This window comes from Somniosus microcephalus, chromosome 11 (genome assembly GCF_052327205.1).
Source record: "Somniosus microcephalus isolate GS21.2 chromosome 11, FLI_Smic_1.0, whole genome shotgun sequence".
Lineage (NCBI taxonomy): Eukaryota > Metazoa > Chordata > Chondrichthyes > Squaliformes > Somniosidae > Somniosus > Somniosus microcephalus.
The window spans coordinates 231,701,758-231,773,846 of record NC_140997.1 but is presented as its reverse complement, the minus strand read 5'-3'; positions in this window follow the sequence as shown (position 1 = coordinate 231,773,846).

The following is a 72,089-nucleotide window of genomic DNA, read 5'->3' as shown; positions in this document are numbered from 1 at the left end:
CTGTTCAATGAACAATGGTGATCTGTTCACTGAACAATGGTGATCTGTTCAATGAGCAACGGTGATCTGTTCAATGAACAATGTGACCTGTTCAGTGAATAATGGTGATCTGTTCAATGAGCAATGGTGATCTGTTCAATGAACAATGGTGATCTGTTCACTGAACAAAGGTGATCTGTTCAATGAGCAATGGTGATCTGTTCACTGAAAAATGGTGATCTGTTCAATGAGCAATGGTGATCTGTTCAATGAACAATGGTGATCGGCTCACTGAACAATGGTGATCTGTTCAATGAACAATGTGATCTGTTCAATGAGCAATGGTGATCTGTTCAATGAACACTGGTGATCTGTTCAATGAGCAATGGTGATCGGTTCACTGAACAATGGTGATCTGTTCAATGAACAATGTGATCTGTTCAATGAACAATGGTGATCTGTTCAATGAGCAATGGTGATCTGTTCAATGAACAATGGTGATCTGTTCACTGAACAATGGTGATCTGTTCAATGAGCAATGGTGATCTGTTCAATGAACAATGTGACCTGTTCAGTGAACAATGGTGATCTGTTCAATGAGCAATGGTGATCTGTTCAATGAACAATGGTGATCTGTTCACTGAACAAAGGTGATCTGTTCAATGAGCAATGGTGATCTGTTCACTGAAAAATGGTGATCTGTTCAATGAGCAATGGTGATCTGTTCAATGAACAATGGTGATCGGCTCACTGAACAATGGTGATCTGTTCAATGAACAATGTGACCTGTTCAATGAACAATGGCGATCTGTTCACTGAACACTGGTGATCTGTTCAATGAACAATGGTGATCCGTTCACTTTGCAATGATGATCTGTTCAATGAACAATGGTGATCTGTTCACTGAACATTGGTGATCTGTTCAATGAGCAATGATGACCTGTTCAATTAACAATGGTGATCTGTTCACTGAACAATGGTGATCTGTTCAATTAGCAATGGTGATCTGTTCACTGAACAACGGTGATCTGTTCACTGAACAATGGTGATCTGTTCAATGAGCAATGGTGACCTGTTCACTGAACAATGGTGATCTGTTCACTGAACAATGGTGATCTGTTTAATGAACTATTGTGATCTGTTCAATGAACAATGTGATCTGTTCAATGAACAATGGTGATCTGTTCAATGAACAATGATGATCTGTTCAATGAACAATGTGATCTGTTCAATGAGCAATGGTGAACGGTTCACTGAACAATGGTGATCTGTTCAATGAACAATGGTGATCTGTTCACTGAACAACAGTGATCTGTTCAATGAGCAACGGTGATCTGTTCAATGAACAATGGTGATCTGTTCAATGAAAAATTGTGATCTGTTCAATGAGCAATGATGACCTGTTCACTGAACAATGGTGATCAGTTCAATGAACAATGGTGATCTGTTCACTGAACAATGTGATCTGTTCACTGAACACTGGTGATCTGTTCAATGAACAATGGTGATCTGTTCAATGAACAATGTGATCTGTTCAATGAAAAATGGTGATCTGTTCACTGGACAATGGTGATCAGTTCAATGAACAATGGTGATCTGTTCACTGAACAATGCGATCTGTTCACTGAACAATGGTGATCTGTTCACTGTACAATGTGATCTGTTCAATGAACAATGGTGATCTGTTCACTGTACAATGTGATCTGTTCAATGAACAATGGTGATCTGTTCACTGAGCAATGGTGATCTGTTCAATCAGCAATGGTGATCTGTTCAATGAACAATGGTGATCAGTACAATGAGCAATAGTGATCTGTTCACTAAACAATGGTGATCTGTTCACTGAACAATAGTGATCTCTTCATTGAACAATGGGGATCTGTTCACTGAACAACGGTGATCTGTTCACTGAACAATGGTGATCTGTTCAATGAACAATGGTGATCTGTTCACTGAACAATAGTGGTCTGTTCAATGAACAATGTGATCTGTTCAATGAACAATGTGATCTGTTCAATAAACAATGGGGATCTGTTCAATGAACAATGGTGATCAGTTCAATGATCAATAGTGATCTGTTCACTGAACAATGGTGATCTGTTCACTGAACAATGGCGATCTGTTCAATGAACAATGGTGATCTGTTCACTGAACAATGGTGATCTGTTCAATGAACAATGTGATCTGTTCAATGAACAATGATGATCTGTTCAATGAACAATGTGATCTGTTCACTGAACAATGGTGATCTGTTCAATGAACAATGTGACCTGTTCAATGAACAATGTGATCTGTTCGATGAGCAATGGTGATCTGTTCAATAAACATTGGTGATCTGTTCAATGAACAATGTGATCTGTTCAATGAACAATGATGATCTGTTCAATGAACAATGTGATCTGTTCACTGAACAATGGTGATCTGTTCAATGAACAATGTGACCTGTTCAATGAACAATGTGATCTGTTCACTGAACAATGGTGATCTGTTCAGTAAACAATGGTGGTCTGTTCAGTGAACAATGGTGATCTGTTCAATGAACAATGTGACCTGTTCAATGAACAATGTGATCTGTTCACTGAACAATGGTGATCTGTTCAATGAGCAATGGTGATCTGTTCAATGAACAATGGTGATCTGTTCAATGAGCAATGGTGATCTGTTCAATGAACAATGTGATCTGTTCAATGAACAATGGTGATCTGTTCACTGAACAATTGTGATCTGTTCAATGAACAATGGTGATCTGTTCACTGAACAATTGTGATCTGTTCAATGAACAATGTGATCTGTTCAATGAACAATTGTGATCTGTTCAATGAACAATGGTGATCTGTTCAATGAACAATGGTGATCTGTTCAATGAACAATGTGGCCCGTTCAATGAACAATGTGATCTGTTCACTGAACAATGGTGATCTGTTCAATGAGCAATGGTGATCTGTTCAATGAACAATGGTGATCTGTTCACTGAACAATTGTGATCTGTTCAATGAACAATGGTGATCTGTTCACTGAACAATTGTGATCTGTTCAATGAACAATGTGATCTGTTCAATGAACAATGGTGATCTGTTCAATGAACAATGTGGCCTGTTCAATGAACAATGGTGATCTGTTCGATGAACAATGGTGATCTGTTCGATGAACAATGGTGATCTGTTCACTGAACAATGGCGATCTGTTCAATGAACAATGGTGATCTGTTCAATGAACAATGGCGATCTGTTCAATGAACAATGGTGATCTGTTCACTGAACAATGTGATCTGTTCAATGAACAATGGTGATCTGTTCAATGAACAATGTGATCTGTTCAATGAACAATGTGATCTGTTCAATTAACAATGGTGATCTGTTCACTGAACAATGGTGATCTGTTCAATGAGCAATGGTGATCTGTTCAATGAACAATGGTGATCTGTTCAATGAACAATGGTGATCTGTTCAATGAACAACTTGATTGAGTTCTTTGATGAAGTTTTTATGGGACGTGGGCATCGCTGGCAAGACCAGCATTTATTGCCCACCCGTAATCGCCCTTGAGAAGGTGGTGGTGAGCCGCCTTCTTGAACCACTGCAGTCCGTGTGGTGAAGGTGCTCCCACAGTGCTGTTTGGGAGAGAGTTCCAGGATTTTGGCCCAGTGATGATGAAGGATTGGCGATATACTTCCAAGTCAGAAATGAGGAGGATTTCTTAAGGCTAAAGGGATCAAGGAGTATGGGGAGAAAGCAGGGACAGGGTACTGAATTTGGATGATCAGCCATGATCACATTGAATGGCGGAGCAGGCTCGAGGGGCCGAATGGCCTACTCCTGCTCCTATCTTCTATGTTTCTATGTTTCTATGTGTGTGATTGGAGGGGAACTTGGAGGTGGTGGTGTTCCCATGCGCCTGCTGCCTTTGTCCTTCTAGGTGGAAGAGGTCGCGGGTTTGGGAGGTGCTGCCGAAGAAGCCTTGACGAGTTGCTGCAGTGCATCTTGTAGATGGTACCGGTCCTTTGTCCTGGATGGTGTCGAGCTTCTTGAGTGTTGTTGGAGCTGCACTCATCCAGGCAAGTGGAGAGTATTCCATCACACTCCTTACTTGTGCCTTTTAGATGGTGGAAAGGCTTTGTGGAGTCAGAAGGTGAGACACTCGCCGCAGAATACCCAGCCTCTGACCTGCTCTTGTTGCCACAGTATTATGATGTTGTGTATATGGACATTCAAAAGGTGTTTGATAAAGTACCACAAAATAGAATTGTTAGTAAAATTGAAGCCCATGGGATTACTGGGGCATTGGCTGTGTGGATACGGAATTGGCTAAGGGACAGCAAGCAGAGAGTAGTGGTGAACAGTTTTTTTCAGACTGGAGGCAAGGGTGCAGTGGTGTTTCCCAGGGGTCGGTATTAGGACTACTGCTCTTTTTAATATATATTGGGCCAGAAATTCCAGGCCAGAAGCGTGAGTGCGCTCGGGGTACTCACGCTTCTGGCCGTTGGAAATGCCGGCGTTCAGCAGGAACAGCGCATGCGGGGAACGCCGGCATTTCCAGACCTCGAGCGCGTGCGACTGCACAGGCAGCGCTTGCGCAGTGAACTTCGTGGATTTCATTCATGAAATCCGTGAGGGTAAGTCCTCAGAACTTACACTGAAAAAAAGCAAGTGTAAAGTGGTTCATTGGCTGCGGAGGAAGATATATTTTATCGTGGAGCTTTTGAAATGCAATATTTTTGTTTGGGAAAGGGAGGGAAGTTATTTTAAGAAATTTTAAGTAAGTTTTAAAGTTTAAATTTTTTTTTTTTTAAAGGGTTTTCAGAACGGTAGGTAGAAGGAGCAATTGTGGCTGTGTGAATGGAATGTGAGAATGAGTTATGTATGTATGTCCACATATATTCCTTTACGTATATGTATGTATGTTTTATATTCCTTTACTATGAAGGTATGTTTTTAATTATGATTTTCCAATAAGTTACTTTCTCTGAAAGTCATAATTAAATAATACATTCATACACATAAGTAAAGGAATATATACATAACACGCAAAGGAATATATACAGACATACATACTTTCAGAAGCTCCACGATAAGAAATATCTTCCTCCGCAGCCTCTGTAGCAACTGTACCCATGCTTTTTTCATGTGTAAGTTGTAATGACTGGACCTCACTGAAAGCATTAATGAAAGCGGCGAATTATACTGCGCACGCGCTGCATGTGCAGTCGCACGCGTTCTGCCTCTGAACCCCTTTGTTCAGAGGACAGGAAATGCCGGTTTTCCCCACATGCACTGTGCATGCTGAAAACCGGCATTTCATCCGGCCAGATGCGTAAGTACCCCGACCGTACTAGCGCATTTGGAAGGGAATTATTGGGCCAACATTTTACATGTCAATAAAATAAAAAATTTAACACTTGCACCACTTGCCCCCTCGCACCTGCGACTGAGGGTCCAAGGAGGTGCATTGCGCAAGAGGTCATCATCGGACATATCCTCACACTGTTCCCTTTGGGGAACTGTATGAAATGGTGGTAGGATTTATGGTCGTGATTAACGCTCATTCCGTGACCATAACCATCTTTGAACCAGCCATTAGGGTGGTTAGTCCTATGGCGGGAGGGTTTTACGGGCTCCCACAACCCATCTGAGGGGGGGGGGGGGGCGGCCACCAACACCCACGGACGCAAGTATCCCGCTGGATGTCCACCCAGAATTTAAAGTTGGAGCTCCGACTCCACTTGCCGGGACTGTCTGGAGTGGGGTTCAAAACCCTACTCCTTCTGGCCCAGCGGCGGGGATGCTTACTGCTACGCAAAAGGCCCACTCCGCACAAAAGGTGACACCCATACGTTTCCTGCGCCTTTTCCCTCCCCGTGACTGGAGCCCTATGCTGCCATTTCACGTTGCTAATCGGATTGGGCGTTTGTCATAGCGGTAGGATCCCTGCCGCTGGGCCAGATCAGGGTAGGGTTTCGAACCCCGCTCCAGACAGTCCCGGCAAGTGGAGTCGGAGCTCCGGCTCTAAATTCTGGGTTGACATCCAGTGGGATATTTGCGTCCGTGGGTGTGGGTGGCCCCCCCTCCTTGTATAGCTTGTGGGAGCCCGTAAAACCCTCCCGCCATAGGACTAACCGCCCTAATGGCTGGTTCAAAGATGGTTACGGTCACGGAATGAGCGTTAATCACGGCCATAAATCCTTCCACCACTTCATACAGTTCCCCAAAGGGAACAGTGTGACGATACGTATGACGACGACATTGCTAAATAAATAAATGGAATTAAAAAAATTCTTTTAGGGCTTTTAAAAGCCTTTAAATTGCTTTAATTCTCTTTAAAACTACTTCAGATTACTCAAAATAATGTAAACATTTTAAGAAGTTTATAAAAGTTACCAAAATCTTCAAAAAACTTCCAAAAACCTATTTAAACTGCTGCTTTGCATGTAAAAAAGCAAAGCAGCTTGACAGAAACATTGGGGGCGTGTCCAGTGAAACTGAGGCCTCAAGGGGCGTGTCTCACTTACACTGCACGCTCCTGGGTCCGCGCTGGCTGCGCTCCTGGGCGGCGTGACGTCATACGCTGCCCGGGATTCTTGCTTCAGTTTCTGGAAGTGCAGGCGTCCCTGGAGCTGATCGGCAGGAGCGCGGGGTAAGTGCAAATACGGGGCTTGCACGCGCTGCAAGCCCCGTTCTGGAATTTCTGGCCCAATAATGACCTGGACTTGGGTGTACAGGGCACACTTTCAAAGTTTGCAGATGACATGAAACTTGAAAATGTAGTAAACAGTGAGGAGGACAGTAAGAGACTTCAAGAGGACCTCGACAAACTGGTGAAGTGGGCAGACACATGGCAAATGTAATTTAACACAGAGAAGTGTGATGTGATGTATTCTAGTAGGATGAATGAGGAGAGGAATTATAAACTAAATGGTGCAATTTTAAAGGGGATGCTGGAACAAAGAGACCTGGGGTTGTACGTACACATATTTTTGAAGATGGCAGGACAAGTTGAGAAGGTTATTATAAAAGCAGATAGGATCATTGGCTTCATAAACAGAGGCAGAGTACAAAAACTAGGAAGTTATGCTGAAGCTTTATAAATCACTGGTTAGGCCCCAGCTGGAGCATTGTGTCCAATTCTGGGCCCCACACTTTAGGAAGGATGTCAAGACCTTAGAGAGGGTGCAGAGGAGATTAACTGGAATGGTGCCAGTGATGAGGGACTTCAATTAGGTGGAGAGACTGAAGAAGCTGGTGTTGTTCTCCTTAGAGTGGAGAAGATTAAGGGGAGATTTGATAGAGGTGTTCAAAATCATGTAGGGTTTTGATAGAATAAATAAGGAGAAACTGTTTCCACTGGCAGGAAGGGCAGTAACCAGAGGACACAGATTGAAGGTAATTGGGTAAAGAACCAGAGGGGAGATGAGGAGAATGTTTTTTACGCAGCGAGTTGTTGTGATCTGGAATGCGCTGCCTGAAAGGGCGGTGGAAGCAGATTCAATAGTAACTTTCAAAAGGGAATTGGATAAATACTTGAAAAGGAGAAATTTGCAGGGCTACAGGGAACGAGCGGGGGTGTGGGACTAATTGGAGAGCTCTTTCAAAGAGCCGGCACAGGCATGATGGGCCAAATGGCCTCCTTCTGTGCTGTATCGTTCTATGAGTAATGGTAAATGTGCCACTGGTTTATATTGTGACAGTGCAGTTGCATTGCCCATGGTTTTCGATATGTGCTGCTGGATAACCAGACTACTTGCTGGCATAGTCGGAAAATTGCTCCCCCCAGATATCAGTTTGGCTCAGTTGGCAGCACTCCTGACGGTAAGTCAGAAGGTAATGCGTTCAAGCCCCATTCAAGGACTTGATCCATTATCTAGGTGAGCAGTGGGCGCTGCTTTGTTGGACGTGCCATTTCATGAATTTAATATTAAACCTGTCCTGTCTATCTGATTCAGGTCAAAGAAGAGCAGAGAGTTTTTCAAGTGTCCTGGCCAATATTCCTAGGGCAATCTCCTGGTCCTCTGGCCAACATTCCTAGGGCAATCTCCTTGTACTCTGGCCAACAATCCGAGGGCAATCTCCTTGTCCCCTGGCCAACATTCCTAGGGCAATCTCCTGGTCCACTGGCCAACATTCCACCCTCAGCTAATGCCAACAACACAGATAAACTTGTCGTTCATCTCATTGCTGTTTGTGGGATGCTCCGGTTAGAAAATGGCTGCTGTGTTTGCTACAGACCAACAGTCAGTACACCTGAAACATAACTCAACACCTGCACAGGAGTCACTGGATCACAATCAGGAATGGGAACCCTGGCTGCTTCACTCCCTAGTCCAGGGGAGTTTAGGCCAGTTCTAATTCCCTTGCCACCATGGATGAGATCAACCAAGGTCTGCTCAGACCGATGATACTACCTGCCACCTTCCCCATCTGTATAGCTCAGCTCCACAACAGACAGTGCACAACTGAACCATCATCTCTTGTCGTTGATGTTCTCCCATTGCAGCAAAAAAAGACAAAAGACTTGCATTTCTATAGCGCCTTTCACAACCTTAGGAAATCCCAAAGCACTTTACAGCCAATGAAACACGGCAGCCAATTTGGGCACAGCAAGATCCCACAAACAGCAATGTGATGAATGACCAAATAATCCTTTTTTTGTGATTTTGGTTGAGGGATAGATATTGGCCAGAGCACCAGGAAGAACTCCCCTGCTCTTCTTCAAAATAGTGCCCGTGGGATCTTCTACATCCACCTGAGAGGGCAGACGGGGCCTCGGTTTAACATCTCATCCAAAAGACGGCACCTCCGACAGTGCAGCACTCCCTCAGCACTGCACCGGAGCTTCAACCTAGATTATGTGCTGAAGTCCCTGGAGTGGGACTTGAACCTACAAACATCCTAACGCAGAGGCGATAGTGAGTGCTACCCACTGAGCCACGGCTCAGAGCTCCCTTTGTGACTATACTGGAAGAATGATGACAGAAGTCTCTAACCTCTCCTCACCTTCACTGCGGAAAACATAATGGGCCAGAATTTATGGTGGGTATCTCGGCGTACTCTGAGAGTGAAATGGACAGCAAGTTCCGGATTTCCATGTGCTAAATCCCGAATTTGCGATCTGGTCAAGTTCCTGTTATAAATCTCATCATTCATCAAGAAACTACTTATGAAATAACGCTGGATGGCCAGCTGGTGGCGCCGTCCAAGGAGTATAAATACTCGGGCGTGGGCCCCAGCTTGCGAGGGACATTTTGTAAGACAAGGAGCTAGTGAAGTACAACTAGACCTCCATGTTCTGAAACAAGTTGATTAAAGCCTTGCTTTATACTCAAACCAAGTGTGCAGTGAGTTTTATTACGTCAGTTCCTACTTGACAGATCATTCGCACCGACCCCGCACCGACATTGAAAGCCTACTTGCGGGAGCCGAGTTGGGCTAATTGCCCACCAACTGCCCAGCAATTAAGTATGAAAATTTTACAGCTGGTAAAAACAGGCATTGGGCCTGTTCCACAGCTCTAGTGGATGCCTGTCAATAAAAAATATCTTTATCTGATGCTTTATTACTGTATTGGAATTTTTAAAAATGCTTTTTTTTCCAATTAGATGACCTCCAGGATCGTATTAAGTTGTAGAATCTGAATGTCCCATTTGGGACGGCACCTGGAGAAAATGTGAAATATTAGCACAAATTGACAGGCGTACACACGGAGTCCTCGAATAACTTAGAGCGGATGTGGTTAAATTTGTGTTTCGTTACAAGAAATGGTAATGCAGCAGATGTTAATGTAACTGAATTTCACCCTGGTTCTCCTGAGTGCCATCCTGGAATCTGCCTCCTCTTTTCCTTGGCTCAGTGGGCAGCACTCTCACTTCTGAGTCGGAAGGTCGTGGGTTCAAGTCCCACTCCAGAGACTTAAGCACAAACATCCAGGCTGACACTCCACTGTAGTGCTGAGGGAGTGCTGCACTGTCAGAGGGGCCGTCTTTCGGATGCGACATTAAACCGAGGCCACGTCTGCCCTCTCAGGTGGACGTAAAAGATTCCATGGCCACTATTTCGAAGAAGAGCACAGGGGAGTTCTCCCCGGTGTCCCGGCCAATATTTATCCCTCAATCAACATCACTAAAACGGATTATCTGGTCATTTATCACATTGCTGTTTGTGGGAGCTTGCTGTGCGCAAATTGGCTGCCACGTTTGCTACATTACAACAGTGACTACACTTCAAAAAGTACTTCATTGGCTGTAAAGCGCTTTGGGACGTCCGGTGGTCGTGAAAGGCGCTACATCAATGCAAGTCTTTCTTTTATTTATTCTTTTCCTGTTTTTATCTCCCTTTATTCTTTCTCTGAAAAAAGCTTCAACGATCAGTTCTCCAAATACAGTACATGCTGTTTCTGTTTCCTGATTGGAGCACTGAGCCCACGTGATCCCGGGTCTGCTTTCCGCACACGCTGCGGCCCCGGGATCCGTGGGCCATGACCCTGCCCTCTACTACGCTGCGTCTGGCAGCAAGCTGGCGAAGGAGGGGTTCCCATCTACAGGAAACTTTGTGTTATCCGGAGGCGAACCGTCCGGCAAGCTCGAGCCACCAGCAAAAATCAGGAGCCATTTTTTATTCTTTTCATTTCCTTTCTTTGCTTTTTTTGAACAGCCAAGCTCTGCAAGGTCTGTAGCTAAGCAACAGCTTCAGCTAGAGACGCTACAGAGATGCTTGCCGACTGTTTAGAGGCTGTTGCTAAGCAACAGGGTTTGTTGATTCATACGGAGATGAAAATCTCCGTATGTTTCAACATTAGCTCTGGAGTGTACGGCAGTTTTGAGGGAACGGCAGCAGCTCGGTCCCGTCGGTGCCGGATAGCACAAAGTCCCCTGTATTCGCGTACTCCGCAGGTAGGCTGTTGCCCGCAAAATCCAGGCCAATCATCGGCAGTGTGGTCCAGACCTGCAAGTGACTTCAGGAGGACATGGACAGCTGAGTAAGTTGGGCGGATGGACGGCAGGTGAAATTTAGTACGGAGCGATGGTGAGGCGATACATTTTGGGAGGAAGAAGGAGAGGACATACGCACGATAGGGGAAAGCTTTGGAAGGAGAGGAGCAAAGAGTTCAAGGAGTGAAAATAAAAAAGGGACTGAAATCGGTCTTCGGCAAAAGTGCAAAGTGGGCGCTAGCGAATCAGCGGCCTGCTTTACGCCACTGGGGTCCACTGTGGAAAAAAGATTTGGCCGCGGCGTAAAATCGATTTGTGCTTTTGACAATTTCACCCCCAAAATCTTTAAAAGTGGGAGGGCGTTCGCTAAAAACTGTTAAAACAAAGGATCCCAGGCCGGGAAATTCCGCCGAGCTTATCCCGCTCCGCCGGCGTTACTTCACCGGAAGTGCGGCGGAAACACCGCTAAACCCGTACAGCTCGTGGTTACACCGGCGGTTAGAATATTGGCTGAGATTCTCTGCTGTTATGTTACATCGACCAGCATGGAATTTACAGCACAGTAACAGGCCATTCGGCCCCACTGGTCCGTGCCAGTGTCTCTGCTCCACACGAGCCTCCTCCCACCCCTACCAACATATCATAGAGTCAGAGAATAGTGCAGCACAAGGAGGCCATTCGGCCCATCCAGTCTGCGCCGGCTCCTTCGAAGAACGATCCAGTCAGTCCCACTCCCTCCGCTCGTTCCCCGTATCCCTGCTATTTTCTCTCCTTCAAGTGTTTATTCAATTCCCTTTTGAAAGCGACTATTGAATCTGTTTCCACCAGCCTATCCTAATCATTCGTTGCGTCAAAAAGTTTTTCCTCAAGTCGCCTCTGGTTCTTTTGCCAATCACCTTAAATCTGTGCCCTCTGGTTATCGACTCCTCAGCCGTCTATTCTTTTCTCCCTCATGTAGTTATCCAGCTTAAATGTATCTATACTGTTCGCCTCACCCGCTCCCTGTGGAAGCGAGTTCCACATTCTAACCACTCCCTGGGTAAAGAAATTTTGCCTGAATTCCCTATTTGGATTTAAATTATATTTAGAGTCACGAACAATGTGCTTGTCCCAGGAGGCAAATGAGAAAGGCCTTTGAAGAAGCATGTAAGATCCTGCTGGAATAGAAAAGGTTAATTCCGGACACGGACTGGTCGGGCCGAATGGCCTGTTTCAATTTATTAACTTCTATATATTTCAATATTAAGTTAAGCCATGTCTGATGAATGGGGACGCAGGTACAAACTGATAATGGTCAAGTTCAGGACTGACTTCAGGATGCACTTCTGCACACACTGGGGTCATTGTAACTCCGGGCGGTAGTGTAAAGCAGGTGATATGGGATCAGTTGCTCCCGTTACATCTCTCCCGATTTACTTTCCCGTTGACTTCAATAGGCGAGACGCCTAACGGGTGGCCGATCCGACATGACCCACTGTACACTAAGGCACAAAGTCACAGTGACCCACAAAGAGTGTTCTGTACCTAAGATGGGCTCCAGTTGGGGCACTGGAGGCAATATTATAGAAGCATACAATGATACAGCACAGAAGGAGGCCGTTCGGCCCATCGTGCCCGTGCCGGCTCTGAAAGAGCTCTCCAGTTAGTCCCAATCCCCCCCGCTCTTTCCCCAATAGCCCTGTAACTTTTTTTTCCATTCAAGTATTTATCCAATTCCCTTTTGAAAGTTACTATTGAATCTGCTTCCACCGCCCTTTCAGGCAGCGCGTTCCAGATCACAACAACTCACTGCGTAAAAATTCCTCAAAGAATAGTTTAAATAAGAACATAAGAAATAGGAGCAGGAGTCGGCCATTCGGCCCCTCGAGCCTGCTCCACCATTCAGTAAGATCATGGCTGATCATTTACTTCATCTCCACTTTCCTGCACTATTCCCATATCCTTTGATCCCCTTAATATTCAAAATATCTATTGATCTCTGCCTTGAATATACTCAACGACTGAGCCTCCACAGCCCTCTGGGGTAGAGAATTCCAAAGATTCACCGCCCTCTGAGTGAAGAAATTTCTCCTCATCTCAGTTCTAAATGGCCGACCCCTTATTCTGAGACTGTGACCCCTGGTTCTAGACTCCCCAGCCAGGGGAAACATCCTCCCTGCATCTACCCTGTCAAGCCCTGTAAGAATTTTGTATGTTTCAATGAGATCACCTCTCATTCTTCTAAACTCTAGAGAATATAGGCCCAGTCTACTCAATCTCTCCTCATAGGACAATCCCCCCATCCCAGGAACCAGTCTGGTGAACCTTTGTTGCACTCCCTCTATGGCAAGTATATCCTTTCTTAGGTAAGGAGACCAAAATTGTACACAATACTCCAGGTGTGGTCTCACCAGGGCCCTATATAATTGCAGTAAGACATCTTGGCCTAGAAATTCATTATAGCCACTTTTGGGGTGGTAAAGTCGGGCGGCCGCTAAAGTTTGCGCCCGGCGCAAATTCGAGGCCACTTCGCCGGTATTCATTAGCTTCACCTTAAGAGTTTGCTCGAGCGCTAAAACTGGCGATGCACGGCTCTCTTTAGGCGCTAAGCCGGAGGTGCTGAGCGATACCGCCGAGGCCGGGCGCAGCGCAGGTGCGGCCATTTCTTGATTGACAGCAGACACCCTGGCGCCGGCCAGCTCTTAAGGGGGAAGGGTCGACTTGGTCTGCTGCCACGCCCTGCACACTGGAGCCCTCCAGCTAGGCCTGAACACTGCTGCTGGACCCATATAGCGCCTCAAAGTATGGAGAAGGCCCGTGAACGAGCGCAGCGCTTCTCAGAGCTTGATCTGAGGGTGCTGGTTAGCGCTGTTGAGAAGAGATGCCATATTTTGTTCCCAGACAATGGGAGGAAGCCGCCGACCCGCGTCTACCGGAGAGCCTGGAGGCATGTCGCCACCAGGGTGACATCGAACAGTGAGGTCCCCAGGAGCGCGGTACAATGCCGCAAGAAACTAAATGACCTCGCCAGGATTGTCAGGGTGAGTACCCTTTCCAGTGTCCTCCTCATCCTTGCATGTGCACCTCACATTATGGGCAAAGGGACCTGAAAGCCCTAATGGCCAGCCCTCATGCAGCAGCTATGGGTCAGTCATGAACATCAATTGCACATTGTACACTTAACACACTGGCCAGGCTATTCGACCATGGGAGGCAGTGCACACAAGATCAGGGCTACACACTGGCCAGGCTATTCGACCATGGGAGGCAGTGCACACAAGATCAGGGCTACACACTGGCCAGGCTATTCGATCATGGGAGGCAGTGCACACAAGATCAGGGCTACACACTGTACTTAGAGGCCATCCTTTCTCTTGCAGGCCAAGCTTGCCAATAATAAGAGGAGCCGGACTGTGACCGGGGGAGGCGGACCCCAGATTCAGCCGCTCACCGAGCTGCAACAGCGCGTGGAGCGCATCATGGGTGCCCGGGTGATTGGCCCCGTTGCGTCTGGAGATGCCGACCCTGTTCTGGGCACCAATGGTAAGGACATCATTTTTTGGACCTCTCTCGTCCCACTTGCGCATCAGATCTACATCCTTTGCCACTGTCCGACCAATGCGCTGAATGCCACCACTCATGCATCCCTCGCTGACGCCCTCTCCTCACTCTAAAGCTACTCTTGTGCCTTCCTACTTTCAGATGGTGAGGAGGAGGTCCCTGAAGTTGCCAGTGACAGCCCCTCAGAAGAGGAGGAGGAGGAGGAGCAAGAGGAAGGCGGCCCATCAGGGGAACCCTCAGCCGCGGCAAGCCATGCCACTGTAGGGGAGACGTCTTCCCTGGAGGGGAGCGTGGGGGAAGGGTTGGAGGGGAGTGTAGCTCCTGGGACCAGCGGCCTGCAGAAATGCGGGAGGGGGGTGGAAGCTCAGCGGCCTTCTCCCCAGAGGGGGGAAGGGTCGGAGGGGAGTCCAATTGCTGGGCCCAGCGGCGTCCAGCAACGCAGGAAGGGTCGGCCAGCTCGGCGGCCTTCTTCCCAGAGGGAGAGTCCGGCCTCCAGTCCGGAGACGGTCAACGCCGAGGAGATGCGCCGCCTCGAGGACATGTCCGCGGACTCGGAGCGCCGGCACACGGAGCTCATGGGGGTAGTGGCACGGATGCCTGAGGCCATCGAGTGCCTGTCTCGGAGTGTGACTGAATTCGGGGCCACACAGGCTACCAGTTTGGCGGAATTCGGGACAGGTCAGGCAGCGACTGGCCAGGTGATCAGTGGTGCCGTGCAGTCACTGGCTGCTCTGATGCGGTCTCAGAACAGGGCAACATGGGCACTCACTGCTGCCACACTCGCTGTGTCAGCCCGGCATCGCCAGGGCACCCGGCGCGCTGCAGCAGCACAGCGGAATGTCCCTCGGCAGATTGCTGCGCATGCTGCAGTGCTGGCCCGGGCGAGTGCCAGTGTCTCAGGCGACCAGCGAGCGCCTGCCATCCGCCAGCTTGCCCCCATTCCTCCAGCCGCCACTGCCACTCCCCCAGTGGAGCTGCGACGAGCTGCTGCAGCGACTGATGCTGGCCAGCGACAGCTGCAGCATTCACCAGCCGGCCTCTCGAGGGCCAGACCTCGTCTAGGCCGACCCCCAAGGGCATCTGCCGTCACGACATGTGCCCCTCAGGAGCCTTCCCCCAGTCTTGCAGCAGCCACTGGCCTCACTTTGAGGAGGAGCAGCAGGGCGCCCAGGGGCCGGCAAAGTTTGCAGAGGGCATTTCCCTCGCGGGACACAAAGTAGAGGGTGTGTCCAAATGTTGTGTTTTGTGGAATGGTTGTTTTTTGAAGGCCGAGGATGAGGCCATTTTTATTTACATCTTTGGTTAATCCTCCCCAGGTTGTGGGAGTGACTCATGTGTGTGAGTGTTTTTTGGGGGTTTCGTGTGTTCTTGGTTTTCATGTGGGAAGGGCCCTGAGTTTGTACAATAAACCATTTTATTTATTCACATTGTCCATGTTTGATCTTTGAAGTGTTTGTTGCCTTAACCGGCCGACGGCTTGCGGAGCGGCTGCAATCATGTTCTTTCATTGGCACAAGCCATTCCCTGACAGGGGGCCTAGAAGTGACGTTCAATAAGCCGCCGACGGGCGGCCCTTGGACCTTCTGCCTCCCTCCTGGGCTGGTACTCCTCGTCCTCCTCATCCTCATGCTCCTCCTGCTCCTCCTCCTGAGGTGGTGGTCCAACGTGAGGTGGCAGTGCCTGAGTCCTGCGGATAGCCAGGTTGTGCAGCATGCAGCAAACGACGACGAATTGGGAGACTCGCTCCTGCGAATACTGGAGGGCTCCCCCAGAGCGATCCAGACAGCGGAACCGTTGCTTCAGGACACCGATTGTTTGTTCGATGAGGTTCCTGGTCGCTTGATGGCTCTCGTTGTATGCCTCTTCAGCAGGGGTCGTGGGCGCGCGGAGCGGGGTCATGAGCCAGGTACACAAAGGATAGCCTTTGTCCCCGATAAGCCATCCTCTTGGGTGAGGCTGTGCCTGGAACATGTCAGCCTGTGGTAAACCACTGTTATACCTGTCTGTATGTGTATGTGTATTCCACTAGGTACAGGTCTGGACATGCCTCAGCTGACTCCTCCCACTATTCCAGGTATATAAGTGACTACCTCCCAGTCCCTTAGTATTCTGGACGGGTCGACCACTCGAGACTAGACCTTCATTCTTTAGTTAATAAAAGCCTGGTTGTTACTCGCTTAACCTCAGTCTTTTGAGTAATTGATGGCGCATCAATTTTATTAACTAAATTTTTTATAATGGAGAAGATCCTCACACCAGCATGCCTGGACCTGGACAGTCGGGAAGCGGACGCTTCCACCAAGTTTGCTCACTGGCTCATGTGCTTCGAGGCATTCCTGACTGCCTCCACTGCGGTCGTAACGGATGCGAACAAACTGTCTGTCCTGATCTCCAAGGTGAACCACCGAGTGTACTCAGTCATCCGGGACGCGACCTCGTACACAGCCGCCCTCCAGCTCCTCAAGACCCAGTACACGTGCCCTGTGAACGAAGTTTACGCCAGGCACCTCCTGGGGAGTCGCAAGCAACAACCTGGGGAATCGACTGAGGAATACCTCCAAGCACTGTCCGTGCTTGGCCGGGCCTGTGGGTGTAAGGCGGTAACGTCCACTAAGTACACGGAGGAACTGATCCGGGATGCCTTCGTAGCGGGCCACAGGTCCAACTACACCCGACAGCGACTGCTGGAGCAGAGTGACCTCACCCTCGACAAAGCCTCCGAAATCGCACTAACGCTGGACGCAGCCTACCGGGGCATGGATGCCTACTCCTCTGCACCGTGGACGCCGCGGGGAACGACAACCTGGGACACGGTAGGACAGCCCCATAGCACCGTGCCACCCCAGCCACAGCCCAACAACGGCCCAACCACCGCAGCAGTGTCCCAAAGCCAGACAGCAGTATCCCAAGGCCAGAAATGCTACTTCTGTGGCCAGGCCAAACACCCCAGAGCGCGCTGCCCGGCGAAGAATGCGACCTGCTCGGGCTGCGGGAAAAAGGGACACTACGCTAGCATCTGCAAGGCCAAAGCCACCCTGAACGCCAGCAGCGCCGCGTGTGGGCCGTGCGAGCCACCATCTTGGGCCCCCAACAGCGCCGCGTGTGGGCCGTGCGGGCCGCCATCTTGGGCCTCCCCAGCCATGTGCGAACCACCGCAGCAGCAGCCATCTTGGACGACTCCAGCCACATGGGAATCATGGACGCCGCCATCTTGGACACCAGCCGGGACGCAGCAGGCCGCCAACCACCCCCCCATCTGATACCCGCAGCGACACACCGACCCCTACGCTGGCCTCTGTTACGCTGGACCAAACGAGACCGCACCAACTAGCTCGGTCCAAAATGGACGTTAAGGTAAACGGCCATGCAATAAACTGCCTTTTTGACTCCGGGAGCACAGAGAGCTTCATCCACCCCAACACGGTGCGGCGTTGCTCTCTCCCAGTCCTGCCTGCACACCAGCGGATTTCTATGGCCGCCGAGTCCCAGTCAGCGGACATTGGCGGCTACTGCATGGTGACACTAGTAGTAGACGGGACTGTGTTCAATAATTTTAAACTCCTGGTCCTGCCCCAACTTTGCGCTGCCGTTCTACTGGGGTTGGATTTCCAGTGCCACCTCAAAAGCGTTACGATGGCGTACGGTGGCCCCCTCCCCCCACTCACAGTCCGCAGCCAGCAGCCTCCAAATTGCCCGCCGCGCACCAGATGCAACCTCTCCACACTCAGAGTTCCACCCCCCCCACTGTTTGCTAACCTCACCCCCAACTGTAAGCCCATCGCCACAAAGAGCAGGCGATACAGTGCCGGGGACAGGGTTTTCATCAAAACCGAAGTGGAGCGGCTCCTGAAGGAGGGGATTATTGAGGGCAGCTCCAGCCCCTGGCGAGCCCAGGTTGTGGTCGTTAAGACCGGCGAGAAACAACGCCTGGTCATCGACTACAGCCAAACAATAAACCGCTACACCCTGCTGGACGCCTACCCACTCCCCCGCATAGCTGACATGGTCAACCAGATCGCGCAGTACCGCGTCTTTTTGACCATTGACCTGAAATCAGCGTACCACCAGCTCCCCATCCACCCCGAAGACCGCCAGTATACTGCTTTTGAGGCAAACGGCCGCCTCTATCACTTCCTTAGGGTTCCCTTTGGCGTTACCAACGGGGTCTCCGCTGCAGGCCACTTTCCCTTACCTAGACAATGTGACCATCTGCGGCCATGACTTGCAGGACCATGACGCAAACCTCGAGAAATTCCTCCGCACCGCCCAACTCCTGAACCTGACATATAACAAGGAGAAGTGCATATTCCGCACAGACCGCCTCGCCATCCTTGGCTGTGTTGTGGAACACGGGGTCATCGGTCCCGACCCGGACCGGATGCGTCCCCTTATGGAACTCCCACTGCCCCACTGCCTAAAAGCTCTGAAGAGGTGCCTAGGGTTTTTTTCCTACTACGCCCAGTGGGTCCCCTACTATGCAGACAAAGCCCGTCCGCTGATCAAATCCACCTCTTTCCCCCTGATGGCAGAGGCCCGCTCGGCCTTCCACCGTATCAAGGAGGACATTGCCAAAGCCACCATGCACGCAGTGGACGAATCCATCCCCTTCCAGGTGGAAAGCGATGCGTCCGACTTCACTCTGGCTGCCACCCTTAATCAGGCGGGGAGACCTGTGGCATTCTTCTCACGAACCCTCCAGGGCCCGGAGACCAGACACTCCGCGGTCGAGAAGGAGGCCCAGGCTATTGTGGAGGCTGTGCGTCGTTGGAGGCACTACCTGGCCGGAAAACGACTTACCCTGCTCACTGACCAGCGTTCAGTTGCTTTTATGTTCAACAACAAGCAGAGGGGCAAAATCAAAAATGACAAGATCTTGAGGTGGAGAATCGAACTTTCCACCTACAATTACGAGATCTTGTACCGGCCTGGGAAGCTCAATGAACCCCCAGATGCCCTATCGTGTGGCACCTGCACCAGCGCGCAGATCGATAGGCTGAGGGCCCTCCACAATGACCTCTGCCACCCGGGGGTCACCAGGTTCTTCCACTTCATCAAGGCCCGCAACCTGCCTTACTCCATTGAGGAGGTCAGGACCATGACCAAGAACTGCCAAGTCTGCGCTGAGTGCAAACCGCACTTTTATAGACCAGACAGAGCCCACCTGATAAAAGCCACTCGCCCTTTCGAATGCCTGAGCGTCGATTTTAAAGGGCCTCTCCCCTCCTCCGACCGCAATGTGTACTTCCTCAACATCATTGACGAGTACTCCCATTTCCCGTTCGCTATCCCCTGCCCGGACATGACCAGTGCCACGGTCATTAAATGCCTGAACAGCCTCTTCACCCTGTTCGGTTTCCCCAGCTATATCCATAGCGACCGGGGCTCATCGTTTATGAGCGACGAGCTCCGCCAGTACTTGCTCGCTAGGGGTATAGCCACAAGCAGGACCACCAGTTACAACCCCGGGGGAACGGACAGGTGGAAAGAGAGAATGCAACAGTTTGGAAGGCCGCCCTACTAGCCTTAAAGTCTAGGGGCCTTCCGACCTCCCGCTGGCAGGAGGTGCTCCCCGATGCGCTCCACTCGATTCGGTCACTGCTCTGCACTGCCACCAATGCCACCCCTCACGAGAAAATGTTTGTCTTCCCAAGGAAGTCCACATCGGGGACAGCGTTACCGCCATGGCTGACGTCCCCAGGGCCGGTACTACTGAGAAGACACGTGAGGACCAATAAAACGGACCCCCTGGTCGAGAGGGTCGACCTCCTCCACGCCAACCCCCAGTATGCTTACATTGCATACCCGGACGGGCGGGAGGACACAGTCTCCATACGAGACCTCGCACCCTCGGGGACCACTGTAACCCACTACCCATTACCACCCCCCCCCCACGACCTGATATCCAACCCCAGCAGCCGGCTCGCCTTGGACCGTCACCCACGAGGACTACACTCCAGTGCCCCAGCCTACACGGGACGCGACGCCGGAAGCTCCACCACCCCTGCCGTCGCCACGTTGATCACAGCGGCAGACAAGACCTCCGGAAAGACTCCAATACACAAACTTTTAAATACACTTCACCCCGCCGGACTCATTTTTAAACAAGGGGTGAATGTGGTAAACCACTGTTATACCTGTCTGTATGTGTATGTGTATTCCACTAGGTACAGGTCTGGACATGCCTCGGCTGACTCCTCCCACTATTCCAGGTATATAAGTGACTACCTCCCAGTCCCTTAGTATTCTGGACGGGTCGACCACTCGAGGCTAGACCTTCATTCTTTAGTTAATAAAAGCCTGGTTGTTACTCGCTTAACCTCAGTCTTTTGAGTAATTGATGGCGCATCACAGCCACAGTTGTCTGTCGCAGGATAAAGGCATCGTGGCTGCTGCCTGGAAAGCGGGCATTGACAGCTAGGATGCGCTGCCTGTGGTCACACACCAGCTGTACGTTGAGGGAATGGTAGCCCTTCCGGTTGCGGTAATCCTCGGCATGCTCCAGAGGTGCCCGCAAAGCCACATGCGTGCAGTCAATGGCGCCCTGCACCATGGGGAAGCCCGCTATTCTTGCAAATCCCACTGCACGCTGCTGCTGCTTGTCCAGGGTCATGGGGAAGGAGATGAATTGACGTCTCCTTCTGAAAAGGGCATTGGTCACCTGGCGGATGCAGCAATGCACGGCGAACTGGGAGATGTTAGCGATGTCCCCAGTAGCGGATTGGAAGGAGCCGGTGGCATAGAAGTTGAGAGCCACCGTCACCTTCACTGCCACCGACAGAGACGTCCTGCGCATCAGCTGTGGACGCAGATCTCTGTGAAGCAGCTGGCAGATGTCTGTGACCACCTCCCTTCTGAATCGCAGCCTCCTAACACACTGCGCGGCAGACATGTTGAGATAGGAGAACTGCTGGCGGTATACCCTGGGTGGGTAAGGCCTCACTTGGCGATGCCTGTTGCCCCCTCTGCATCTAGCCAGGGCTGCCACTCTCTCACGGCGTCTGTAAGCCCTTCCGACATAAGGCTGAAACTCAGCGTTGGCACCCAATGCAGCCCCCATTATATGCTGGCAAACACTGAGATCTCAATGAAGGCAAAGAGAATTGCACAGCTCTGGCCTGAAGCCAAAAAGACCCGTCCTAGTGTTGGGCCAAAGCAGTAAGCTCTCTTCCTTGGTCTCTCTCCAAAAATCCGTTGCACAAGAGTGAATGCTGCAAAATGGCTGCCATTTATAGTGCAGGGTAAGTGCCCTTTAATTTGCGCTCCCCGCGGCCCGCCTCGGCTGTGTACCGTTCCACTTCACAGTCGTTAGGGCCGCCCGGCGCACAATGGGGCGGCGCGAGTGAAGTTCCGGTTTCGGGCGCACAAAGGGCGTTGCACGACGAAATGACGTCATGATCTGCGCGCGCAGCTGAGCACGTGCAAAGACTTTGCGCCGGCGCTAAATGTCTACTGAAGTTGGGGTGAGGCGCAGATCGCGCAGCGCCCGGGCGCTAAGCGCCTAGCGCTCGAGATCTGCTCCTCCTAAGGCGCTAACGGCTGGCGCAGCCAACTGAATTTCTAGGCCCTTTACTCTTATACTGAAATCCTCTTGTAATAAAGACCAACATACCATTTGCTTTCCTAATTGCTTGCTGTACCTGCATGTTAACTTTCAGTGATTTGTGTTCACAGACACCCAGGTCCCTCTGAACACCAACATTTCCTAATTTCTCACCAATTAAAAATACTCTGCTTTTCTATTTTTCCTACCAAAGTGGATAACTTCACATTTCTCCACATTATACTCCATTTGCCATGTTCTTTCCCACTCAGTTAGCCTGTCTATATCCCCTTGAAGCCTCCTTGCATCCTCCTCACAACTTACATTCCCACCCAGCAAACTTGGATATATTACATTTGGTCCCCTCATTCAAATCATTGATGTAGATTGTGAATAGCTGAGGCCCCAGCACTGATCCTTGCGGTACCCCCACTAGTTTCAGCCTGCCAACCTGAAAATGACCCATTTATTCCTACTCCCTGTTTTCTGTCCGTTAACCAACCCTCAATCCATGCTAGTATATTACCCCCACTCCGTTGAGCTCTAATTTTGTTTAATAACCTCTTGTGTGTCACCTTATTGAATGCCTTCTGAAAATCCAAGTATACCACATCCACTGGTTCCTCCATATCTATTCTGCTAGTTACAACCTCAAAAAACTCTAACAGATTTGTCAAACACGATTTCACTTTCATAAATCCGTGTTGACTCTGCCCAATCCTATTATTATTTTCTAAGTGCCCTGTTACCACGTCCTTAATAATAGATTCTAACATTTTCCTTAGTGCTGATGTGAGGCTAACTGGTCTGTAGTTCCCCATTTTCTCTCTCCCTCCTTTCTGAAATAGTGGGGTTACATTTGCTACCATCCAATCCGCGGGAGCCGTTCCACAATCTATGGAATTTTGGAAAATGACAACCAATGCAAACACTATGGGGTTGATTTTCAGTGTCCCGTGAGGTGGGCTTTTAGGCGTGCGGGGGGCAAAAATCCCGAAATCGGGGGTCCCGACACTATCCCGGCCAAAACCCGCCTCCACGTAAGTTTCAAAGGAGACGGGTACCCACCCGGCACTGGGACCCGCCGACCCGAGGCGGGAAGGGATTAGGGCCAATTAACTGCCTGTTAACAGGCAGTTTTTAGCCTAATCCCTATTTTGAGGGGTGTCGTGTGGGATTCCCGACGGCTCCAAACCACGCCAGGTTAGAGCAGGTGGGCCGTCGGGTTGAAGGACTTGGAGGGGTCGAGATGTCGGTGTTCAGGTGAGTGATGGGTGTATGAGTGCAAAGGTAAGTGTGTTTGGTGTGTGTAAAGTGTGTAAAGAAGTTTAAATTACCTGTACTTACCTTTACAGCCTTTCTTCCTCTAGGCTTCGGGAGTCCATCATTCAGTCGGCACAGAAAGCAGAATGGCCGCGATCTGTCAAAAGTGACAGCCTGCAGTTTTGAGTGCCGGCGAGAGTTCTAACTGAGTCTGCGTAGAAGGACTCGGGTTAGAAGTAAGACTGTCAGTGTTTGACAGCTTCAAACAGCTGTGAAACACTGATATTTCATCTGTCAAGACGTCTTAACAGATGAAATTTCAGTCTGTGACGTCACCTGTTGCCGGGTGGCCCTTAATTGGCCTGCTGAGCCCGCTGGGCGGGCTCAACAAGGTCAATCAAGGGAAAATTGCGTGGATTGGCCGCATCTCGATGGAGGCAGGACTAAAACCCGAAAGTTGTAGTCCCGCCTCCTTCCCGACTGCTGAATGAAAATCGACCCCTATCTCTATAGCCACCTCTTTCAAAACCCTAGGATGTAGGCCATCAGGTCCAGGGGATTTATTGGCTTTCAGTCCCATTAATTTCTCCAGTACTATTTTTTACTAATACTAAATTTCTTTCAGTTCCTCATTCTCACTAGAGCCTTGGTTCTGCACTATTTCCAGGGAGTTTTTTGCGTCTTCTTCCATGAAGACAGACACAAAGGACAGGATTTTCATTGGCCCGTGGAGGCGGGATTGGAGGCGCGCAGGGGGTTAAAATCCCGAAATCGGGGGTCCTGACACCATCCCGCAGCCAACCCGCCTCCATGCCAGTTTCAAAGGAGGCGGGTACCCACCCCACACTGGGACCCGCCTCCCCGAGGTGGGAAGAGGATTAGTGCCAGTTAACTGCCTGTTAACAGGTAGTTAACAGGCAGTTTTTAGCCTAATCCCTATTTTTAAGGTTGAAGTGTGGGATTCCCGATGACTCCAAACCACGCCAAGTTAGAGGAGGCGGGCCGTCGGGTTGAAGGACTTGGAGGGTTCGAGATGTCGGTGTTCAGGTGAGTGATGTGTGCATGAGTGCAAAGGTAAGTGTGCTTGGTGTGTCTAAAGTGTTTAAAGAAGTTTAAATTACCTTTTCTTACCTTTACAGCCTTCCTTCCTTTAGGTCTCGGGAGTCCCTCATCTCACCAGCACAGAAAGCAGAATGGCTGCGAACTGTCAAAAGTGACAGCCTGCAGCTTTCTGTGCAGGAGAGATTTCTAACTGAGTCTGTGGAGAAGGACTCATGTTAGAAGTAAGACTGTCAGTGTTTGTCAGCTTCAAACAGCTGTGAAACACTGATATTTCATCTGTCAAAACCTCTTGACAGATGAAATTTCAGTCTGTGACATCACCTGTTGCCGGGTGGCCCTTAATTGGCCTGCTGAGCCCGCTGGGCAGGCTCAACAAGGTCAATCAAGGGAAAATCGCGTGGATTGGCCACATCTCGATGGAGGCGGGACAACAACCCCTAAAGTTGTAGTCCCGCCTCCATCACGTCCCCTGAATGAAAATCCAGCCAAAGTATTTGTTTAATTTCTCTGCCATTTCCTTATTCCCCATTTTAATTTCTCCCGTCTCAGCCTGTAAGGGACCCACATTTACTTTTGCTAATCTTTTCCTTTTTACATACGTATAGAGGATTTTACAGTCTGCTTTTATGTCTCTCGCTAGTTTACTCTCATTCTATTTTCCCTTTCTTTATCAATTTTTTGGACCTCCTTTGCTGAATTCTAAAATCCTCTCAATCCTCAGGCTTACTACTCTTTTTGGCAACATTATAAGCCTCTTCCTTTGATCTAATACTATCTTTAACTTCTCTTGTTAGCCACGGTTGGACCACTTTCCTGTGGGGTTTTTGTGCCTAAGAAGGAATGTATATTTCTTGTAAATTATGTATTAATTCTGCAAATGCTAGCCATTGCTTGTCTACCATCATACCTTTAAATGTAGTTTCCCAATCTAAGTTGGAGTTGTTCAAGAAGCAGTGAGATGCTGTGATGGAAGTGTGGTAGGTTTCCATCGAAAGATGAGCTCAACGGAACGAATGACCTCCCTCATCCGAACTTAATTTGTGATCATTGTGAACTGAGTTTGTAGCAATGTCAAAATCAACTCTGGACGGAAGTAAGTCCACTGCTCAAAAGTGCTGATCAGTGATGATGAATTGATAATCATGGCAGGATAATCTCAGCAGGAGGCTGATGTCAGAAATAGAAAATGTTTCAGTGATGCAGGAGGAGGCGTTTTTCTGAGACATCTTATTGGGGCAGTATCGAGGGAGCTTTATTCTCTATCAAGACCATGCTGTACCTGCCCTGGGAATGTTTGACGGGCCAGTGTAGAGGGAGCTTTACTCTGTACCTAACCCGTGCTCTACCTGCCCTAGGAGTGTTTGATAGGACAGTGTAGAGGGAGCTTTACTTTGTATCTAACCTGTGCTGTGACTGCCCTGAGAGTGTTTGTTGGGACAGTGTAGAGGGAGGTTTACCCTGTATCTAACCTGTGCTGTGACTGCCCTGAGAGTGTTTGTTGGGACAGTGTAGAGGGAACTTTACTTTGTATCTAACCCCGTGCTGTACCTGCCCTGGGAGTGTTTGATGGGACAGTGTAGAGGGAACTTTACTTTGTATCTAACCTGTGCTGTGACTGCCCTGAGAGTGTTTGTTGGGACAGTGTAGAGGGAGGTTTACCCTGTATCTAAACCATGCTGTACCTGCCCTTGGAATGTTTGATGGGACAGTGTAGAGGGAGCGTTACACTGTATCTAACCCGTGCTGGCTGTGCCTGCCCTGGGAGTGTTTGATGGGACAGTGTAGAGGGAGCTTTACCGTGTATCTAACCCGTGCTGTACCTGCAATGGGAGTGTTTGATGGGACAGTGTAGAGGGAACTTTACTCTGTATCTAATCCCGTGCTGTATCTGTACGGGAGTGTTTGATGGGACAGTGTAGAGGGAACTTTACTCTGTATTTGACCCGTGCTGTACCTGCCCTGGGAGTGTTTGATGGGGCGGAGTAGAGGGAGCTTTACTCTGTATCTAAAATGTACTGTATCTGCCCTGGGAGTATTTGATGGGACAGTGTAGAGGAAGCTTTACTCTGTATCTAACCCCGTGCTGTACCTGCCCCGGGAGTGTTTGATGAGACAGTGTAGAAGGAGCTTTACTCTGTATCTGACCCGTGCTGTACCTGCCCTGGGAGTGTTTGATGGGACAGTATAGAGGGAGCTTTACTCTGTATGTATCCCGCGCTGTACCTGCCCTGTGAGTGTTTGATGGGACAGTGTAGAGGGAGCTTTAGTCTGTATCTGACCCGTGCTGTACCTGCCCTGGGAGTGTTTGATGGGACAGTGTAGAGGGAACTTTACTCTGTATCTAACCATGTGCTGTACCTGCCCTGGGAGCATTTGATGGGACAGTGTAGAGGGAACTTTACTCTGTATCTAACCCCGTGCAGTATCTGTATGGGAGTGTTTGATGGGACAGTGTAGAGGGAGCTTTACCCTGTATCTAACCCGTGCTGTACCTGCACTGGGAGTGTTTGATGGGACAGTGTAGAGGGAACTTTACTCTGTATCTAACCCCGTACTGTATCTGTATGGGAGTGTTTGATGGGACAGTGTAGAGGAAACTTTACTCTGTATCTGACCCGTGCTGTACCTGCCCTGGGAGTGTTTGATGGGACAGAGTAGAGGGAGCTTTACTCTGTATCTAAAATGTACTGTATCTGCCCTGGGAGTATTTGATGGGACAGTGTAGAGGGAGCTTTACTCTGTATCTGACCCGTGCTGTACCTGCCCTGGGAGTATTTGATGGCAAAGTGTAGAGGGAGCTTTACTCTGTATCTAATCTGCACTGTACCTGCCCTGGGAGTGTTTGATGAGAGAGCGTAGAGGGTGATTTACTCTGCATCTAACCCATGCTTAACCTGCCCTGGGAGTGTTTGACGGGACAGTGCAGAGGGAACTTTACTCTGTATCTAACCCATGCTGTACCTGCCCTGGGAGTGTTTGAATGGGACAATGTAGAGGGAACTTTACTCTGTATCTAACCCATGCTGGCTGTGCCTGCCCTGGGACTGTTTGACGGGACAGTATAGAGGGAGCTTTACTCTGTATCTAACCCATGCTTAACCTGCCCTGGGAGTGTTTGATGGGACAGTGTAGAGGGAGCTTTACTTTATATCTGACCAGTGTCGTACCTGCCCTGGGAGTGTTTGATGGGACAGTGCAGAGGTAGCTTTACTCTGTATCTAACCCGAGGTGTACCTGCAATGGGAGTGTTTGATGGGACAGTGCAGAGGGAACTTTACTCTTTATCTAACCCCGTGCTGTACCTGCCCTGCGAGTGTTTGATGGGACAGTGTAGAGGGAGCTTTACTCTGTATCTAACCCGTGCTGCACCTGCCCTGGGGGTGTTTAATGGGACAGTGTAGAGGGAGCTTTACTCTGTATCTAACCCGGCTGTACCTGCCCTGGGAATGTTTGATGGGACAGTGTAGAGGGAGCTTTACTCTGTATCTAACCCGTGATGTACCTGCCCTGGGAGTGTTTGATGGGACAGTGTAGAGGGAGCTTTACTCTGTATCTAACACGTGCTGTACCTGCCCTGGGAGTGTTTGATGGGACAGTGTAGAGGGAGCTTTACTCTGTATCTAACCCGTGCTGTACCTGTCCTGGGGGTGTTTGATGGGACAGTGTAGAGGGAGCTTTACTCTGTATCTAACCCGTGCTGTACCTGCCCTGGGAGTGTTTGATGGGAAAGTGTAGAGGGAGCTTTACTCTGTATCTAACCCATGCTGTACCTGCCCTGAGGGTGTTTGATGGGACAGTGTAGAGGGAGCTTTACTCTGTATCTAACCTGTGCTGTACCTGCCCTGGGAGTGTTTCATGGGACTGTGTAGAGGGAGCTTTACTCTGTATCTAACCCGTGCTGTATCTACCCTGGGAGTGTTTGATGGGGCAGTGTCGAGGGAGCTTTACTCTGTATCTAACCCGTGCTGTACCTGCCCTGAGGCTGTTTGATGGGACAGTGTAGAGGGAGCTTTACTCTGTATCTAACCCATGCTGTACCTGCCCTGGGAGTGTTTGATGGGACAGTGTAGAGGGAGCTTTACTCTGTATCTAACCCGTGCTGTACCTGTCCTGGGAGTGTTTGATGGGACAGTGTAGAGGGAGCTTTACTCTGTATCTAACCCAAGCTGTACCTGCCCGGGGAGTGTTTGATGGGACAGTGTAGAGGGAGCTTTACTCTGTATCTAACCCGTGCTGTACCTGCCCTGGGAGTGTTTGATGGGACAGTGTAGAGGGAGTTTTCTCTGTATCTAACCCGTGCTGTACCTGCCCGGGGAGTGTTTGATGGGACAGTGTAGAGGGAGCTTTACTCTGTATCTAACCCGTGCTGTACCTGCCCTGGGAGTGTTTGATGGGACAGTGTCGAGGGAGCTTTACTCTGTATCTAACCCGTGCTGTACCTGCCCTGAGGCTGTTTGATGGGACAGTGTAGAGGGAGCTTTACTCTGTATCTAACCCATGCTGTACCTGCCCTGGGAGTGTTTGATGGGACAGTGTAGAGGGAGCTTTACTCTGTATCTGTCCCGTGCTGTACCTGTCCTGGGAGTGTTTGATGGGGCAGTGTAGAGGGAGCTTTACTCTGTATCTAACCCATGCTGTACCTGCCCTGGGAGTGATTGATGGGACAGTGTAGAGGGAGCTTTCCTCTGTATCTAACCTGTGCTGTACCTGGCCTGGGAGTGTTTGATGGGACAGTGCAGAGGGAGCTTTACTCTGTATCTAACCCGAGCTGTACCTGCTCTGGGAGTGTTTGATGGGACAGTGTAGAGGGAGCTTTACTCTGTATCTAACCCGTGCTGTACCTGCCCTGAGGCTGTTTGATGGGACAGTGTAGAGGGAGCTTTACTCTGTATCTAACCCATGCTGTACCTGCCCTGGGAGTGTTTGATGGGACAGTGTAGAGGGAGCTTTACTCTGTATCTGTCCCGTGCTGTACCTGCCCTGGGAGTGTTTGATGGGTCAGTGTAGAGGGAGCTTTACTCTGTATCTAACCCGTGCTGTATCTACCCTGGGAGTGTTTGATGGGACAGTGTAGAGGGAGCTTTACTCTGTATCTAACCCATGCTGTACCTGCCCTGGGAGTGTTTGATGGGACAGTGTAGAGGGAGCTTTACTCTGTATCTAACCCGTGCTGTATCTACCCTGGGAGTGTTTGATGGGACAGCGTCGAGGGAGCTTTACTCTGTGTCTAACCTCGTGCTGTACCTGCCCTGGGAGTGTTTGATGGGACAGTGTAGAGCGAGCTTTACTCTGTATCTAACCCGTGCTGTACCTGCCCTGAGGGTGTTTGATGGGACAGTGTAGAGGGAGCTTTACTCTGTATCTAACCCGTGCTGTATCTACCCTGGGAGTGTTTGATGGGACAGTGTAGAGGGAGCTTTACTCTGTATCTAACCCATGCTGTACCTGCCCTGGGAGTGCTTGATGGGACAGTGTAGAGGGAGCTTTACTCTGTATCTAACCCGTGCTGTACCTGCCCTGGGAGGGTTTGATGGGACAGTGTCGAGGGAGCTTTACTCTGTATCTAACCCGTGCTGTACCTGCCCTGAGGCTGTTTGATGGGACAGTGTCGAGGGAGCTTTACTCTGTATCTGTCCCGTGCTGTACCTGCCCTGGGAGTGTTTGATGGGACAGTGTAGAGGGAGCTTTACTCTGTATCTAACCCGTGCTGTACCTGCCCTGAGAGTGTTTGATGGGACAGTGTAGAGGGAGCTTTACTCTGTATCTAACCCAAGCTGTACCTGCCCGGGGAGTGTTTGATGGGACAGTGCAGAGGGAGCTTTACTCTGTATCTAACCCGTGCTGTACCTGCCCTGAGGCTGTTTGATGGGACAGTGTAGAGGGAGCTTTACTCTGTATCTAACCCATGCTGTACCTGCCCTGGGAGTGTTTGATGGGACAGTGTAGAGGGAGCTTTACTCTGTATCTAACCCGTGCTGTACCTGCCATGAGGGTGTTTGATGGGACAGTGTAGAGGGAGCTTTACTCTGTATCTAACCCGTGCTGTACCTGCCCTGGGAGTGTTTGATGGGACAGTGTCGAGGGAGCTTTACTCTGTATCTAACCCGTGCTGTACCTGCCCTGAGGCTGTTTGATGGGACAGTGTAGAGGGAGCTTTACTCTGTATCTAACCCGTGCTGTACCTGCCCTGGGAGTGTTTGATGGGACAGTGTAGAGGGAGCTTTACTCTGTATCTAACCCAAGCTGTACCTGCCCGGGGAGTGTTTGATGGGACAGTGTAGAGGGAGCTTTACTCTGTATCTAACCCGTGCTGTACCTGCTCTGGGAGTGTTTGATGGGACAGTGTAGAGGGAGCTTTACTCTGTATCTAACCCGTGCTGTACCTGCCCTGGGAGTGTTTGATGGGACAGTGTTGAGGGAGCTTTACTCTGTATCTAACCCGTGCTGTACCTGCCCTGAGGCTGTTTGATGGGACAGTGTAGAGGGAGCTTTACTCTGTATCTAACCCATGCTGTACCTGCCCTGGGAGTGTTTGATGGGACAGTGTAGAGGGAGCTTTACTCTGTATCTGTCCCGTGCTGTACCTGCCCTGGGAGTGTTTGATGGGGCAGTGTCGAGGGAGCTTTTCTCTGTATCTAACCCGTGCTGTATCTACCCTGGGAGTGTTTGATGGGACAGTGTAGAGGGAGCTTTACTCTGTATCTAACCCATGCTGTACCTGCCCTGGGAGTTTTTGATGGGACAGTGTCGAGGGAGCTTTACTCTGTATCTAACCTCGTGCTGTACCTGCCCTGGGAGTGTTTGATGGGACAGTGTAGAGCGAGCTTTACTCTGTATCTAACCCGTGCTGTACCTGCCCTGAGGGTGTTTGATGGGACAGTGTAGAGGGAGCTTTACTCTGTATCTAACCCATGCTGTACCTGCCCTGAGGCTGTTTGATGGGACAGTGTAGAGGGAGCTTTACTCTGTATCTGTCCCGTGCTGTACCTGCCCTGGGAGTGTTTGATGGGTCAGTGTAGAGGGAGCTTTACTCTGTATCTAACCCGTGCTGTATCTACCCTGGGAGTGTTTGATGGGACAGTGTAGAGGGACCTTTACTCTGTATCTAACCCATGCTGTACCTGCCCTGGGAGTGTTTGATGGGACAGTGTAGAGGGAGCTTTACTCTGTATCTAACCCGTGCTGTATCTACCCTGGGAGTGTTTGATGGGACAGCGTCGAGGGAGCTTTACTCTGTGTCTAACCTCGTGCTGTACCTGCCCTGGGAGTGTTTGATGGGACAGTGTAGAGCGAGCTTTACTCTGTATCTAACCCGTGCTGTACCTGCCCTGAGGGTGTTTGATGGGACAGTGTAGAGGGAGCTTTACTCTGTATCTAACCCGTGCTGTATCTACCCTGGGAGTGTTTGATGGGACAGTGTAGAGGGAGCTTTACTCTGTATCTAACCCATGCTGTACCTGCCGTGGGAGTGCTTGATGGGACAGTGTAGAGGGAGCTTTACTCTGTATCTAACCCGTGCTGTACCTGCCCTGGGAGTGTTTGATGGGACAGTGTCGAGGGAGCTTTACTCTGTATCTAACCCGTGCTGTACCTGCCCTGAGGCTGTTTGATGGGACAGTGTCGAGGGAGCTTTACTCTGTATCTGTCCCGTGCTGTACCTGCCCTGGGAGTGTTTGATGGGACAGTGTGGAGGGAGCTTTACTCTGTATCTAACCCGTGCTGTACCTGCCCTGAGAGTGTTTGATGGGACAGTGTAGAGGGAGCTTTACTCTGTATCTAACCCAAGCTGTACCTGCCCGGGGAGTGTTTGATGGGACAGTGCAGAGGGAGCTTTACTCTGTATCTAACCCGTGCTGTAACTGCCCTGAGGCTGTTTGATGGGACAGTGTAGAGGGAGCTTTACTCTGTATCTAACCCATGCTGTACCTGCCCTGGGAGTGTTTGATGGGACAGTGTAGAGGGAGCTTTACTCTGTATCTAACCCGTGCTGTACCTGCCGTGAGGGTGTTTGATGGGACAGTGTAGAGGGAGCTTTACTCTGTATCTAACCCGTGCTGTACCTGCCCTGGGAGTGTTTGATGGGACAGTGTCGAGGGAGCTTTACTCTGTATCTAACCCGTGCTGTACCTGCCCTGAGGCTGTTTGATGGGACAGTGTAGAGGGAGCTTTACTCTGTATCTAACCCATGCTGTACCTGCCCTGGGAGTGTTTGATGGGACAGTGTAGAGGGAGCTTTACTCTGTATCTAACCAGTGCTGTACCTGCCCTGGGAGTGTTTGATGGGACAGTGTAGAGGGAGCTTTACTCTGTATCTAACCCAAGCTGTACCTGCCCGGGGAGTGTTTGATGGGACAGTGTAGAGGGAGCTTTACTCTGTATCTAACCCGTGCTGTACCTGCTCTGGGAGTGTTTGATGGGACAGTGTAGAGGGAGCTTTACTCTGTATCTAACCCGTGCTGTACCTGCCCTGGGAGTGTTTGATGGGACAGTGTTGAGGGAGCTTTACTCTGTATCTAACCCGTGCTGTACCTGCCCTGAGGCTGTTTGATGGGACAGTGTAGAGGGAGCTTTACTCTGTATCTAACCCATGCTGTACCTGCCCTGGGAGTGTTTGATGGGACAGTGTAGAGGGAGCTTTACTCTGTATCTGTCCCGTGCTGTACCTGCCCTGGGAGTGTTTGATGGGGCAGTGTCGAGGGAGCTTTTCTCTGTATCTAACCCGTGCTGTATCTACCCTGGGAGTGTTTGATGGGACAGTGTAGAGGGAGCTTTACTCTGTATCTAACCCATGCTGTACCTGCCCTGGGAGTGTTTGATGGGACAGTGTCGAGGGAGCTTTACTCTGTATCTAACCTCGTGCTGTACCTGCCCTGGGAGTGTTTGATGGGACAGTGTAGAGCGAGCTTTACTCTGTATCTAACCCGTGCTGTACCTGCCCTGAGGGTGTTTGATGGGACAGTGTAGAGGGAGCTTTACTCTGTATCTAACCCATGCTGTATCTACCCTGGGAGTGTTTGATGGGACAGTGTAGAGGGAGCGTTACTCTGTATCTAACCCATGCTGTACCTGCCCTGGGAGTGTTTGATGGGACAGTGTCGAGGGAGCTTTAATCTGTATCTAACCCGTGCTGTACCTGCCCTGAGGCTGTTTGATGGGACAGTGTAGAGGGAGCTTTACTCTGTATCTAACCCATGCTGTACCTGCCGTGGGAGTGTTTGATGGGACAGTGTAGAGGGAGCTTTACTCTGTATCTGTCCCGTGCTGTACCTGCCCTGGGAGTGTTTGATGGGGCAGTGTAGAGGGAGCTTTACTCTGTATCTAAACCGTGCTGTACCTGCCCTGAGGCTGTTTGATGGGACAGTGTAGAGGGAGCTTTACTCTGTATCTAACCCATGCTGTACCTGCCCTGGGAGTGTTTGATGGGACAGTGTAGAGGGAGCTTTACTCTGTATCTGTCCTGTGCTGTACCTGCCCTGGGAGTGTTTGATGGGGCAGTGTAGAGAGAGCTTTACTCTGTATCTGAACCGTGCTGTACCTGCCCTGAGGCTGTTTGATGGGACAGTGTAGAGGGAGCTTTACTCTGTATCTAACCCAAGCTGTACCTGCCCGGGGAGTGTTTGATGGGACAGTGTAGAGGGTGCTTTACTCTGTATCTAACCCGTGCTGTACCTGCCCTGGGAGTGTTTGATGGGACAGTGTAGAGGGAGCTTTACTCTGTATCTAACCCGTGCTGTACCTGCCCTGGGAGTGTTTGATGGGACAGTGTCGAGGGAGCTTTACTCTGTATCTAACCCGTGCTGTACCTGCCCTGAGGGTGTTTGATGGGACAGTGTAGAGGAAGCTTTACTCTGTATCTAACCCGTGCTGTATCTACCCTGGGAGTGTTTGATGGGACAGTGTAGAGGGAGCTTTACTCTGTATCTAACCCATGCTGTACCTGCCCTGGGAGTGTTTGATGGGACAGTGTAGAGGGAGCTTTACTCTGTAGCTAACCCATGCTGTACCTGCCCTGGGAGTGTTTGATGGGACAGTGTATGTGGTGTATGTAACCTGTACCACCTTAAGAGAACTACCTTAAGAAGATGGACTACTTTCTCTTGCTACTGTATATTGTAGTACCGGTGGTGACCACACCGGTATATAAGCTCTGTGTAGTAATTTGTAAAGCAGTTCAGCCCTGACCTTCAAGTAGTAAAGACCTGTTTAAGTTTTTCCTGTTGTCTGTGTCCAGTTATTTAAAATAAGTATATCTGGAACACACAGACTCAACAGTGTAGAGGGAGCTTTACTCTGTAGCTAACGCGTGCTGTACCTGCCCTGGAAGTGTTTGATGGGACAGTGTAGAGGGAGCTTTACTCTGTAGCTAACGCGTGCTGTACCTGCCCTGGGAGTGTTTGATGGGACAGTGTAGAGGGAGCTTTACTCTGTATCTAACCCGTGCTGTACCTGCCCTGGGAGTGTTTGAAGGGACAGTGTAGAGGGAGCTTTACTCTGTATCTAACCCATGCTGTACCTGCCCTGGGAGTGTTTGATGGGACAGTGTAGAGGGAGCTTTACTCTGTATCTAACCCGTGCTGTACCTGCCCTGGGAGTGTTTGATGGGACAGTGTAGAGGGAGCTTTACTCTGTATCTAACCCGTGCTATACCTGCCCTGGGAGTGTTTGATGGGGACAGTGCAGAGGGAGCTTTACTCTGTTTCTAACCCGTGCTGTACCTGCCCTGGGAGTGTTTGATGGGACAGTGTAGAGGGAGCTTTACTCTGTATCTAACCCGTGCTGTACCTGCCCTGGGAGTGTTTGATGGGGACAGTGCAGAGGGAGCTTTACTCTGTATCTAACCCGTGCTGTACCTGCCCTGGGAGTGTTTGATGGGACAGTGCAGAGGGAGCTTTACTCTGTATCTAACCCTTGCTGTACCTGCTCTAGGAGTGTCTGATGGGACAGTGTAGAGGGAGCTTTACTCTGTATCTAACCTGTCCTGGGAGCACCTGATGCTGACACTGGATGCCCACAATTGGAAAGATTCCCATTGCACAGTACTGACATCCTTCACTTTGTTTCACGAAAAATAAAGATCAAAGGAACGAAGAATACAAAGGCATGATTGAGGCCTCGACACGTTGCACTCGACCAGATCACTGGTGCCATCAGGAATACTGTGCACCTTCCGTGAACTGAAAGTGATTGACCAAAATCCTTATGCAATGTGTAGAAAAAATAATATATATATACATTTCTGCATATTTTGGTCTCCACTAATGGAAATTTTCGGAATCGCATTGCCTAAATCCTTGTGAATACAGACCCAGAATAGACCAACTGGTGTTGCTAAACTAAACAGTTAATTATTTTTCCTGACTCATTTCATTTTAGCACTGAGGTCAAGAGATTTAACCCTACCATGTCAGCTGTGGCTCAGCTGGTAGCACCCTTGCCTCGGAGCCAGTAATGGTTGTGGGTTCAAGTCCCACTCCAGAGACTTGATGCATGATAAATCTAGGCTGACTCTCTAGTGCAGTCCTGAGGGAGCTACACTGTCAGAGATGCTGTCTTTTGGATGAGATGTTAAATCAAAGCCCCGTCTGCCCTCTCAGGTGGACGCATAAGATCCTATGGCACTATTTTGAAGAAGAGCAGGAGAGTTATCTCCAGTGTCCTGGTCAATATTTATCCCTCAATCAACATCACTAAAACAGATTATCTGGTCATTATCTCATTGCTGTGTGTGGGAGCTTGCTGTGCGCAAATTGGCTGCCGCGTTTCCTACATTACAACAGTGATTACACTTCAAATAGTACTTCATTGGCTGTAAAGCGCTTTGGGATGTCCGGTGGTCGTGAAAGGCGCTATAGAAATGCAAGTCTTTCTTTTTTTCATTCTTTTTAACAGCGCACTGCCCCAACAGAGCCACAAGAGAACTTCTGCAGCTATTTCTTGCACATTTATACAACATTGGACACGAACATAACCTCTACATCAATAGTGAGATCTCTCGCAACTCATTACAGATAGGGGTAGACTGGTGCAGTAAAGGAGGGAGAGAGCTACACGTGCCCTGAGCTAGAGAGAGGACTAATCGGACAGGGTTTTCTGCTCCGAAACAATCTGTAATCAGGCCTGCTGGACTGTGCAGAAGACTGGAGCACTTAGAATCACAGAGTCATAGAATCATAGAATAGTACAGCCCAGAAGGAGGCCATTCGGCCCATCGAGTCTGCGCCGGCTCTTTCGAAGAGCAATCCTGTTAGTCCCACTCCCCCGCTCTTTCCCTGTATCCCTGCAATTCTTTCTCCTTCAAGTATTTATCCAATTCCCTTTTGAAGGCTACTATTGAATCTGTTTCCACCGCCCTATCAGGCAGCGCGTTCCAAGTCCTAACCACTCGCTGCTTAAAATAGTTTTTCCTCCTGTTGCCTCTGGTTCTTTTGCCAATCACCTTAAATCTGGGCCCTCTGGTTATCGACCCTTCAGCCATCGGAAACAGTTTCTCTTTACTTACTCTATCGAAACCCTTCATGATTTTGAACACCTCTATCCAATCTCCTCTTCGCCTTCTCTGCTCTGATGAGAACAACCTCCAGCTTCTCCAGTCTCTCCACGTAACTGAACGCCCTCAGCCCTGGAACCATTCTAGTGAAAGCCTGGGATATGATTTTATTTTCTAATCATTTGTGGGGTGTGGGCAACCTTGGCAAGGTGGGCGTTTCTCGACCATGGCCAGTTTCCCTCAGAAATTCCAGTTTTGATACAACTTGCTAGGTCACTTCAGAGAGCGGTTAAGAGTCAACTACATTGGTCACTTGTAGGCCCAGACCGGGTATAGATGGCAGGCTTCCTTCCCTAAAGGGGCAATAGTGAGCCGGGTGGTTTTTTATGACAATCCGACAGTTTCCAGGTCACTTTTACTGAGACCAGCTTTTTAATTCCAGAATATCTAAAACTGATTTCAAATTCTCAAACTGCCATGGTGGGGAATTTAACTCATAATCTCTGGCTTTCTCGTCCAGTTCCTACTGGATTACTAGCCCAGTAACTACTGCACTACAGTCCTCACTCAATGGCCAACTATCCTACTGGATTACTAGCCCAGTAACTACTGCACTACAGTACTCACTCAATGGCCAACGATCCTGTCAACACTCGCTGTCTAAGGCTCGCGGATGATGAATGGTCACTCGGTTGAATTTACTGGGGTTGCTTCACCCCCCCCCCCCGTGACACAGTGCCCCCAGAGTCGGCACCTTCAAGAGAGGAAGGGAGGGCATGAAGGGGGGGGTGAAACCAAGGGGAGCAGAATTTACAAAATCGCCAAATCCTCCTACTCCCACCGATCTGTTCACGAACCTTACTCCCACTTCCTCATCTCTCCCAATAAAAAGCCAGCGCTCCCTCAGACTTCAAGACTAACCCGAAGGCGGGAACAAGTTGAGCAAAACGTGGAAATTTACCAACCTGGCCGGCGCACCCGGTCAGAAAGACCACTGTAGCCAATGTTCCCTTTAAGCTGCACGGCCACACAGCGCTCTGCGGCTCCCGCGCTGCCGGCTCACCGGCTTTTAAGTAGGAAAAACCATGCGTGCGTGGTAACCTGACTGGGCCGCGCAGCCCCTTAAAGGGCCCGCACACCCCAAAAAAAAATAATGAAAGGGAACATTGCTAGCAGCCTGTTCTGCTGTTCATCGTTGGCTTTCTATAACATGGCAGGTTTTTATTTTTTCGCTTCTGTGTCATTTTTCACCAAGAAAGAACTCAAAAGACACCCTTATCAACACATGACAAATTGGGAAGCAACAGAAGACTGCAACGGATATTGGCAAAGAACGAGATTGCATTAATCAGGATGAATCAGCTCTCTGCCATGCATCCGGTTAGGCTGCATCCCTTGTCCACAATCTGATTAGCTCAATTCCATTTTTAATTTGAGGATTTCGCAAAAACTTCCGTTACCTTCCAACAGGAAGGAACGGTTAGCTTGTGCAATGGGTCCATTATATAATTAATACTTGCCCGCTATCAGAAACGAGCGAATGGGCGGAAGAAAAAAAAGCAGTCTGTCATGGTCAGGCTCCGCTGTCCGTTTTTTTTTTAGTTGTTGGCCTCTCTGTGTCGAGCGACCTGCGGAATGAACTCCCGTGGTTAAAAAACAAAAGCTAAAGTTGCTGAAATGCCTCAAGGATGCGATTTTAAACCTCCCTTCAACTCTTTAGAACGAGTCTGTTACTGACTTTGCAATCTCATCTCGGGGCTAAAGGGGTTAATTTATGAGGACAGGTCACATAGTCACATGGGGGGACTTTTAACCCCCAAAAAACAGGTGGGTTTGGCTCAAGCAATCCGCCTGAAACCCGTCCACTTTCGGCTTTAGCGGAGGCGGGACGGGCCGGGAAGGTGACCAACCCGCTCCCAGGAGGCGGGTCACTCATTTAAATATTTTAATGATGCGAAGTGCCTCAGATTTTATCTCTCTTTAACCGCTGGATGGCCAGGCTTCCCGAGCCTTGGGAAACGCAGCAGCTAAAGGAAGGTAAGGACTGCTTCATGGAAGAGGTAAGTGCCTTTACAGCACTGCTTGTGGGCCAGGAGGAGCAGGAGTGCTTCCCCCTGTCCCCCAAAGCAAACCCGTTGACCTCCCCGGTGATCGCAACCCCCCACCGTGATCCGATCTCTTCCCAACTGCAAAACTGCCCTCCCCCCCACCTCCCCCTCCCCCGCCCCAGCTTCCTCCCCCCCCGTAAATATCATGGTGGTAGAGTCTACAGCCTAACAGATCCATGCCGGTGTTTATGCTCCACATGAGCCTCCTCCCACCCTCTTCATCTCACCCCATCAACATATCCTTCTATTCCTTTCTCCCTCATGTGTTTATCCAGCTTCCCTTAAATGTATCTGTGCCATTCACCTCAACCACTCCCTGTGGTAGCGAGTTCCACATTCTCACCACTCTCTGGGTAAAGAAGTTTCTCCTGAATTCCCTATTGGATTTATTAGTGACTATCTTATATTGATGGCCCCTAGTTCTGGCCTCCCCCACAAGTGGAAACATTTGTTCTACATCTACCAAACTGAGATTGATAAAGTTTTGCTGGGTAAGGGTATTAAGGGTTACGGAACCGAGGTGGGTAGATGGAGTTAAGATACAGATCAGCCAGGATCTAACTTGTGGTGTATGTAACCTGTTCCACCTTAAGAGAACTACCTTAAGAGATGTACTACTTTCTCTTGGCTGCTGTATACTGTAATACCGGTGGTGACCACACCGGTATATAAGCGTTGTGTAGTGATTTCCTGGGCAGTTCAGCCCTGACCTCCGAATAGTAAAGACCTGTTAAAAGTTATTCTTGTTGTCTGTGTCCAGTGATTTATAATAAGCATAACTGGGACACACAGACTTAACAGTGGCGACGAGTCCGATCTTACCCTGCGGCAGTTTTACATCCAAGGCAGCTTCGTCCTCAGAATGGGCGTCGAGAAGAGGCATCCGCCCTCATCATCCTGCTGAGCACCATCGCACGGGAGGCATCGAGAACCCGGGTTAAAAAGAAAAATTCTGACCACGAAGCCCTCCATCAGCGACAGGCAGTGATCATCCCTTCTACCACGGTGGTGGGTAAGCCGATCAGCGACACGAGCAGAAAGTCGGCCGCGTTGACTGTGGAGTGGGGGAGGGAAAACGGAGGAAAAAGGGCGGAGAACTCGACCACGGCCGGTGAAAAGGGCCGGGCTGCAATCGAGGCCGAGAGGCGCAGCGACTGGGGCAGCTTAAGGCACGAGAGCCGCGGAGAACTCAAACGCAGCCGGTGTAAAGGACCAGGCTGCATGCGGGCTGAGAGGCGCAACAGCAGGGGAAGCGTGAATGCCCACGGGAACCGCGGGGGGGTAAAAGCAGCGTCGGGGAATTGAGAACCGCTGGGGAGGCGAGAACGGCAGCAGCACGGCAATCGCCATTGCAGCCAGCGGGGGAAGAAGGCAAACGTGGGAATCCGCCATTGTAGTCGGCGGGGGAAGAAGACGAGCGCGGGAAAGACCGCCAAGCGCGGGAAGCCGCCATTTTAGTAGGCGGGGGAAGAAGACAAGCGCGGGAAGCCGCCATTTTGAGAAAAAGAAAAATTTAAAAACTTGCAAGGATGCCTAAACATGGGAACATTAATACCTTTGATAGCGATATCGAAGATTGGACCACGTATGTAGAACGCATGGAAGTTTATTGTAAAGCAAATAAGATACCAGATGATGAGAAAGCACTAACCTTATTAAGCTCAATGGGTGCGAAGACATACAGGCTATTGAAGCACCTTCTATCACCAGATAAACCGGCGGATCAGACTTTCGCGAATATTGTTACTGTCCTGAAAAATCATTTAAACCCCACGCCGCTGATGATAGTGGAACGATTTAAATTTTACAGAAGAACGCAGCTGAAAGACGAAAGCAACGCTGAATTTTTAATTGAACTGCGTAAGCTATCAAAGTACTGTCAGTTTGGAACAGGACTAGCAGATGCGCTGAGAGATAAATTTGTGTGTGGATTGTTAAAAGAAGGAACACAAAAGCGACTGCTTGAGGAGAATGATCTTACGCTTGATAAAGCTGTCACTATTGCAGCATCGCACGAAGACGCAGCAGGAGGCACTGCGGAAATGCAGCTACGGTCACCGGAACTCAGCACCAATCAAATGGTCTTGGGTACAGTAAAATGTTATCGTTGTGGAAAGACAACGCACGATCAGAACTAGTGCTGGTTCAAAAATCAGGAATGCAGAAAATGTGGCAGGCTTGGTCACATAGCTAAAGTATGCCGGTCAGTAAAGAAGACCAGCAACAAAAAGTCACCGCAGGAAAAGTACAGAAAGGTACACAAGGTGACAGAGAACAGTTCGAACGAACAGAAGTCAAATTCAGACGCCAGCAGTATTGAACTGGGTAGTCTAAGAGTACACAATGTTGGTAATGAAGCAGACCTCCAAACAATCTGGGTCACACTTCAGATAGCAGGAGTCCAAGTGAAGATGGAATTGGACACTGGATCGGCATTGACGGTCATGAATAAGCAAGATTACAAAAGGTTATTCCCACATATTCCCCTACGGAATACGGAGATTGTATTGAAAACATACATGGGGCAAAGAGTATACCCCATCAGGAAGATAGAGGTAAAGGTGGTCCACAAGGGCAAAGAAAGCCGAGGAATGGACTTATATGTGCTAGCTGAGGGAGGTCCACCACTACTGGGACGGGAGTGGATTAGGAAAATAAATATGGACTGGCATTCCTTAAAAGCACTAACGGTAGATTCCGGTAAAAAAGATGTCAAACCTAAACGATTGTCCAGAATATTGGACGATGCTAAAGAAGTGTTCCAACAGGGACTGGGAACACTGAGAGGAATTACGGCAAACATCAAGGTTGAAGAACATGCAAACCCGAAATTTTTCAAAGCCAGACCGGTACCTTATGCGATACGACCTGCTGTGGAAGCTGAGCTGGAAGGGCTAGAACGTTCAGGAGTACTGTCTAAGGTAGACTGGAGTGAGTGGGCCACGCCCATTGTTCCCGTCATGAAGCGTTCATCGAGCAACAAGCCGGGGGAACCGGGGAAGGTTCGCATCTGTGGAGATTTCAAGATCACTGTTAATCCGGTGCTTCACACGGTGCAGTATCCGCTTCCGCGGATTGAGGATATCTTCACTTCGTTGTCTGGCGGGAAACACTTCACCAAGATAGACCTGGCGCAGGCGTACTTACAGATGGAAGTTGAGGAAGAGTCACGCCAGCATCTCACGATCAACACGCATAGAGGCTTGTACCGGTATAATAGACTGGTTTTTGGAGTGGCATCGGCTCCAGCAATTTGGCAGAGGGCCATGGAGCAGGTATTACAGGGAATTCCAGGCACACAATGTTACCTGGACGATATTCTGATTACAGGAGATGATGACGAGGAACACCTTGCAAATTTGGAACTGGTGCTCACCAGATTGAAAGAATATGGACTTCGAGTTAATCGCCAGAAATGTGAGTTCTTTCAGAAGCGGATCTCGTACTGTGGTCATGTCATTGACCAGGAAGGGCTTCATAAGTCTCCTGACAAGATCGAAGCTGTTGTGAAGGCTCCCGCTCCGGATAATGTATCCCAGTTGAGGTCGTTCCTAGGGTTGATTAACTATTACCATAAGTTTCTGCCAAATTTATCCACAGTGCTGCACCCGCTGAACGCTCTTTTGCAGAAGGGAGTACCATGGAAGTGGAGCGAGGACTGTAAGAGGGCCTTTCGCAAAAGCAAGGCATTGATCACCTCAGAGGAAGTGTTGGCTCACTTCAACCCAACGCTGCCTATTCGTTTGGCTTGTGATGCTTCTCCATATGGTATTGGGGCAGTACTCTCACACAAGTTGCCAAATGGCCTGGAGAGGCCAGTTGTGTTCGCATCCAGATCATTGACCTCCGCTGAGCGCAACTATGCTCAGATAGATAGGGAGGCTCTCAGCCTTGTGTGGGGAGTAAAGAAGTTTAATCATTACCTGCAGGGCCAAAAGTTTACGCTTCTGACAGACCACCAGCCGTTGGTATCCATTTTTAACCCTAAGAAGGGTGTTTCGGTGATGACAGCACAGAGACTCCAGAGATGGTCCCTTTTCCTAGGGGCACATCAATATCAGATCGAATTCAAAGGTACAAAGCAGCATGGTAATGCTGATGGGCTGTCGCGCCTGCCACTACCTACAGAGGAGGAGGCACCGACGGTTGACCCCGTTGAGTTATTTCACTCGACCATCATCGAATGTTTACCAGTCACCAATGCAAGTATTGAAAGAGAAACCAGGAACGACCCGACACTGTCCCGGGTCTACGAAGTGACAGTGAAGGGATGGCCAGCACATGGTGATCCACTGTTACCGGCATTCTCAGCAAGACGAGAACAGCTGTCCGTCTGTCAAGGAACATTGATGTATGGAACAAGGGTGATTATTCCTCCTAAGTTAAGAGAGAGAGTTCTAAAGGAACTGCAGGAAGGTCATCTGGGGGGAGTCAAGATGAAAAGCCTTGCTAGGGCTTATGTGTGGTGGCCGGGTATCGACCAACAGATAGAGGATATGACGAAAAGCTGCTCAGGGTGCCAAAAAGTGCAAAATGCACCTCCGATTGCACCGCTGCATCCATGGGAATGGCCTTCAACCCCATGGCAACGTGTACATATTGACTTTGCTGGTCCATTCATGGACTCCATATTTTTAATTGCGGTGGACGCACATTCTAAATGGCCAGAAGTGATTAAGATGACTACCACTACCTCGGAAAAGACGATCGCGGTGCTAAGAACGATATTTGCAAGAAATGGATTGCCAGAACAAATATGTTCAGACAACGGACTGCAGTTCGTGTCAGAAGAATTCCAGAAATTCATGAAGAAGAATGGGGTGAAACATTATACCTCTGCCCCATATCATCCGGCTACAAACGGGTTGGCCAAGAGATTTGTACAAACGTTCAAAAAAGCAATAAAGGCCATGAGCGAAGATCAGATTCCACTACAACACAAGGTGGACAAATTCCTACTGGCATATCGAAACGCCACTCATGCAGTGACAAACCAAAGTCCTGCCATGATGTTCTATAACAGGAGGTTGCGGTCCAGGTTGGACTTGTTAAAACCAAATGTGCGGAGGGAAGTTGAAAACAAACAGTTCCAGCATATAAATAACAAGACCACTCGGAGTTTCGAAATAGGACAACCAGTGTTAGCCCGGGACTATAAAAACGAGAAATGGCAATCTGGAACAATTCGGGCCAGACAAGGACCCCTGATGTACACGGTAGATATTGGTGAAAATGTAATACGGCGTCATGCTGACCAACTGGTAGAATCGAGAACAAGGGTCGAACCCAGGGTTACGGCAGAGACAACCGTGGAAGAAGTTAGTGAACCTGAAGCATCTACCTCAGAAGTGAATGTACCTGAGGATGATGTCCAATCCATAAGAGATCAACTAGATGAGTCACCCCAGCAACGAGAATCAGAGACCCCTGAAAGGCATTATCCAACTCGAATCAGGAGGCCTCCTCAGAGACTGAATCTTTGAACTGTTTTGCATGAAGTAGTATATATATATATCTATATATGTTATTATGTTATGTTAAATGGGGATATAACTGTTAAGCTAAAAAGGGAGGATTGTGGTGTATGTAACCTGTTCCACCTTAAGAGAACTACCTTAAGAGATGTACTACTTTCTCTTAGCTGCTGTATACTGTAATACCGGTGGTGACCACACCGGTATATAAGCGTTGTGTAGTGATTTCCTGGGCAGTTCAGCCCTGACCTCTGAATAGTAAAGACCTGTTAAAAGTTATTCTTGTGGTCTGTGTCCAGTGATTTATAATAAGCATAACTGGGACACACAGACTTAACATAACTGAATGGCGGAACAGGCTCGAGGGGCTGAATGGCCTCCTCATGTTGCACAGACTAGGCTTGGTTTCCTTTGAGTATAGAAGATTAAGGGGTGATCTAATCGAGGTGTTTAAAATGATTAACGGAGTTGCTAGGGTCGATAGAGAGAAACTATTTCCTCTGGTGGGGGGAGTAGCAAACAAGGGGGCAGAACCTTAAAATTAGAGCCAGGCCGTTCAGGGGTGATGTCAGGAAGCACTTCTTCACACAAAGGGTGGTGGAAATCTGGAACTCTCTCCCCACAAAGGCTGTTGAGGCTGGGGGTCAATTGAAAATTTCAAAATTGAGTTTGATACATCTCTAACTTTTCCCAATTCTGACAAAGGGTCATCGACCTGAAACGTTAACTTTGACTCTCTCTCCACGGATGTTGCCTGACCTGCTGAGTGTTTCCAGCATTTACTGTTTTTATTTCAGATTTCCAGCATCCGCAGTATTTTGCTTTTGTGTTGATAGGTTTTTTGGGGGGTAAGGGTATTAAGGGGTATGGAACCAAGGCGGGTAGATGGAGTTAAGATACAGATCAGCAGAATGGTGGAACAGGCTCGAGGGGCTGAATGGCCTCTTCCCGATCCTATGTTCCTATCTTCCAATTTTTTTTGTCTGTCACAGTGGGGTTTTGGATCCATTTTCTCCCCTGCAATTAGTTGTGATACAGTTCCGTGGGCACTGCCACCTTGGACGACCTTATCCATGCCACCGTTTCTCATGTATGATCCTCGACGGTGAGTGCCGGCAGGACCTGGTGGGGTGGAGGGTGGGGGAGGGGTAAGTGGCAGCATCGCGATCTTCTCCTTGCCCAACATACATGCCCTTTTAGGCTGGAATCAGCTGTGGCTCAGTGGGTAGCACCCTCGCCCCTGAGTCAGACGAAGGTTGTGGGTCCATTCCTGGGACTTCAACACAGAAATCTAGGCTGACACTTCAGTGCAGTGCTGAGGGAGCGCTGCACTGTCGGAGGTGCCGTCTTTCGGATGAGATGTTAAACCGAGGCCCCGTCTGCTCTCTCAGGTGGACGTAAAAGATCCCATGGCGCTATTTCGAAGAAGAGCAGGGGAGTTCTCCCCAGTGTCCTGGGGCCAATATTTATTCCTCAATCAACATCAGTAAAACAGATGATCTGGTCATTATCACATTGCTGTTTGTGGGAGCTTGCTGTGCGCAAATTGGCTGCCGCGTTTCCTACATTACAACAGTGACTACACTTCAAAATAAAAGTACTTCATTGACTGTAATGTGCTTTGGGTCATGAAAGGCGATATTGAAATGCAAGTCTTTTCTTTCTAGAATCACTGGAAGATAACCTTGCAGTTATACTACATCATTCCATGTCTCTAAAAAACATCTCAAAGTACTTTCCGTTGAATCAATTGCATTGAAGTGTGATTACATGGGCAAACACAGTGGTCATTTGACGTATGGTAAGATCCCACCAAGGACAGTCAGATGAAGTGATCAGTTTGTTTGTTTTCGGGTAGCGGGCAGTGCTGGCAAGGCCTCATTTATTGCCCCTCCCCCACCCCTCACCCACCTCCCCTCCGAGCTCACCCTGAGGGCATCAAGAGTCACCCTTGCAGCTGGTGATGTTGGTCGATGGAGGAATGTTGGCTGGCGATCAGGAGCGATTTGTTCATCCCAGTTTGGCGCAAAAATAAAACAAAAAAGGTGACTCAACCGTGGCTAACAAGGGAAATTAGGGATAGCATAAGATCCAAGGAGAGGACATATAAATTGGCTAGAAAAAGCAATAATCCTGAGGATTGGGAGCAGTTTAGGAGTCAACAAAGGAGGACAAAGGGATTAATTAAGAAAGGGAAAATAGAATATGAGAGTAAGCTTGCAGGGAACATAAAAACTGACTGTAAAACCTTTTATAGATATGTGAAGAGAAAAAGATTAGTGAAGTCAAGCGTAGGTCCCTTGCAGTCAGAATCGGGGGAATTTATAATGGGAAACAAGGAAATGGCAGACCAACTAAATGCATACTTTTGTTCTGTCTTCACAAAGGAGGACACAAATAACCTCCCAGAGATGCCGGGGAACATAGGGTCTGATGAAAGCGAGGAACTGAAAGAAATCAGTATTTGTAGGAAAATGGTGTTAGGAAAATTGATGGGACTCAAGGCCGATAAATCCCCAGGGCCTGATGGTCTACATCCCAGGGTACTTAAGGAAGTGGCCCTAGAGATAGTAGATGCACTACTGATCATCTTCCAGAACTCGATAGACTCTGGAAAGGTACCCATGGATTGGAGGGTAGCTAATGTTACCCCACTATTCAAAAAAGGTGGTAGAGAAAAAGTGGGGAATTATAGACCGGTAAGCCTGACATCGGTAGTGGGGAAAATGCTAGAGTCTATTATAAAAGATGTAATAGCAGAGCACTTGGAAAGCAGTGACAGGATCGGACAAAGTCAACATGGATTTACAAAAGGTAAATCATGCTTGACTAATCTACTGGAATTTTTTGAGGATGTAACTGGTAAAATAGATAAGGGAGAACCAGTGGATGTGGTGTATTTGGACTTTCAGAAGGCTTTCGATAAGGTCCCACACAAGAGATTAGCGTGCAAAATTAAGGCACATGGGATTGGGGGCAAGGTATTGACTTGGATAGAGAACTGGTTGGCGGACAGAAAGCAAAGAGTTGGAATAAACGGGTCGTTTTCCAAGTGGCAGGCAGTGACTAGTGGGGTACCGCAGGGATCGGTCCTAGGACCCCAGCTGTTCACAATATATATTAATGATCTGGACGAGGGAATTGGATGTAATATCTCCAAATTTGCAGACGACACAAAGCTGGGCGGGAGGGTAAGCTGCAAGGAGGATGTCGGGAAACTCCAGTACGATTTGGACAGGTTGGGTGATTGGGCAGAAACATGGCAAATGCACTATAATGTGGATAAATGTGAGGTTATCCACTTTGGTGGCAAAAACAGGAAGGCAGATTATTATTTGAATGGCAATAGATTGGGAGAAGGGGAAGTGCAAAGTGACCTGGGTGTTCTTGTGCACCAGTCGCTGATTGTAAGCATGCAGGTGCAGCAGGCGGTTAAGAAGGCAAATGGTATGTTGGCCTTCGTAGCAAGAGGGTTCAAGTACAGGAACAAAGATGTCTTGCTACAGTTGTACAAGGCCTTGGTGAGACCGCACCTTGAGTATTGTGTGCAGTTTTGGTCACCATACCTGAGGAAGGACGTTCTTGCCATGGAGGGAGTGCAGCGAAGATTCACCAGGCTGATACCTGGGATGGTAGGAATGACGTATGAGGAGAGATTGTGTCGATTGGGCCTTTACTCACTGGAGTTTAGAAGGTTGAGAGGGGATCTCATCGAAACCTATAAAATTCTGTCAGGTCTGGACAGACTAGATGCAGGAAAAATGTTTCTGATGGCCGGGGAGTCCAGAACCAGGGGTCATAGTCTAAGGATAAGGGGTAAGCCATTTAGGACTGAAATGAGGAGGAATTTCTTCACCCAGAGAGTGGTGAACCTGTGGAATTCTCTGCCATAGAGGGCGGTGGAGGCCAGTTCATTAAATATATTCAAGAAAGAGTTGGATATATTTCTTGAGGCTAAAGGGATCAAGGGATATGGGGAAAAGGCGGGGACAGGGTACTGAGTTTGGATGATCGGCCATGATCTCATTAAATGGCGGAGCAGGCTCGAAGGGCCGAATGGCCTACTCCTGCTCCTATCTTCTATGTTTCTATGTTTCTATGTTTCCCGGCCTGTTCTTTGTCAAGTTGGGCGTTGAGGCCGTCACACCCTGGTTTTTAAAAAAAAAAAATTCAAACAATGTCAGGTTTTGCATGTCTGTAAACAGCTTTCCCCTGTGGTTACAGGCAGTGAGGGTTTTAGTAAAGGTTAAAGGCTAAAGGCTGTCATTGGGTTGAAGAATCTGGCAACAGACATCAGGAACAAGCCTCCATTGACACTTCGCCATCTCGATTTTTACATTTTTTTTAAGTGTCTACATCTCTCTCCATTTGTTCCCTTTTCTCCACAGTTCTGAGCACAAAAATCTAGGCTGACACTCCAGTGCAGTACTGAGGGGGTGCTACACTGTCAGAGGTGCCGTCTTTTGGATGAGACGTTAAACCGAGGCCCCGTCTGCCCTCTCGGGTGGATGTAAAAGATCCCATGGCACTATTTCGAAGGAGAGCAGGGGAGTTCTCCCCGGTGTCCTGGCCAACCTAAAACAGATTATCTGGTCATTATCACATTAATTGTTCGGCAAGGGTATTAAGGGTTACGGAACCATAGTGGGTGGATGGAGTTAAATTAAGATGAACCTGTTTGTGAGAGCTTGCTGTGCACAAATTGGCTGCCGTGTTTCCTACATTACAACAGTGACTACACTTCAAAAACGTACTTCATTTACGTCCACCTGAGAGGGCAAACGGGGCCTCGGTTTAACATCTCATCCGAAAGACGGCACCTCCAACAGTGCAGCACTCCCTCAGTACTGCACTGGAGTTTCAGCCTAGATTTTTGTGCTCAAGTCTCTGGAGTGGGATTGGAACCCACAACCTCCTGACTCAGAGGCGAGAAAGAAACATGAGAGCGAGAGAGCACTACCCACTGAGCTACGGATTGGTGTTGGGGTTGCTCTTCAATGATTTTGGATGCTACATAAAAGCGTTTACACAAGTCAATGGCCCAAGATGACAGCAGCCCTGGTAATGGACACCCTCCACCTGTTGTATTTGGGAGATGGGGAAAAAATCTGAGGCCTGGCCCGAACGACAGGGACCCACTGAAACCTTTTGAGGCAAAGCAAGTCTAGATGGAACGCACCACTGATTGCGAGGGTGCAAGATGCCCTCATGGTTCCTCACACAAGGAGGGCAGCTTGTTCCTGAAGGAGAACACGCTGAAAGCAAAAAGAGCAAGGAGGACCGGGTATGCCTCGTTATGTCTCTTAACCTCTCCCGCCTTCCATCCTATCACAGACCTTCTCTTTTGTTCTTTCATCCCCTCCCCCATTTCCCAGCCCCTTCACTTGCTTAAAAATCTGTTCCATTTCCTGCTTTTTTCCAGTTCTGACGAAAGGTCATCGACTTGAAACGTTAACTCTGTTTCTCTCTTCACGGATGCTGCCTGACCTGCTGAGTAGCTCCAGCATTTTCTGTTTTCATTTCAGATTTCCAGCATCTGCAGTATTCTCTTTTTGTATTGACTGGGTAACATGTTGCAATAGCTAGACAGCACCACAGTATCACAGGAGGAAGGAAACCGTACCGAGTTTAAGAAGGACAGGCACAGTAATACTTCAAATTAAAATTGGATAGAAGCTCTTGTTACCCCATCTCCACCATTCCCCATTTGTCTTTTTCCCTCTCCAATAAAAACATCACAACAGTGACTCCACTTCAAAAGTACTTCATTGGCTGTAAAGCACAGTGGCATAGTGGTTAGCACTGTTGCCTCACAGCGCCAGGGACCCGGGTTCAAATCCGGCCTCGGGTGACTGTCTGTGTGGAGTTTGCACATTCTCCCCGTGTTTGCGTGGGTTTCCTCCGGGTGCTCCGGTTTCCTCCCACAGTCCAAAGATGTGTGGGTTAGGTTGATTGGCCATGATAAAAATTGACCCTTAGTGTTAGGGGGGATTAAATATGTGGGGTTACGGCTTGGGTGGGATGGCTGTCGGTGTAGGGACCGGGTGCTAGGGTTTGGATGATCAGCCATGATCTTGTTGAATGGCGGAGCAGGCTCGAATGGCCTGCTCCTAGTTTCTATGAGACGTCCTGAGGTTGTGAAAGGCGCTATAGAAATGCAAGTCTTTCTTTTTTCTATTTTCCCCCAATAAAAAGACTTTCATCTCTCCAGCGCCTTTCACAACCTCAGGATGCCCCAAAGTGCTTTACAGCCAATGAAGTACTTTTTGAAGTATTGTCATTGTTGTAATGTAGGAAACGCAGCAACCAACTTGCACACAGCAAGCTCCCACAAGCAGCAATGAGATAAGTGACCAGATAATCTGTTTTAGGGATGTTGGTTGAGGGATAAATACTGGCCAGGACACCGGGGAGAACTCTTCTTCGAATAGTGGCCGTGGGATCTTTTACATCTACCTTCGAGGGCAGGTGGGGCCTCAGTTTAACATCTCATCCAGAAGACAGCACCTCTCCCTCAGTACTGTGCTGGAGTGTCAGCCTATGGCTGAAGTCCTTGGAGCGGGGCTTGAACTCACAACCTGCTCACTCAGAGTGCGAGAGTGTGACCCATTGAGCCAAAGTGACATTTGGTCCAAATATACTAGCTAGTATAATAAATCCTTGAAGAAGTTCTGCTCTTCTCTTCGACGGGATTTCTGTTTGTCTCTTTTACCTTGTTCATCTTCATTGCTTTCTGTCTCCCTTCTCATGTTTGCTTCTCTCCCACATGGCAGCTGTCTTTCATTCTGCCAGCGCAATTTACACTTCATCTCGAGCCATCCTTTGTTTCTTAACTTGTCCCATTACCATCTCCGCTCGCCTTGAATATCTCTTAATGTCTCTCAACGTCTCTTAATCTCTCCTGCCTTCCAGCCTATCACAGACCTTCCCTTTTGTTCTTTCATCCCCTCCCCCCTTTCCAAGCCCCTTCACTTGCTTAAAAATCAGTTCCATTTCCTGCTTTTTTCCAGTTCGGATGAAAGGTCATCGACCTGAAACGTTAATTCTGTTTCTCTCTCCACAGATGCTGCCTGACCTGCTGAGTATTTCCAGCATTTTCTGTTTTTATTTAATAGGCTTAGGCTTAGGCAGTCCCTCGGAACCGAGGATGACTTGCTTCCACATTAAAAATGAGTTCTCAGGTGACTGATGAGTCCAATGCGGGACCTACAGTCTCTGTCACAGGTGGGGCAGACGGTGGTTGAAGGGGCGGGTGGCTGGGGTGCTTGGGTTGACGTGTGCTCCTTGCGCTGCCTGCGCTTGGCTTCCGCTTGCTCCCGGCGAAGAGACTCGAGGTGTTCGGCGCCTTCCCGGATGCTTCTCCTCCACTTTGTGCGGTCTTGGGCCAGGGATTCCCAGGTGTCGGTGGGGATGTTACACTTTTTCAAGGAGGCTTTGAGGGTGTCCTTGAAGTGTTTCCTCTGCCCACCTGGGGCTCCCAATCAAATCATATTCGTTTACCTCTATTTGCGCAGCGAATTCATCCACCTTGTTCCGAATGCTCCTTGCATTAAGACACAAAGCCTTGTAGACCATGAGCTTAGTGCCGGGTTTGAGGTCCTGGTCTTCAAACACTCTCTTCCTCAGACGACCGAAGGCTGCACAGGCACACTGAAGGCGGTGTTGGACTTCGTCGTCGACATTTGCCCTTGTTGACAGTAGACTCCCGAGGTATGGAAAGTGGTCCACGTTGTCCAAGGCCTTGTCGTGGATTTTGATAATCGGGGGGCAGCACTGTGTGGCGGGGGCAGGTTGGTAGAGGACCTTTGTCTTACGGATGTTTAGTGTAAGGTCCATGCTCTCGTACGCTTCGGTGAAGGTGTTGACGATGGTTTGGAGTTCGACCTCCGAGTGAGCGCAGACGCAAGCATCGTCTGCGTACTATAATTTGACAGTAAGCTCCAGTCCAGATCCAAGGTTGACCCATCCTCTGTTTATTTAATAAATCATATGTTGTCTATATGTTGTATTATATAACACAGTTGGCACATTAAACATCATTTTGAGATTTAGAAATATCCTAATCATTGATGGTACTTAATTTTCTAAAATATTTTCCTTCCTGACCTTTATATTTCTCTCACCATCTTTTACCCCAGTGCCATCAATCTCCCAGGCTTTTCTGTTCTGCTCAATTGTTTTGCCTGAAGGGCATTCTCCATCCCAATCTACCTTGCGACCTTGTGACCTTGGTCTCTCTCCTCTGACCCCTCTCCAGCGCTTCAACGTGCTATTGAAGGTGGGTGCCCAATACACCACAGGGTATTTCCAATGCAGTCGCAACCAGTTTTAGAATACTTCAGCAATAAAAACAGAAAATGCTTGAAAGACTCAGCAGGTCAGGCAGCATCTGTGCAGAAAGAAATGGAGTTAATTTGGCCCAGAAATTCGGGTCGGGGGCTTCCCGCGGGTGCAAGCCCCCGACCTGCACTTACCTAGCGCGCCGGCCGTTGAGCTGTGGGCCCGCGTGGGATTCCGATCCTGGGCCTCCTCCAACTGCCGGCGCGCAGTGCTTGCGTATCCCAGGGGCGCAGTTAGTTCGATGCATCCCCTGGGATCACGTGGGCCGTGGGGAGCCAATGGTAGCAGGGAATGCTTCATTCATGTTTGACAGGAAGAGCTGTCAAACCTATAAATACTATAAGTCCCAAAACATCATTAAAACTTGAAATAAATTTTTAAAAAACATCACATTTTTAAAATAACTATAAATTACATGAAATAACTATTTTAAACAATAATTTAAATTTTTGAAAAAATTAATTACATTTTCTAACAGGGCTAAAAATAAACTTACCTTTCTTTAAAGTATTTAATAATAATAAACCTGTGGAAAAAATGTTTTAATTTTAATTAATTCACCACTTACCTTGTTAAAAGCAGGCCTTGCGCCTGCTTTTTATAAGTGTAACTGCTGGAGACTTACCCTCCTGGAGAAAGCTCCGGCGCATGCGTTCCACCTGTTAACTCCTTCTTTCAGGGGAACGGAAGTTCCGGTTTCCTGCGCATGCGCAGTGCATGCATGAAACCGGTACTTTCGTTGGGCCTACGCGTGAGTACCCAGTGCGTACTCACCCGTGGAGACCCGAATTTCTGGGCCAATGTTTCAGGTCGATGACCTTTCATCAGAACTGGAAGATGTTAGAGATTTAACAGTTTATAAGCTACCTTGTGGAGGCTGAATGTCATCTCTCCGACGTCCCCTGGACCACGACTCCACCACCAAACATCAAGCCATCGTTTCCCAGACCGTCACTGACAGCATTTCCTCTGGCGGTCTTCTCCCCCATGGCCTCCAGCCTCATAGTGCCCCAATCCCCGCACAGCCCACTTCTACCTCATTCCCAAGGTCCAGAAACAGAACTGCCCTGGTAGACCCATCTATAAACTGCTAAATTTCTGTGATGAGAGGGTTGTCCTATGAGAGAGATTGAGTAGAATGGGCCTATATTCTCTGGAGTTTAGAAGAATGAGAGGTGATCTCATTGAAATGTATAAAATTCTTAGAGGGATTGACAGGGTAGATGCTGAGAGGTTGTTTCCCCTGGCTGGAGAGTCTAGAACTAGGGGGCATAGTCTCAGGATAAGGGGTCGGCCATTTAGGACTGAGATGAGGAGAAATTTCTTCACTCAGAGGGTGGTGAATCTTTGGAATTCTCTACCCCAGAGGGCTGTGGATGCCGAGTCGTTGAGTATATTCAAGGCTGAGATCGATAGATTTTTAGACATTAAGGGAATCAAGGGATATGGGGATCGGGCGGGAAAGTGGAGTTGAGGTCGATGATCAGCCATGATCTTATTGAATGACGGAGCAGGCTCAAGGGGCCGAATGGCCGACTCCTGCTCCTAATTCGTACGTTCTTATGTTCTAACTTCTTCCAGTTCTGATAAAAGGTCATCAATATGAAACGTTAACCTTGACTATTAGTGAAACAACCTTTACCCCCTGCCCATCGCCAATATCTTTATAACTAATAAATGAAAGAGTTGATAGAAAATGAAAAAAACCACAATGTTGGTAAAGGTCCCGATGAATTTCCTCCCGGAGTTTTGCTGGCCGCAGTGTCCTGGGAGATTAATCATCAATTCCTGGAGACTCCAGGGCAATCCTGGAGGTGTTGGCAACCCTAGACGGGAAATGAGCACCAACAGGATGGTAAGTACTTCCCAGGCCACTTTAACTGTGAGCCCGCCCCCATGGCCCACGGACGGAATGAGTTAAAATTCCCCCTTTTTATTTTGGCGAGTGTAGACCTGAGTGAAGGCTTTTTCAAGTGACGTTTTTGAAGTAGGGCATGCAAATAATCAACTGACGCCCTCCAACAGGTATGAGACAGACTATTCCGTCTCTCCGACAGAGAATAAATCAGCCCCAGGGGAAGGAAAACTGTCAAACCTCATCCAGTTCTGAGCATAGCAAGCACCATGCAAATGTAAATGTCAACAATGGGCAACTCCACAGTTTACACAACGGTCAAAGTTTTTAAAAAATCCAAGAATCCCCACATTTAGAACTTCTAAAGTTATTTGGGATCGTATAATCATAGGGTCGTACATCACAGAAGGAGGCCATTCGGCCCATCGTGCCTGTGCCGGCTCTTTGAAAGAGCTCTCCAATTAGTCCCATTCCTCCCACTCTTTCCCCCTAGCTCTACAACCTTCTCCTTTTCAACGCTCTCCTGGTCACCCTCTCACCTCCCACCCTCCATAAACTTCAGCTCGTCCAACAGCTGACACCAAGTTCCATTCACCCATCACCCCCTGCGCTCGCTGACCTACTTTGGTTCCCAGTACAGCAACGCCTCGGGTTTTAAAATTATCATCCTTGTTTTCAAATCCCTCTCCCTGTCTCTGGAACCTCCTCCAGCCCCGTAACCCTCCGAGAACTCTGCCTTTTTCCAATTCTGGCCTCTTGCGCATCCCCGATTTTTATCACTCCATCTCTCTACCTCTCTCTCCTCCTTTAAGTCGCTTCTTAAAACCAAACTCTTTTGCCAAATATCTCTTTATGCGGCTCGGTGTCAAATTTTTCTGAGAATGTTTAACGACATTAAAGGCGCTACATAAATGCAAGCTGCTGTTTTTCCTTTTCATGTATTTATCCAATTCTCTTTTGAATCTGCTTCCACCACCCTTTCAGGCAGCGCATTCCAGATCACAAAAAAAACATTCTCCTCATTTCCCTTTTGGTTCTTTTTGCCAATTATCTTCAATCTGTGTCCTCTGGGTATCGACCCTTCTGCCACTGGAAACAGTTTCCCCTTATTTACTCTATCAAAGCCCCTCATGAGCACCTCTATCAAATCTGCTGTTAAACTTCTCTGCTCTAAAGTGAACAATCCCAACTTCTCCAGTCTCTCCGCGTAACTTAAGTCCCTCATCCCTGCGGAGGGATGTGTTGTTTTTTTTCTGAGACTGCTACACATGGGGTTAAGAATCAAAGTGTAAACATCACCACGTTTGAAAGGAGCAGGAGGCAAGATGAGGCAAGACAGGTTTGCAGTGGTTGGCTAGCATCAAGCTTGTTCCCAAAGCCAGTGGATTATAGAAAGATCAAAAGACTGAGAAAGGTAGCAGATGGTCTTTGCTTGGCATGGTTTTTATTTTAAAAAATTGTTCTCAGGATGTGGGCATCACTGGCAAAGCCGGCATTTATTGCCAATCCCTCGGTGTCCCTGGAGAAGGTGGTGGTGAGCCTTCTCCTGGAACTGCTGCAGTCCGTGAGGTGAAGGTGTTAGGGAGGGAGTTCCAGGATTTTTGACCCAGCACCGATGTAGGAACAGCCAATATATATCCAAGTCAGGATGGTGTGTGTGTGACCTGGAGGAGATGATGCTCCCACACACTCGCTGCCCTTGTCCTTCCAGGTGGTGGAGATTGCGAGTTCAGGGGATGCTTCCTTGGCGAGTTGCTGCAGTGCATCCTGTGGATTGTACACACTGCAGCCACGGTGCGCGGTGATGGAGGGGGGATGGATTCAGTCATTTCTCTTGCTCGGCGCAGCCACTAGTTTTCGGTGCCAGAGGGTAGGGAGATTGGGGAGGGGGCTAGGCTTCCCTCAAAGGTCAGGCTGTTTACCAGAAGGAAGGAAGAAACATCAGATGAGTTACCGTGCCGGACAGACCCATAGTAGGCTTTTGGGGAATGGCTTCAGCAGGTGGATTGGGAAGCACGATAGGAGTGTTCTTCTTACAACAACAACAACAACTTGCGTTTAATGTAGTAAAATGTCCCAGTGCGCTTCACAGGAGCGTTATCAAACAAAGTTTGACACCGAGCCACATAAGGAGATATTAGGGCAGAAAGAGGTAGGTTTTAAGGAGTGTCTTAAAGGAGGAAAGAGAGCGAGAAAGGCGGAGAGGTTTAGGGCGGGTATCCCAGAGCTTAGGGCCCAGGCAGCTGAAGGCTGGAGGAGTGATTAAAATCGGGGATGTTCAAGAGGCCAAAATTGGAGGAGCGCAGAGATCGCGGAGGGTTGTGGGGTTGGAGGATGTTACAGAGACAGGGAGGGGCGAAGCCATGGAGGGATTTGAAAACACAACAATCAGTGTAGAGCATGCAGAGAGAAAAATAACTTTAAATGATGCAGATATATTGAATGAAACATAGAAACATGGAAACATAGAAGATAGGAGCAGGAGTAGGCCATTCGGCCTTTCGAGCCTGCTCCGCCATTCAATGAGATCATGGCTGATCATCCAAATTCAGTACCCTGTCCCTGCTTTCTCCCCATATCCCTTGATCCCTTTAGCCTTAAGAAATATATCCAACTCCTTCTTGAATATATTTAATGAATTGGCCTCCACTGCCTTGTGTGGTAGAGAATTCCACAGGTTCACCACTCTCTGGGTGAAGAAATTCCTCCTCATTTCAGTCCTAAATGGCTTACCCCTTATCCTTAGACTATGACCCCTGGTTCTGGACTCCCCGACCATCAGAAACATCCTTCCTGCATCTAGTCTGTCCAGGCCTGACAGAATTTTATAGGTTTCGAAGAGATCCCCTCTCAATCTTCTAAACTCCAGCGAGTATAAGCCCAATCGACACAATCTTTCCTCATACATCATTCCTGCCATCCCAGGTATCAGCCTGGTGAATCTTCGCTGCACTCCTTCCATGGCAAGAACGTCCTTCCTCAGATAAGGCGACCAAAACTGCACACAATACTCAAGGTACGGTCTCACCAAGGCCCTGTACAACTGCAGCAAGACATCCTTGTTCCTGTACTCAAACCCTCTTGCTACGAAGGCCAACATACCATTTGCCTTCTTAACCGCCTGCTGCACCTGCATGCTTACCTTCAGCGACTGGTGCACAAGAACACCCAGGTCTCTTTGCACTTCCCCTTCTCCCAATCTATTGCCATTCAAAAAATAATCTGCCAACCAGTTCTCTATCCAAGTCAATACCTTGCCCCCAATCCCATGTGCCTTAATTTTGCACGTTAATCTCTTATGCGGGACCTTATCGAAAGCCTTCTGAAAGTCCAAATACACCACATCCACTGGTTCTCCCTTATCTATTTTACCAGTTACATCCTCAAAAAATTCCAGTAGATTAGTCAAGCATGATTTACCTTTTGTAAATCCATGTTGACTTTGTCCAATCCTGTCACTGCTTTCCAAGTGCTCTGCTATTACATCTTTATTGAAATACTTTATTGAAAATCTAATTGGACGATGTTGTTTAGTAGATCAATACTCTTCCCATTCTTAGACCCACGACCACCACTTCAAACTTCCATATGACCCTTTTCCCAGCTGGGACCCATCTTAAGTAATACGATGCAGCTACAAACACCGACTGTACGCTTTATACTTTACTCAATTCTGTTACCACACGCAATCCATTCCTTCTCACGATCTCAGTGTTGAACACATTGTCCCCCTAGTGGAGGCCAGGCTGCATAATGGTCGTGTCATCTGATTTTCGTCCATTAATTTGGGAAGTCACCTCAAAAAGATTCATTGGATTGGTCACTCAATCTCTTCTGAAGCCTTGTAGCTTGTCATTTATGACGCTATACACATACGAGTATTATTCTATTCCTCGATATTGATTCCATTGGATTTCTTATTTGTCAGGTAAGGTTAATGGGTCTGTAGTTCCCAGGTGTGTCTCTAATGGGTCTGTAGTTCCCAGGTGTGTCCCCAATGGGTCTGTAGTTCCCAGGTGTGTCTCTAATGGGACTGTAGTTCCCAGGTGTGACTCTAATGAGTCTGTAGTTCCCAGGTGTGTCTCTAATGGGACTGTAGTTCCCAGGTGTGTCTCTAATGGGACTGTAGTTCCCAGGTGTGTCTCTAATGGGACTGTAGTTCCCAGGTGTGTCTCTAATGGGACTGTAGTTCCCAGGTGTGTCTCTAATGGGTCTGTAGTTCCCAGGTGTGTCTCTAATGGGACTGTAATTCCCAGGTGTGTCTCTAATGGGACTGTAGTTCCCAGGTGTGTCTCTAATGAGTCTGTAGTTCCCAGGTGTGTCTCTAATGGGACTGTAGTTCCCAGGTGTGTCTCTAATGGGACTGTAGTTCCCAGGTGTGTCTCTAATGGGACTGTAGTTCCCAGGTGTGACTCTAATGGGTCTGTAGTTCCCAGGTGTGTCTCTAATGGGACTGTAATTCCCAGGTGTGTCTCTAATGGGACTGTAGTTCCCAGGTGTGTCTCTAATGGGTCTGTAGTTCCCAGGTGTGACCCTAATGGGACTGTAGTTCCCAGGTGTTTCTCTAATAGGACTGTAGTTCCTAGGTGTGACTCTAATGGGACTGTAGTTCCCAGATGTCTCTCTAATGGGTCTGTAGTTCCCAGGTGTGTCTCTAATGGGACTGTAGTTCCCAGGTGTGACTCTAATGGGTCTGTAGTTCCCAGGTGTGACTCTAATGGGACTGTAGTTCCCAGGTGTGACTCTAATGGGACTGTAGTTCCCAGGTGTGACTCTAATGGGTCTGTAGTTCCCAGGTGTGACTCTAATGGGACTGTAGTTCCCAGGTGTGTCTCTAATGGGACTGTAGTTCCCAGGTGTGTCTCTAATGGGACTGTAGTTCCCAGGTGTGGCTCTAATGGGACTGTAGTTCCCAGGTGTGACTCTAATGGGACTGTAGGTCCTAGGTGTGTCTCTCTAATGAGACTGTAGTTCCCAGGTGTGTCTCTCTAATGGGACTGTAGTTCCCAGGTGTGACTCTAATGGGACTGTAGTTCCCAGGTGTGACTCTAATGGGACTGTAGTTCCTAGGCGTGTCTCTCTAATGGGACTGTAGGTCCCAGGTGTGTCTCTCTAATGGGACTGTAGTTCCCAGGTGTGTCTCTAATGGGACTGCAGCAGGTGGTGAGAGAACCAACACGAGGGAAAAACCTACTTGACCTCGTCCTCACCAATCTACTTGTCGCAGATGCATCTGTCCATGACAGTATTGGTAGCAGTGACCACCGCACAGTCATTGTGGAGACGAAGTCCCGTCTTCACACTGAGGACACCCTTCATCCTGTTGTGTGGCACTACCACCGTGCTAAATGGGATAGATTCAGAACAGATCTAGCAGCTCAAAACTGGGCATCCATGAGGCGCTGTGGGCCACCAGCAGCAGCAGAATTGTATTCCACCACAATCTGTAACCTCATGGCCCGGCATATCCCTCATTCTACCATTACCCCCAAGCCAGGCAACCAACCCTGGTTCAATAAGGAGTGTAGAAGAGCATGCCAGGAGCAGCACCAGGCGTACCTAAAGATGAGGTGCCAACCTGGGGAAGCTGCAACACAGGAATTTAACCCTGAAAAGTGCGAGGTGATGCATTTTGGACGGACAAATAAGGCAAGGGAATACACAATGAGTGGTAGGACCCTAGGAAGTACAGAGGGTCAGAGGGACCTTGGTGTACATGTACATAGATCCCTGAAGGCAGCGGAGCAGGTAGATAAGGTGGTTAAAAAGGCATATGGGATACTTGCCTTCATTAGCCGAGGCATAGAATATAAGAGCAGGGAGGTTATGATGGAGCTGTACAAAACGCTGGTGAGGCCACAGCTGGAGTACTGTGTGCAGTTCTGGTCGCCTCACTATAGGAAGGATGTGATTGCTTTGGAGAGGGTGCAGAGAAGATTCACCAGGATGTTACCTGGGATGGAGCGCCTCAGCTATGAAGAGAGGCTGGACAGGCTGGAGTTGTTTTCCTTGGAGCAGAGAAGGCTGAGGGGGTCCTGATTGAGGTGTACAAAATAATGAGGGGCATAGATAAGGTAGATAAAGAGGAACTTTTCCCCTTAGTGGGGGGGTCAATAACAAGGGGGCATAGATTCAGGGTAAGGGGCAGGAGATTTAGAGGGGATTTGAGGAGGAACTTTTTCACCCAGAGGGTGGTTGGAATGTGGAACTCAATGCCTGAAAGGGTGGTGGAGGCAGGAACCCTCACAACATTCAAGAAGCATTTGGATGAGCACTTGAAATGCCATTGCATACAAGGCTATGGACCAAATGCTGGAAAATGGGATTAGACTGGACAGGGATGGATGGGGCGGCGCAGACACGATGGGCCGAAGGGCCTCTTTCTGTGCTGTAAAACTCTATGACTCTATGACTCTATGAGGACTACATGCATGCTAAACAGCGGAAGCAGCATGCTATAGACAGAGCTAAGCAATCCCACAATCAACGGATCAGATCAAAGCTCTGCAGTCCTGGCAAATCCAGTCGTGAATGGTGGTGGACCATTAAACAGCTAACAGGAGGAGGAGGCTCCATGAATATCCCCATCCTCAATGATGGCAGAGCCCAGCACGCGAGTGCAAAAGACAAGGCTGAAGCATTTGCAACTATCTTCAGCCAGAAGTGCCAAGTGGATGATCCATCTCGGCCTCATCCTGAGGTCCCCACCATCATAGAAGCCAGTCTTCAGCCAATTTGATTCACTCCACGTGATATCAAGAAACGGCTGAGCGCACTGGAATACAGCAAAGGCTGTGGGCCCCGACAACATCCCGGCTGTCGTGCTGAAGACTTGTGATCCAGAACTAGCCGCACCTCTAGCCAAGCTGTTCCAGTACAGCTACAACACTGGCATCTACCTGATAAAGTGGAAAATTGCCCAGGTATGTCCTATCCACAAAAAGCAAGACAAATCTAATCCGGCCAATTACCGCCCCATCAGACTACTCTCAATCATCAGCAAAATGATGGAAGGTGATGTGGACATTGATATCAAATGGTACTTACTCACCAATAACCTGCTCACTGATGCCCAGTTTAGGTTCTGCCAGGACCACTTGGCTCCAGACCTCATTACAGCCTTGGGCCAAACATGGACAAAAGTGTTGAATTCCAGAGGTGAGGTGAGAGTGACTGCACCTGTTCAGGTGGTGTTAATGCCGTGAGCACCTGTTCATGTGGACTCAATGCCATGGGCACCTGTTCAGGTGGATTCAATGCCATAGGCACCTGTTCAGGTGGAGTTAACAGCGTGGGCACCTGTTCAGGTGGAGTTAACACCTTGGGCACATGTTCAGGTGGTGTTAACACCGTGGGCACCTGTTCAGGTGGAGTTAACACCGTGGGCACCTGTTCAGGTGGTGTTAACACCTTGGGCACCTGTTCAGGTGGAGTTAACACCGTGGGCACCTGTTCAGGTGGAGTCAATGCCATGGGCACCTGTTCAGGTGGCGTTAACACCGTGGGCACCTGTTCAGATGGAGTCAATGCCATGGGCACCTGTTCAGGTGGTGTTAATGCCGTGGGCACCTGTTCAGGTGGTGTTAATGCCATGGGCACCTGTTCTTGTGCAGTTAACACCGTGGGCACCTGTTCAGGTGCTGTTAACACCGTGGGCACCTGTTCAGGTGGAGTTAACAGCGTGAGCACCTGTTCAGGTGGAGTTGACACTGTGGGCACCTGTTCAGGTGGTGTTAACACCGTAGGCACCTGTTCAGGTGAAGTTAACAGTGTGGGCACCTGATCAGGTGGAGTTAACACCTTGGGCACCTGTTCAGGTGGTGTTAACACCGTGGGCACCTGTTCAGGTGGTGTTAATGCCGTGGGCACCTGTTCTTGTGGAGTTAACACCATGGGCACCTATTCAGGTGGTGTTAACACCTTGGGCACCTGTTCAGGTGGTGTTAACACCGTGGGCACCTGTTAAGGTGGAGTTAACACCATGGGCACCTGTTCAGGTGGTGTTAACACTATGGGCACCTGTTCAGGTGGTGTTAACACTGTGGGCACCTGTTCAAGTGGTGTTAACACTGTGGGCACCTGTTCAGGTGGTGTTAATGCCATGGGCACCTGTTCAGGTGGTGTTAACACTGTGGGCACCTGTTCATGTGGAGTTAACGCCATGGGCACCTGTTCAGGTGGAGTTAACACCGTGGGCACCTGTTCAGTTGGAGTTAGCACCGTGGGCACCAGTTCAGGTGGAGTTAACGCCATGAGCACCTGTTCAGGTGGAGTTAACACCGTGGGCACCTGTTCGGATGGTATTAACACCGTGGGCACCAGTTCAGGTGGTGTTAACACCATGGGCACCTGTTCAGGTGGTGTTAACTCCGTGAGCACCTGTTCAGGTGGAGTTAACACCGTGGGCACCTGTCGCAGTGATACGAGTTAGGACAGGCTGGTGGGAAGAAGCTCCAACTCGCTACACTTCAGGCAGCAGAGTGGGGCCCTGGAATATCTATCTCTTTCTCATGCTTTCTCTCTCTCCGTGTCTCTCCCTGTCTTTTTCTCTGTCTCCCTGTGTGCTTTGTCTCTTTCAGTCTCCTTATCTCTTTCTGTCACTTTCTCTCTCTCTCTCTCTCTCCCTGCCGTTATCTCTCCTTTCTCCGTCTCTCTCTCTCTCTCTCTGCCTTTGTCTTTCCTCTCTCTGTCTCTTTTTCTCTTTCTCCATGTCTGTCTCTTTTTGTCTCCTTTTCTCGCTTGCTATCTCTGTCTCTCTGCCTTTCTCTCTGTCTGTCTCTCCCTCTTTCTGGTTTGCTAGTCCCTGCCTGTTACCCAGCTCTTTGTTTAGAAACTACAGATACAGACTGTAACTCTCGGCTACTCCTCTCTTGTGCGGCTGCTGATTTCAAGCTTTGGTGACCTGCTGCATTTGCCGGGACAGGAGCAGTTTCGATTGGCCTGGTATTGAAATCACAGAGTAAACCCCCACCCACCCCACAACCAGACCAATAGCAAAGCGCCAAAGAAGCATGAAAGATGGACACAAAAAAACTCCGAAAATCAGACTTCTGCTGATTTACACTAAACGTAAAAAAATCGGATGGGTCGCGAACTAATTAAGGGAACGCTGGGAAAAGGTGGGCGACGGGAGGGGGAAAAGAGGCGGACAAAGAGCCCAAAACCTTCTACCTGTGGAAGGAGAAGGATGTGGCAGGGAGGAGAGGCCCTGAAAGGGAGGAAATACAAACTTAAAGGAAAATGCTGTTGAAAATGCGTTAGAATTAGCCCCCCAGCTGGTGTCAAGTTAAGAAAGTCTCCTGTGTACAAGGGCTGGTGTTAGCGAGACAAAGGAACCTTTTACTGTTCCAATCTCTATATTTTACTTTAAACAAATACTACCTCACATTCAATTTGCAAATGTTGCAGTTTGCATATTGCTGTCAGCCTCAGAGATGGAAGAGGAGAATAAATCTTTCGCAGGCCGGCGGCAGGGAGTACCTAACATGCAGCTGAATAGAATGAATAAAACTCACATGTATATCGCGCCTTTCACACCCTCCGGACATCCAAAGGTGTTTCACCACCAACAAGGTACTTTGTGAAGCGTAGTCACCGTTGGCTGCACTTCACAAAGTACCTTGTTGGCGGTGAAACACCTTTGGATGTCCGGAGTGTGTGAAAGGCGCGATATAAATGTGAGGCAAACGCGGCAGCCGATTTACGCACAGCAAGATCCAAAAACGCACCAATGCGGTAAATGAACGGATCGGTCCGTTTCTGTGTGGCGTTGGTTTGGGGGGAACGAACGGTGACAATAAACAGCGGGTGCTGACACCCCCCCTGCTCTTCTCCAAAATAGTGGCCGTGGGATCCTTTACGCCCGCCTGAATAGGCAGATGGAGTCCCTCGGGAGAGGGTAGTCATTCACTCCAGCTCCGGATGGGTTGTGGGACGGTCCCACTGCCTGCATTTTTTTTTTGACAGGACGCTTCAGGGTTTAACTGTGCACGGAGCATTTCTCTAGATTTTTGTCCCATTTTCTGACGAACATAAGGACATAAGAAATAGGAGCAGGAATAAGCCACTTGGCCCCTTGAGCCTGCTCCGCCATTCAATAAGGTCATGGCTGATCTTGGGCTCAAAGCCACTTCCCCACCCGCTCCCCGTAACCCTTCACTCCCTTATCTTGCAAAAATCTGTCTATCTCCACCTTAAATGTATTTAATGACCCAGCCTCCACAGCTCTCTGGGGCAGAGAATTCCACAGATTTATGACGCTCTGAGAAGAAATTCCTCCTCATCTCAGTTCTAAAAGGGCGACCCTTTATTCTAAAACTGTGCCCCCGCGTTCTAGATTTCCCCACGAGGGGAAACCTCCTCTCTGCATCTACCCTGTCGAGCCCCCTCAGTATCTTATATGTTTCAATAAGATCACCTCTCATTCTTCTAAATTCCAATGAGTATAGGCCCAGGGGTCTAAATTTAACATCATTGGGTCTGTTCTGTGGGCCTAAAATGGCCGCAACATTAGCCAATTTAGCGGGGCAAAGACCCACACCTGATCTGCACGGAGGTTTGGGTCACTGCTAAACGGGGCCCTTGTGGCCTCCTACACCAGGCACAGGCTTCAATTCAATGTCAAGGCCCCGCTGCTGCTGGACGGATATTGAAAAGATCCAGGGGAGACCGCTCGCAAAAGACCCCAAAACCTTGGTAAATGTTTCCACTTTGTGGAGTCGGGGCAAGCGGGAATGCACCACCCGGCTCCATGAAACAACCGCGGCCGGTCTCGGAGCACCCTCACTCAACCCACCCTCCCCCGCCCACTCCCAATGGTCTCCCCCCCCCGCCCGCTCCCCATCCCCCCTCCCCCGGCCAGTCCCCATCATCCCCCCTCCCCCGCCCACTCCCCATCCCCTCCCCCGCCCACTCCCCATCCCCTCCCCGCCCACTCCCCATCATCCCCCCTCCCCCGCCCACTCCCCATCCCCCCTCCCCCGCCCACTCCCCATCCCCCTCCCCGCCCACTCCCCATCCCCCTCCCCCGCCCACTCACCATCCCCCCCGCCCACTCCCCATCCCCCTCCCCCGCCCACTCTCCATCCCCCCCTCCCCCACCCACTCCCCATCCCCCTCCCCCACCCACTCCCCATCCCCCTCCCCCGCCCACTCTCCACCCCCCCTCCCCCACCCACTCCCCATCCCCCTCCCCCACCCACTCCCCATCCCCCTCCCCTGCCCACTCCCCATCATCCCCCCTCCCCCGCCCACTCCCCATCCCCCCTCCCCCGCCCACTCCCCATCCCCCTCCCCCGCCCACTCTCCATTCCCCCCACCCACTCCCCATCATCCCCCCTCCCCCGCCCACTCCCCATCCCCCTCCCCCGCCCACTCCCCATCCCCCCTCCCCCGCCCACTTCCCATCCCCCCTCCCCCACCCACTCCCCATCCCCCTCCCCCGCCCACTCCCCATCCCCCTCCCCCGCCCACTCCCCATCCCCCTCCCCCGCCCACTCCCCATCCCCCTCCCCCGCCCACTCCCCATCCCCCCTCCCCCACCCACTCCCCATCCCCCTCCCCCACCCACTCCCCATCCCCTCCCCGCCCACTCACCATCCCCCCACCCACTCCCCATCCCCCCTCCCCCACCCACTCCCCATCCCCTCCCCGCCCACTCACCATCCCCTCCCCACCCACTCCCCATCATCCCCCCTCCCCACCCACTCCCCATCATCCCCCCTCCCCCGCCCACTCCCCATCCCCTCCCCGCCCACTCACCATCCCCCTCCGCCGCCCACTCCCCATTCCCCTCCCCCGCCCACTCTCCATCCCCCTTCCCCCACCCACTCCCCATCCCCTCCCCACCCACTCCCCATCATCCCCCCTCCCCCGCCCACTCCCCATCCCCTCCCCGCCCACTCCCCATCCCCCTCCCCCGCCCACTCCCCATCATCCCCCCTCCCCCGCCCACTCCCCATCCCCCTCCCCCGCCCACTCCCCATCCCCCCTCCCCCGCCCACTCCCCATCCCCCTCCCCCGCCCACTCCCCATCCCCCTCCCCCGCCCACTCACCATCCCCCCCGCCCACTCCCCATCCCCCTCCCCCGCACACTCTCCATCCCCCCTCCCCCACCCACTCCCCATCCCCCTCCCCCACCCACTCCCCATCCCCCTCCCCCGCCCACTCTCCACCCCCCTCCCCCACCCACTCCCCATCCCCCTCCCCCACCCACTCCCCATCCCCCTCCCCTGCCCACTCCCCATCATCCCCCCTCCCCCGCCCACTCCCCATCCCCCCTCCCCCGCCCACTCCCCATCCCCCTCCCCCGCCCACTCTCCATCCCCCCCACCCACTCCCCATCATCCCCCCTCCCCCGCCCACTCCCCATCCCCCTCCCCCGCCCACTCCCCATCCCCCCTCCCCCACCCACTCCCCATCCCCCTCCCCCGCCCACTCCCCATCCCCCTCCCCCGCCCACTCCCCATCCCCCTCCCCCGCCCACTCCCCATCCCCCTCCCCCGCCCACTCCCCATCCCCCCTCCCCCACCCACTCCCCATCCCCCTCCCCCACCCACTCCCCATCCCCTCCCCGCCCACTCACCATCCCCCCACCCACTCCCCATCCCCCCTCCCCCACCCACTCCCCATCCCCTCCCCGCCCACTCACCATCCCCTCCCCACCCACTCCCCATCATCCCCCCTCCCCACCCACTCCCCATCATCCCCCCTCCCCCGCCCACTCCCCATCCCCTCCCCGCCCACTCACCATCCCCCTCCGCCGCCCACTCCCCATTCCCCTCCCCCGCCCACTCTCCATCCCCCTTCCCCCACCCACTCCCCATCCCCTCCCCACCCACTCCCCATCATCCCCCCTCCCCCGCCCACTCCCCATCCCCTCCCCGCCCACTCCCCATCCCCCTCCCCCGCCCACTCCCCATCATCCCCCCTCCCCCGCCCACTCCCCATCACCCTCCCCCGCCCACTCCCCATCCCCCCTCCCCCGCCCACTCCCCATCCCCCTCCCCCGCCCACTCCCCATCCCCCTCCCCCGCCCACTCACCATCCCCCCCGCCCACTCCCCATCCCCCTCCCCCGCACACTCTCCATCCCCCCTCCCCCACCCACTCCCCATCCCCCTCCCCCACCCACTCCCCATCCCCCTCCCCCGCCCACTCTCCACCCCCCCTCCCCCACCCACTCCCCATCCCCCACCCACTCCCCATCCCCCTCCCCTGCCCACTCCCCATCATCCCCCCTCCCCCGCCCACTCCCCATCCCCCCTCCCCCGCCCACTTCCCATCCCCCCTCCCCCACCCACTCCCCATCCCCCTCCCCCGCCCACTCCCCATCCCCCTCCCCGGCCCACTCCCCATCCCCCTCCCCCGCCCACTCCCCATCCCCCTCCCCCGCCCACTCCCCATCCCCCCTCCCCCACCCACTCCCCATCCCCCTCCCCCACCCACTCCCCATCCCCTCCCCGCCCACTCACCATCCCCCCACCCACTCCCCATCCCCCCTCCCCCACCCACTCCCCATCCCCTCCCCGCCCACTCACCATCCCCCTCCGCCGCCCACTCCCCATTCCCCTCCCCCGCCCACTCTCCATCCCCCTTCCCCCACCCACTCCCCATCCCCTCCCCACCCACTCCCCATCATCCCCCCTCCCCCGCCCACTCCCCATCCCCTCCCCGCCCACTCCCCATCCCCCTCCCCCGCCCACTTCCCATCCCCCCTCCCCCGCCCACTCCCCATCCCCTCCCCGCCCACTCCCCATCCCCCTCCCCCGCCCACTCCCCATCCCCCTCCCCTGCCCACTCCCCATCATCCCTGTGGTGTATGTAACCGTTCCACCTTTAAGAGAACTATTTTAAGAGTTGCACTACTTTATCTTGGCTGCTGTATACTGTAATACCGGGGGTGACCACACCGGTATATGAGTGCTGTGTAATGATTTATTGGGCAGTTCCGCCCTGACCTTCGACTAGTAAAGACCTGTTAAATTTACTCTTGTGGTCTGTGTAGTAATTCTCAATATAACACACAGACTTAACAGTGGCGACGAGTACGATCTTACCCTGCGGCAGAGATACATCCAAGGCAGTTTAACGGGCGTCGAGAGGAGGCATCCGCCCTCATCATTCTGCTGAGAGAAGACTCGGGTCTGCAGAGTAAAGGAAGAATTCTGACACGAAGCCTTCCATCAGCAACAGGCAGTGATCATCCCTTCTATCACGGTGGTGGGTAAGCCGATCAGCGACGAGCAGCAAGTCGGCCACGTTGGCTGTGAAATAGGGGAGGGAAAAACGGAGGATATAAGGGCGGAGAACTCGACCACGGCCGGGGAAAAGAGCCGGACAGAAGTCGGGGCCAGAGGTGCTGAGACTGGGGCAGCGTAAGGCACGGGAGCCGTGGTGAATGCAAACGAAGCCAGTGCGAAAGACCGGGCTGCAAGCGGGCTGGGAGACGCAACAGCGTCGAGAGAGAGCTCGACCGCGACCGGTGAAAAAGGCCGGGCAGCTACCGAGGCCGCGAGGTGCAGCGACCGGGACAGCATAAACCGCGGAGAACTCAGCCGCAGCCGTGGGAAAGGACCGGACTGCAAGAGGGGCTGGGAGGCACAATTTGAAAACCGCTGGGGAGGGCGAACGCAGCAATACGGCAATCGCCATTACAGCCAGCGGGGGAGAAAGGCAAACGTGGGAAGCTGCCATTTTCGGAGGCGGGGAAGAAGGCAAGCGCGGGAAACCGCCATTTTGGAAAAAAAAAGTTAAAGAAAAATTTCTTTTTGTTTCTCAAGAAGATTGCGAGGATGCCTAAGCGTGGTAACATCAACGATTTCGATCCCGATGTTGAAGATTGGGCCACGCATGTAGAACGCATAGAGATATATTGTAAGGCAAATAAAATATCAGATGAAGATAAAGCACTAACCTTACTAAACTCAATGGGTGCGAAGACATACGGGCTATTGAAGCATCTTCTATCACCAGCTAAACCGGCGGATCAGACTTTCGCTAAAATTGTTGCTGTCCTGAAAAATCATTTGAACCCCGCACCGCTGATGTTAGCGGAACGATTTAAATTTTATGCGAGAACGCAACTGAAAGAGGAAAGCAACGCGGAGTATTTAATTGAACTGCGGAAGCTAGCGAAATACTGTCAGTTTGGGGAAAGTCTGACAGAGGCACTGAGAGACAAATTCGTGTGTGGATTGTCGAAAGAAGGAACACAAAAGCGGCTGCTTGAAGAGAATGATCTTACACTTGATAAGGCTGTCACTATTGCAGCATCGCACGAAGCCGCAGCGAGAGGCACTGCGGAAATGCAGCTGAAGGCAGTGGTACTCAGCGTAGATCAAATGGCGTCGGGTACAATGAAATGTTATCGTTGTGGAAAGACAACACACGATCAGAACCAATGCTGGTTTAAAAACCAGGAATGTAGAAAATGTGGCAAGCTTGGTCACATAGCTAAAGTATGCTGGTCAGGAAAGAAGACCAGCAACAAAAAGTCACCGCAGGAAAAGTGCAGAAAGGTACATAAGGTGGCTGAGAAGAGTTCGGATGAACAGAATTCGGATTCAGAATCCAACAGCCAGGAACTGGGTAGTCTGAGAATTCACAATGTGAGTAAGGAAGCTGACCGACAAACTATCTGGGTCACACTGCAGATAGCAGGAGTCCAAGTGAAGATGGAATTGGACACCAGATCGGCGTTGACGGTCATGAACAAGCAAGATTACAAAAAGTTATTCAAACATATTCCCCTACGGGATACGGAGATAGTATTGCAGACATACACGGGGCAACGAGTATACCCCATCGGAAAGATAAAAGTCAAGGTGGTACACAAGGGCAAAGAACACCAAGGAATGAACTTATATGTACTACCTGAGGGAGGTCCACCACTTCTGGGACGGGAGTGGATCAGGAAAATAAATATGGACTGGCACTCCCTAAATGCAATAACGGTAGATTCCGGAAAAAAAGATGTCAAACCTGAACGATTGTCCAGAATATTGGATGAGGCTAAAGAGGTGTTCCAACAGGGACTGGGAACACTGAGAGGAATTAAGGCAAAAATCAAGATTGCAGAACATGCAAACCCAAAATTTTCAAAGCCAGACCGGTACCTTATGCGATACGACCTGCTGTGGAAGCTGAGCTGGAAGGGCTAGAACGTTCAGGAGTACTGTCCAAGGTGGACTGGAGTGAGTGGGCCACGCCCATTGTTCCCGTCATGAAGCGTTCATCGAGTAACAAGCCTGGGGAACCGGGGAAGGTCCGCATCTGTGGAGACTTCAAGATCACAGTTAATCCGGTGCTTCACACGGTGCAATATCCGCTTCCGCGGATTGAGGATATCTTTGCTTCATTGTCTGGCGGGAAACGCTTCACCAAGATAGACCTGGCGCAAGCTTACTTACAGATGGAAGTTGAGGAAGAGTCGCGCCAGTATCTCACAATCAACACGCACAGAGGCTTGTATCGATATAATGGACTGGTTTTTGGAGTGGCTTTGGCTCCAGCAATTTGGCAGAGGGCCATGGAGCAGGTATTACAGGGAATTCCAAGCACTCAATGTTACTTGGACGATATCCTGATTACAGGAGATGACGATGAGGAACACCTTGCAAATTTGAAACTGGTGCTCACCAGGTTGAAGGAATATGGCCTTCGAGTTAATCACCAGAAATGTGAGTTCTTTCAGAAACGGATCTCGTACTGTGGTCATGTCATTGATCAGGAGGGGCTGCACAAGTCACCTGACAAGATCGAAGCTGTTGTGAAGGCTCCCGCTCCGGAAAATGTATCCCAGTTGAGGTCGTTCCTAGGGTTGATTAACTATTACCATAAGTTTCTGCCAAATCTATCCACGGTGCTGCACCCGCTGAATGCTCTTTTGCAGAAAGAAGTACCATGGAAGTGGAGCGAGGACTGTAAGAAGGCCTTTCGCAAAAGCAAGGCATTGATCACCTCAGAGGAGGTGTTGGCTCACTTCAACCCAACGCTACCTATTCGTTTAGCTTGTGATGCTTCTCCTTATGGTATTGGAGTAATACTCTCACACAAATTGCCAAATGGCTCGGAAAGGCCAGTCGCATTTGCATCCAGATCATTGACCTCCGCTGAGCGCAACTATGCTCAGATAGATAGGGAGGCTCTCAGCCTGGTGTGGGGAGTAAAGAAGTTTCATCATTACCTGCAGGGCCAGAAGTTTACACTGCTGACAGACCACCAGCCGTTGGTATCCATATTCAACCCTAAAAAGGGCGTTTCCATTATGACAGCGCAAAGGCTACAGAGGTGGTCCCTTTTCCTAGGGGCACACCAATATGACATAGAATACAAAGGATCAAAACAGCATGGGAATGCTGACGGTTTATCGCGCCTACCGTTGCCAACGGTAGAAGAGGCGCCTACAGTGGACCCAATGGAGATGTTCCACTCAACCATAGTGGAATGTCTACCAGTAACAAATTCTACGATCGAAAAGGAAACAAAAAATGACCCGACTCTCTCACGAGTCTACGATTTAAC